Below are 72,089 nucleotides of genomic sequence, written 5' to 3' on the forward strand. Positions count from 1 at the left end.
GGGATTGAAACTGTTGACGCTAAACAAGGTTGTTGCAGCACAGAAGGTATACACCTGTAACATAAAGCATGAGAGGGATGCAGTGAGGATTTCATCGTGTAGCGCCACAAACAAGAAATTGTGCATATCGTGTCTGCAACCTGTGCGGTGTCTCATCTACTTGATGAACACACCCGTCCTCTTCTGCAGCATGTTATGGAGCTGAGTTGGCACCGGTGGGAGAACAAAATTGTGACCACAAATGGAAAGCAGGTTAACCGGAAAAGTCCTAGTCACCAAGAGGGGAATGGTTACTGATCTCATGGAAGAATTGAAAACTGAGGTTGCCTTCCTGTCTGGACACCTCTTTCGAGCAGATTGGCAGCATCTCCAATTCAAGCAAATTAAAGATGTAGTTCCATTTCCAGCTGACACCATCTGCATGGTAATGGACTTCGCAGAAAATTTTACCTGCATGTATCAACAGGAAGTGCAGGCGGCCCACTGGCACCATGAGCTCGTGACAGTGCACCCTACCGTTACATACTACAGATGTCCAGTCTGCCAAGATACAACAACCGAGTCCCTGGTCTTTATCAGCAGTGATAAAAAACATGACTACCATGCCGTCCAGTGCTTCACAATTAAAGCCCTACAACACCTCAGGGAGAAACGAGGCCTGACCGTCGGTCACATCGTTCAGTGGACAGATGGCTGTGGTTCACAGTACAAGAGTCGAGGCCCATTCTCCGACATCTCCAGAGCCGTGGTTGACCTTGATGCCACTCTAGAGCGCCACTTCTTTGGATCAAGACACGGGAAAGGCCCCTCGGATGGGGAGAGTGCTGTGGTCAAGCACCATGCTGCCTCTGCTGTTGCCGCTGGCAGTGTCATTATAGCTTCAGCTGAAGACCTCTTCAGTTACTGTTCAAATTCAGCCCTCAATAAACAACCCCCGAGTGAAGGGTGCATCCACTTCTTGCGCTCCTTCTTTTGGGTTGGGGAAAGAGATGTCAAAAGAGACCGAATGGACAGGGATGTGAAGACAGTTCCTGGAACACGCTCCTTCCACTCCGTTAAGTCTGTTGAAAAGAACATAATCCTGACAAGGGAGCTGACTTGTTGTTGCCTAGCATGCCAGACTGGTGATAGGGACTGCATTTCCACAGCAACAGTTGGACCCTGGTCATCCCATGTCCTGCGACCGGATAGCCACCAGCAGCCTACTCAACCTGCTGATGCTGATGATGTTCAGTCTTCGGGTCCATCTGCAGTAACTGAAGTACAGGTATGAAAAGTATATAAATTTGAAAAAAAGTTGTCTTCTTTTTCACTTCTCTTTCCCATACTGTCTGTAGATTGATTTTTGGTTGTATGCTGTTTTTTCAAAACAATTTAACATTGATTGCTGGTAGCTATAATTAATTCCTTTCTGTTTAAATGTTGATTACTATTAATATTATTAAACCACACAGGCATTTTACTCGTATTAAGAGTCACTGTGAAATTGTTTATTATTTCAGTTTTCACGGTTGAGTTCTTCAGTGGGTGATGATGTGCAACTTGCGACTGCTGCTATTCCTTCTCTTGATACAATTGAAAAGGACCAGGCTTCCAGTGAAGTTCCCCAAGATGCTTCTGCAGGCAGGTTCGTTTATGAAATCTATACAATTTAAGATCTTTAAAGTTATGTATTTCAAATTTATTTATAAATCCGATCTTTTGGAAAGACGATTTACATGTGAAGCAAATTGTAAACTAACACTTCGAAACATAAAAGTTATGTTACTTTTTTCTTTCAGATTTCAGTATGGCAGCTGGGTGAATGTGAATTTGGTACAGAAGGAAGCAAGCAGCAGGCCAAATTTTATAATGGAATGGTAAGTAATATACTAAATATTCTGTGTCCATATATTTGTGATATTGGATTTTGCGTAACAATTATGGAAATAATAAAAAAATTGAAAGGTGAACTGACTGAAATTACTCAAAAAGTGTGCTCAGATTTGGGTGTAGCTCTGGTTTAAATAGAGTTTTGAATTGCTTAAGATAAGGAATTATATAATTTGTTTGATGTAGTTTGTTTAATGTATTTTTTAGGTCCTCCAGATTGATGGCAGGGACATACAGGTGACCTTCTTACGGAACAGAGGGTCATTTTACAGCTTTCCTGTCAGTGAGGACATTGCCTGGGTCTCAGCAGAGAATGTGGAATGCATCACACCACCTACCATCAACTCCCGTGGCCAGCATTTTTTCCCCTGATATCTGATGTCTGCTTTTTAATTCCAATGACTGTGGTTTCGTGTCCATGTAACAACCATAACACAATTTACTTCATTAATTATAGCTAAAAGCATATTCAAACAAATACAATGATTATCTTTTGTTAAAATAGGAGTGGTATAGCTTGTAAAAGGACCCAAATATATATCTGCTTGGATTAAAAAATTGGATAGCAGAAATGTCAAATGTCTATCGGTTGCTGGCGCTAAAGCGCGCTGGACACAAAACTAAGCTACTTAGATCATGTCCATTGAGATATTTTATTGCAATTGTTAAATGCACACCATTTAATAAGCCAATGAACACAGCTGATGTAATAAATAATGATTTAACAATTAGTGTTGCTCTTTTGTATATACTGTTTGGTGTCCATGTAACAACCGTAATATTGCGCTAGTCACTACATACTATGAACCCTAGTAAAAAAGTGACTGGGTCAACTATCATTTTCTCTCTCAAAATATGTTCTTGGAAGGCCATGGTTTTAATCATATATATTTATGGGCCCTTTGTAAAAAGTTTTTTTTTTAACCCTCCATGTCACACTTGTGGACCACTTTTTCTGAGAACGACCCATATATATAAAATTTCATCTCAATATCTTCAGGCATTGCAAAACAAAAGTCCGAAAAACAAATTTTAATATCTCCTACATTTAAGGGCCATAACTGTCAAAAATGAGTAAATCGCCATGAAAGTCAAACTTGATCTGTAACAGTATAAGATAAAGCTGTGCACAAAATTTCAGCTCAGTATCGGGAAGCCTTCTGAAAAAAAAGTCAGAAAAACTCATTTTCACATCTCCTAAGTTCAAGGGCCATAACTCTGTCAAAAATGGGTAAATCGCTATGAAACACAAAATGTCAGGGCAATATTTCAAGGATTTCTGTAAGAAAAAAGCACAGAATTTGTTTTTCATATCTCCAAAGTTCAAGGGTCATACAGTGCCCAGCAAATTTTTATATCTCCTAAATCCAAGGGTCATAATTCTGTGAATTTTTTTTTAAATTGCCATGAAAGTCAAACTTAATCTGTAACAGAACATGGCAGAGCTATACACAAAATTTCAACTCAATATCTCAAGGCATTGCAAAAAATACATCCGGAAAAGACATTTTTGTATCTCCTAAGTTCAAGGGACATAATTCTGTCAAAAATGGGTAAATTGCCATGAAAATCAAACTTGATCCGTAACAATGCATATAAAGCTACATATATATATATACACACAATTTCAGCTCAATATCTCAAGGCATTGTAAAAGAAAAAAATCAAGAAAACTATGTAGGAAAGACGGACAGACAGACAGACGAATGGAGATGAAACCTATAGTCAGACCTGTCAACCCTCCTGGATTTGGCAGGAGTCTCCTGGTATTTGATCAAATCTCCTGACAACCTGTGCAGGAGACAATTTCTCCTGTTAAATTACATTTTTGTAAGCATAAAAAAAATCGATCCCCTTTTGCCAAAATAACATAAGGGAAGTAACTATGATGGATCTGAAGTGCCAGACTCTGGCCCAGGGTTGACAGCAATACATACGATGCATGTTAAAATCACATTGAAGACAACGAAAAGACCAATTAACTATATAAACATACTTGTGTCAGTTAATTTTGTATGTTTGAGCAGTAAAATGTTGGTAACAAGGGTACACTTCAATAGATTTTTTTTTTTACAATTAATAAATGTTGTGTTTGATATAAAGTTATCCACAGAAATGGGTATAATTCCGGTATATATATTCCGTAATGAGGTTTTACTTATGATTAATGGAAATACAATGTTTATTGCATCATTATAATGATTTTAAATAAGTATCACGCCACTGTTCCTCATTATAGTAAAAATTGAATATTAATTTATAAGATTAATATAAATTTGTCTTGGGTACTTCAATTTGGGTACACTAGCCACAAATGATGATGTAACGTAACCTGTAAGTGTAATGCCGTAAATGTACTAATTAATTTTTTTTATTTCTTGTTAATGTTCTTAACATTTTGAGATAAAATAGATTTTTACCTTCATTTTTTTAAAATCATAATGATATTTAAACTTTGAAAAGAAATATATACACACATTAACAAAAAAAAAAAAAAAATTAATTAAAAAAAAATTGAAGCCAAGATCTAAGGTTAACAAGTATATATGACATTATGTAGTGTTCATATAACTTATTGTAATAATGTTTACAACAACCTTGCGATTTTGGGTTAAATTGTGTGAAGTTAAAAATTCTCCTGTTTATTGACAAAATCTCCTGCTTTTTCAACACACACCTCCTGCTTTCTCTTGACTAAAGGTTGACAGGTCTGCCTATAGTTCCTATCTGGTTGGACCAGTAGGGGACTAATAAATTATTAATCATTCTGAGTTTACTACTAAATCAATACACACACGTCCCCTAACAGGACCAACAACTTCTCATATCTTGTAAGTTCAAGAGATAGAACTTCCTCAAAAATGGGCCAACCCCCATGAAATTACAACTTGAACATAACTCAAGTATAATGTATATATGTATACAATAAAGAAAGAAAATGTTTTATTTAACCATGCATTCAACATATCTTATTTACGGTTATATGGAAAGAAAGAAATGTTTTATTTAACAATGCACTCAACACATTTTATTTATGGTTATATGGAATCGGACATAAGGTTAAGGACTACACAGATCTATATTGAGAGAGGAAACCCGCTGTCGCCACTTCATGGGCTACTCTTTTCGATTAAATTAGCAGCAAGGGGTCTTTTATATGCACCATCCCACAGACAGGATAGTACATACCACACAGCCTTTGTTACACCAGTTGTAGAGCACTGGCTGGAACGAGAAATAGCCCATGGGTCCACCGACGGGGATCGATCCTAGACCGACCGTGCATTAAGCGAGCGCTTTACTACTGGGCTACGTCCCGCCCATATGCAAACAATAAGACTTAGCTCAAAATTTTGAGGCATTATAAAACAAAACATCTTGAAAACTATATGTAGGACAGATGGATGGACAGAAAGACAGACAGACGGAAGGGACTAACAACAGTGTTAACTTTAAACACTATAATTTACTAAGATAGTATAAACTATAATGTACATGTAACTTAAAAGTAAAACTACAGATATATAATTAGCTACATGTAACATACTTGTTATTAAAATGCTTAAAATGTAAAACTCAGACTTTTCATATATATTACATATAATTGTGATGAACAGCTCTACAAAATCGTCATCTACTAGTGAACTAAACACAATAAATATCAGACTTCATTGTAAACAGATACTTTAAATCAGTAGTAATTTTTTTTTGTGAAAATCATATTGCATTTTAATAGTATGCAAAAATTAGAAGTTACTGGTTGAAATTTGTTTTTTTAAATAAATATTTAAAATATTATAGCATTTATAGTGGCAAAGACTTCCCATCGTTCTAGCTTTTGAAAATCTTTTCCTTATGACACCCACATAATTTTGCAATATTTGAGACAAAATATCTCTCACTGTCTCTCTCTTCCTGTTATTAACAGTATTATGCACTGGTTGCTTGATAATCATAATGTATCCTAGAGTAACCATCAACCAGCCTATTAATGGGAAATTGTTTCTGCACATTGTAATGAAAGATCGATTTGATGAAATAATGTTTTTACCGTGTTCACTTTATTGTCAAAATCAACCAACAAATGTTAATATTCATGCCATTTTCTGTTGTGAAGAGATTAAATGCATGTCATAGTCTAATGTTGACATTCTATAGCTACTCCCATAAACCAGGTTATAGTTTTTTAAGAGTGACATGTGTCACATGATGTCACTAAAATTCTTATGCAATGAATCTTCAAAGCAAACGAGACTTTGACAATGACAGCAGTGTAAAACTGTTGTTTATTTAGGTTTGTTTAATATTAAACATTATTTAATATAGTGTGCACAGTGAAAAATTGCGGTCGTGATACATTTTTCGGAAAGACTTCTGACCGTTCCAGTATGTATTGAATAGCGATATCAAGTGGACTAAACACTATAAACAACATAGTGCTACAGTCTGGGATTTGAACTTCAGATTTGAACTGTAGCCGAGCACTGTATCCACTCGGCCACGCAGTGAATCAACAAGTGAGACTGTATTTTAATACTTATAAATCTCAGTGTGTATTTTGACGGAATGAAACGAGTCTACAGAATAAAACGAACCTTTAGTCCCATATTAGCCATAATGCCTCATTGTATCTTCTGTGCCAAAAGCAACAAAAACACCCTTGTGGAGGAAATTTTGGTAGGACTTTCCTTGGGCACTGTCAGTAACCCTAACTCTTATTTATTATAAGTATTTATAATGTTCTTTATACCTGACAGTGCCCAAGGAAAGTCCGTCCAATCAGATTTTTGGGGGAATTTTAACATTATCACCAATGACACCTGAGCTTAGTATACATATTTAATTACATTGGTATGAAGTACTATGCTTTGTACCAACAGTCTCGGTTTCTAGTTCGTGCTTTATCCCGTATCCGATTACAACTAGAAACCAGTCTAGCCACCGAGCTTGTCAAAGCGGCACACGTGTTTTTGTTTACGTTTGGGAGATACAGGTGCTCATTTAACTTGCAATTGATAAATAAGCATGAATTATATTAATTACTAAAACAACTACCTCAAAACCACCCGTTGTTACACTCTCCGGTAAACAACAAAATGCATGTGTCAAACGGATCCTGTTTACAATCAATTATCACAACTGAATATGGCTCTTTGATCTGTGGCGCCTTTGTTATATAATTTGCATACGAGACCTCTCGTGATTTTGCGAGATATGCGTATATGCTACATGCTAAATACTACTCTTATATATACTATGTAAACAGGGACCGGTTTAAAAACTAAACCGCGACAGAAAAAGCGCACTTACCTCTTCAGCTGACATATTGTTTTATTTCACGTCCCAACCAGTGTCCCATGACATGTCCTTTCTAGCAAACTGATTAAATTAGCCAGCTTTTGCACGGGGCTAAATAAATATATGTTTTACTCAAATGTATATACATTTCTAAATATATTTGACATCATAACTCATAATTTACGATGATTTATGTCATCTTGTAATGAATTGTTTTTTGTTTTTGTTTTTGAATTCCGTTACTTATATATAACAAATTAATATTTTGAACTTCATATTTATGGTCACGTTTTTACATTTTATCTCGTTGCATAATGCGGACTGTATCTTTGCGCATATGATTAAACGAAATTTTGTGAAATAAACAAATCGTAGTTTTCAAATACAAAATGGACACGTAGGCGGTTTCGTCTGTAGAGAGAGGTTAGGTTGTTGGGTTTGACCTCCTCTACTCCCACCCCCATCCCGCCACACCCCCGTGCCACAGACACACCGAGGTGGTTCCGAATACGATTGGCATCTTCACTGGCGTAGGAAACGGGGCATCCCCCCCCCCCCCCCCCCCCACTTTGTAGCTACAGCGATGGGTTTTTATATATTTATGTGTGTGATTGTACCTGTCCAGACCTTTTGGCACTTTTGTACGCCCGTGATCTTTCAAATTTAAATCACGCCGATCTTTTCTGTGAGGTCGGGGTCAACCCTTCAGATTCGAACCTTCTAGGGCAGTAAATACACAATCGCAGTTAATTTGTAAATATTGTTTGTTTGTTTGTTTGTTTGTTTGTTTGTTTTTTAGTGGGTTTTTTGTTTGTTTTTGGTGGGGTTTTTTTGGGGGGAGGGGGGATTGGGGGGGATGGAATTGACCGATTTATATTTTATTTAAAAAACATTATGGTAATAATTAGGAGACAAATGAATAACAATACACTTTGGTGCTACTGAAAGAAAGGTCTTCTTCCTTTATTTAGTGCAATATCAAAATAATTTCCCCCTTAAATTAAATACCATTATGTCCAAGTCGGATCACTGGCCATCCATGAGATCGGGCTTGGGATAGACGTCTTGTGGGATATGATCACGATTAATAGAGGTCTGCGCCGGCAACCCAGACACACAAAAAAAAACAAAAAAAACACAAAAATAACATTGAAAGGGTTTCAGTAAATATCGGCTCTTACAAAAACATTGGATTATTAATAATTTGCATTATTGCAAATTGCATTATTTATACCCTGCAGGGATAATAATTTCATTACTCTATGAAAAAGTGCATATATAGGCCTACACACACACACACATATATATATATATATATATATATATATATATATATAAATCCTGTTAAAAAATTTGTAGCGGATTTTCCTTGAAAATTCTTTTTGACATCCAATAACCAATGTGTTATAGTAGTGTCATTAATGCAAACACATTTAAATTGTTCTCTACGTTTATTCAATTTTAGACTCGTTTGTGTGTGTGTATGTGTGCGTGTTGTGTGTGTGTGTGTGTGTGTGTGTGTGTGTGTGTGTGTGTGTGTATGTGTATGTGTGTGTGTGTGTTTGTGTTTGTGTACGTGCGTGTGTTTTTGTTTGTTTGTGTGTGTGTGAGTTTTGTGTATTGTGTATTGTGTATGTGTGTGCGTGTGCGTGTTCCTGTGTGTGCGTATGTGTTAAAATAAAAAAAACCCACACAAACTATAAAACATTTTTGGGAAAATGGATAACATTGCACGCCACTTTCCAAGTTTCACTGATCAGCCATACATCCACTGAAAATCTACACATGGAAATCGAGTACATTGTGACGTACAGTTAACCCTGACAATCATGGGTCTGTGACGCGTAAGTGCAACGGGTGTAAATAACTTTTAATCGAAAAAGATGTTAAAATTTGCTAAAAACCTGGTCTTTGAGAATAGTAAGAAATTGAATAATACATTCGTATCCGTTAGATACATTGTCAGCTTCGTAACTATGCTAGCAACTTAAACTATCATTTATTTTTAAGCTATCTTTCTGATAGCCCAAGCTGTGCATGTGGAGATAACTGTGAAGATAATTTTCATTATTTTTATGCCTGCCCTCTGTTCATCAGACAAAGATATGATTTATTTGCATCGTTACGGAATTACCTTGATATCTTAGACATTGATCTACTACTATCCGGGTCAATAAACCTACCAATTGAAGAAAACAATTTAAATTTTAACGCAGTACATAAATATATAGCTGAAAGTAAGAGATTCGAGTTGAACTAACTTATTATTCTGATCTGATTATTCTGATCTTACTGCCCCATATAAAGTTAGCTCCAACAATAGGATCATTACTATCATATTTTTTCTCGACTATCCCATTTCTATTTTATCTACTCTCTACTTTTTATTACTATATATTAAAAAATATTAATTGTGTTAAATATTTTATGCCATTGGACATTGTTATTATGCTTTAGATATATATGATTATGAATATTGTCTGATGTCCATCTTGTTTAGGAGAGCACTTATATAGGCTCTGCCTGTTGTGCAATCCTTTTGATTCTTTTTTTATCAATAAAATATCTCAAAACAAATACGATTTATCTCACAACTCGTGGTATAAATGGTATCTAACGGACACGAATGTATTATTCTCTACGTCTATCATAAAATGCATTTTAAAAAACCATTTTTTTTTTTCAATACCTGATATGGTGGCAGCGAATGCATGTGAGTAGTGTGTATGTATATAGTGTGTAGACCTGTTCACGCTACAACAGCTTGCTCTGAATGTGCACGTAAAGCCATATGACCTGACCAGGGCCCCGTTCCACGAAACGATCTTAGCACTAAGATCACCTTAGTGCGTAAGGTAGCTATGCACTCAAAGTGATTTTAGGGCTAAGATCGCTTTGTGGAACGGGGCTCTGTTCATGCGTATTTGTGTATGGTATAATCTGTGCGCGCGTGGTGTGTGTGTGTGTGTGTGTGTGTGTGTGTGTGTGTGTGTGTGTGTGTGTGTGTAGATATGTGTGCGCGCGCGCGCGTGTGTGTGGAAATATGAAAACAGTTGCTGTTTATAACTAGTAATTAGAATAAATAGTTTTACAAGTAGTATAACAAATTTTCATTAGGAACTTCCGGTTACTTCCGGTTTTGGTTTTTCAGCGTGTAAAATTCGTTTTTGTGAATAAATATATTTCTTGTTGCAGAATAACACACCAAGACAATCAAGATGCCTCGAATAATGATCAAAGGTGGTGTTTGGAGGAACACTGAGGTATATTTCATTGTAATATAAGAAAATATAAGTATTTTTGCAATAGTTTTTGTGAGACATTTGATAGATTTTAACCTCAAGTTGGCTCAACATTTCTCAACTATCTGCATCTCAATTCCAACCCGACAGTTATTGCAATGATGATAAAATGTCTTGTAAGCTGTTATGTATTTGTGATTAAACAAAATAATAATTAATATGTAGGTATATCTCTATTTTCGCCATTTTAAACCCTTTGTAGAAATACTATAAGCCTACGGTAACAGTAAGAGGAAGCAGGTCAGCTCGCCCCTACCAACTCCCCCTAGCGTTTGTCAACTCGTCCCAAATTTTTTTAACAGCTTGCCCCAGTGGTTGGTCAACTCGCCTCAGTTGCACTTTATTAGGTTCAAAGTAAACAAATTATTATATTAGATTTAACAGAACTGCAACATATTTCATACCAGAACATTCACTGGGATTTCAAAGATATAAATTGTTATAGTACTTAGTAACAGTAACAACAGGAGCAATGGACAATTATATTTGAAACAGCTTTTATCTGCTGTAACCAGACCGGCACAGATAAGTTGGAGCTACTAAGACTGCATAGATGACATGCACTGTTTAGTTAACTTAATGATAGATGTTTTGCCCATGACAAAAACACCTGTGTTCCCGTTAAGATCATGACAATGTTGTTTACAAGTCGAGACTACTTTCAATCTCTATTGTACACTAATTATAAAAAGACTTACGGATTTAGATTCACAGACAACTTTAAAGGAGTCTTCATAGTTCACGGTAATATTCAAGTTTGTAAATGCCAATAGTCGAGACAAATTGAGAGAGAATTATATAACTTTCCCATGCTAAAATTACCAAAACTGACCAAATTACGTTAGGTGTACCAAAGAAAAGGAAAATTATTCACTTGGGTATCGTGAGTGGTTCGTTTTACTCCTAAAACGCACCCTCCCATAGCCTAATAATATGCTACTTTTTGGTATGAGAGAAAAATACTATAACACCATTTAGTTCATTGATGCAAATAGAACTATATTAGTTTAAAAGTTGATTATACTCTCAGTCATTATGTTTGTTTTACAATAGTCAGGGTAATGAAAGTGAAGCGCCTTGTCGAATTAGAGCGTTTGTTTACACTGTTGCATCCAAAATTTAATTATGTTACATCCCGAACATAAAAAAAATGCGATATTTTCTATAAAAAAAACACACCAAAAAAATGTTTTGTCCTACATTGTAATTGTTTACATATTTAATCATCATATTCGAGGGTATCTTTATGCTAAATAGGAACATAATAACTCTGGCATTAGCATCCGAAGGTGTGGTTTGGTTCCTCCGGGTTACTTTAGGGCTCCGGGCTTGTAATTGGTCGAATGACCGGTTCTGGTCTGACAAATAGTTGCTCCACCATCCCTACTCGCACTGTTGTAAGTAAATGTGTGTCTGTCTTCATTTAACAGCTCATATTGTACGCAAACAGTTTTGTCGAACGAACACTCATTGTTTTGGTAAGCTATGTCAAGACTTATAATTCTTTATGGATTTGAAGTGTAAGCTCTCCAGATCAAGGGACCGCGTCTCTGACGTCACACTATCAAACTGTACATCGTCATTATTAATAATAGATTATTATTTATTTGAAATTAGGACATCCCCAATATAAGAAAATTTCGAAGACATGCAAGTTGTCGTAATATATAAAATGATGCACCAAAGTTCTAGATGTCCATTTTTAATGATATCGTCAACATTATTTATGGACAGTAAAGTTGAAATTGGGGCGAGTTGACTAAACCATTTGGGGCAAGTTGGTAGGGGGTGACTTGGTTTTTATGTCAAGTTGACCAGCATTCATAGAAAGATTGTCCCACTATCACAGCACTATACCAAGTGCCACATTTACCTTCTTTTTATGCTTAATACTACTAATTAAGCATGAAATAGTGTGATAAACCTTTAAAAAAGTTGCTGTTTTTTGTTAAATTGTAAACTTTATTAAATGTTCATACTTTCCAGGATGAAATCTTGAAGGCAGCTGTTATGAAATATGGCAAAAACCAATGGGCCAGAATTGCATCCCTGCTTCACAGAAAGTCGTCAAAGCAGTGTAAAGCCAGATGGTACATGATTATTTTTGTTTTAGTTCCACATTAGTAGTAGTAGTACAGTAGGAAATCGTACACCTGAAACACAACTGAGATTTCTTTAGTACTAGAATTGTGCTTGTATTTAAAACAGATTCCTTTCTGTTTTTTAAAAAAAACAGTGGAAGCGGCCTGCGAAATAAGTTGTGAACGATAGGCCAGGTTATGACTTGTTTTCCTGTAACAGCATTTGAAATGAGCACTTATTCATTTGTTCTCACAAGAGAAAGTTTAATCGGATAAGCATAATGTTTGACAATCATAATGGACAGAGAAGTTTGGTGTTAAATATGATCCATTCATGATAAATTCCTGATTTAATTTGTCCTCCATGTTTGTGATTTGAAAAGTCTTTGTTTTCGAATGCCTTCAAACTCGTGCCATATGAGCATAATATTGATTGGTGCAAATATTTTTTTTGCATTAATGTAATACTCAATTCAGCTGAATGCATTGGTGTGGCCTAGATTTTATTTTGTGGTGGGGGTACTCAGACAGTATTTGATTTGTGTTATGGGGTGACATGCAAATATAAAAGGTGATGGGGGGAGGGAGAGATGTGTCTGAACACCACACTAGTGTTTGGTATGATCCACTAGTCTATTATGAAGGGCAACTTGTTTTGCCTTCTAAGAAATAGCATGTAACCTATTAATTGGTTATGTCAACTATAGCTTGTTTCGAAAGAAAGAAATGATTTATTTAACAACGCACTTAACACATTGTATTTACGGTTATATGGCGTCCGACATATGGTTAAGGACCATATTGAGAGAGGAAACCTGCTGTCGCCACTTCATGGTCTACTCTTTTCAATAAGCAGCAAGGGATCTTTTATATGCACCATACCACAACCTTTGATATACCAATTGTGGTGCACTGGTTGGAACGAGAAATAGTCCAATGGGCCCACTGACGGGGATCGATTCCACACCGACCGCACATCAAGCGAGTGCTGTACCACTGGGCTAACGTCCTGCCCCAGCTTATTTCGAGGGCTGTAGAAGGAGTCATTTTTTTCTATCTTGCCTGAGGTGCTTTGGTCATAGGATCTAACCACCACCAGTCCCAACTATTGCCACCAGGGTTCGCACGGGCCTGGAAAAGTCCTTGAATTTTGATGTAGTACTTGAAAAGTACTGGAATTTTGCAAATTCAGAAAAGGTCCTGGAAAAGTACTGGAATTTCATTAAAAACTACTTGAAAATTGCCGAAATGTACTTGAGGTTTTTTTTTACAACCAGAATGTCTCTCTTACTGATTAAAATCTGGAAAAAATAATAAGTATTTGCTGACGTATTTCTTGGGTATTTGTCGTAATCAAAACCCGGAAGTGATATATGTTGCTGCCGATATAGATAGACTGGCATACAGGTCCTTGTTGCGCTTGCTATATGCACCACAGTGTGAAGATTAAAGTAGACTGGGCTGCTGTCTACTGGAAACTGTGCATTACTAATAGTTGAACCAGTTTATGACCGAGATAGGTAACCAGTCGTGTGCTGAAAAACGGTCAGCTGTAGTTAACTAGTGATGTGTGTGTGTTAAACTGCTTGTAACATTGTGCCAAAGACTAGTTGAAAAACTGAAAAATATACTTGAAAAGTACTGGAATTTCTGTTCACCAGGTCTGTATGAACCATGGCCACACAACTGGTATTTTATCAAAGGCCGTGGTATGTGCTGTCCTATTTACAAATAGGAAATTCCTTTAACAGATCCTTTATTGCTAATTGAAAAATGTAGGATTCCTGTGAAGACTATCTGTTGGAATTAACAAATGTTTGGCATCGAATAGCAGATAATTAATTAATCACAGCGTTATAGTGGTGTTGTTTAGACAAAACAGACTTTTTTTTTTAACCTAACAGCTGCTTGTTATATGCATTGTTCTCACAGGTTGTTAAGTTAACATTTCTTTGCTTTTAGGTATGAATGGCTTGATCCGAGCATCAAGAAAACGGAATGGAGCCGAGAGGAGGAGGAGAAACTTCTCCATTTGGCCAAGTTGATGCCAACACAGTGGAGAACCATCGCCCCCATAATCGGCCGGACTGCTGCACAGTGTCTGGAGCATTACGAACTTCTGCTGTAAGTTGATACATTTAGATCGGGGAGATGAAAGGGGGCTTTTTTAAGGTAGAAAATGATTTTCAACAATACAGTAAAATACTCTCATAATGATCCGGAAGGGACCATGCTAGTTAGTTAGCAGTTATAGTTCAATGTACACATTTGCATAACTCGGTTATTAATATATAGGGAGATAATATGGGACTTTTCGATAAGTTCGTTCTATGCAGATGTTCGTTCTAAGCATGTTTGTTGTAAGAGTACTTTACTGTTTTTTAATTTGACATATTGTCCCACTCATTCCTAATATTAACTCTTAAACAAAAACTAATTACAAAAGTTGTAATTATTACATGCCTGATTGACTAAAACATACCTTATCACATTTGAAAACAAGTAGGTTGGACATACATTTTCCAACTTACTTGGCACATTCTATAATACATATATAATATATGCATTATCAAAGGTCACATTATGTGCTGTTCTCTTTCAAGAAATGCAGATAAAATCTTTGCAGTTAATTTGTAAAGAGAAGCACTTATGGTATCAGTGGGTTTTAATTTCATTCTTTAGACTGTGTGTTACAATTACTATATGATCACTTACTAAACAATTTTTGGGGTTGTCTTTAAACACAATATAGTTGGTTGGTATTGAATTTTTTTTTTTAATTGGTTTGCGTTAACTTGGCTGCTTTCAGAATATTTACATCATGTTATAAATTCTGTATTGTAATTTTGTATTGATTCCCAACAGAGACAAAGCTCAGAACCGTGACGAAAGTGAGGATGACCCACGCAAGCTGAAACCTGGTGAGATCGACCCCAATCCAGAAACCAAACCAGCCAGACCGGATCCAGTGGATATGGATGAAGATGGTGGGTATTAAACTATCACACTGATGTATTAAAACCAGGCATCGAAATAAGTCGAGAACGGTTGTTCAGGTTACTGGGAGGCTACCACATGTAAGAAAAGTCGATTCAACGCATGGTAGTTTCCGAAATTAAACCAGGCAGTGCATTCCAGGCTTCCACGTTTAATTTTATCGTAAAGAATTGTATCGTTGTTTGCACGCACTTGTGCAATTGCAAGCAATTATAGTCATTCTGCGTTTAAGCAGTGCTCACTAAATAAATTTATTTTCGCATTTCGTTTTCTCGCACAAAATTGCACCTATGTTCGTGCAATCCACATTTAAGCAGCGCCCACTAGATAAATTTACTTCCGGATTTCATTTTTGTACCAATGTTCGCGTGCACCGATACAATTTCAGAATGTCTGCATTTTAGCAGCATCAACTTATAGTTGTGGTAACCTATAGGTTACCAGGCTATATTTTGTAGTAATCTGTAAATGGGTTACTGGACACGATGCTCATTTCGATGCATGTAAAACTAGAATATAATAGTACTACTTACTACTTTAAAAAAAAAAAAAAGTTAATCTGACCTCTCAACATAATACATTTTCTCCCTAATGTGATTGGATGCTGAATGATGTGAATCCTTTGACACATTGGAACGTTCTTATCGTTTCATTGGATGTTAAGAAGTGCAGTCTCAGGTTACGTATTCATGATGAGAAAACACCAAGATCTTCATCATTTGCTGTGTAAAGCCTTTTGTATTTTTGTTTAGGAATAACTGGTAAAACAGCAGTTAAACTTACTTTGAAAGAAAGAAATCTTTTATTTAATGATGCACTCAACACATTTTATTTACGGTTATATGGACATCAGACATATGGTTAAGGACCACACAGATATTGAGAGAGGTAACCCGCTGTCGCCACTTCATGGGCTACTCTTTTCGATTAGCAGCAAGGGATCTTTTGTATGCACCATCCCACAGACAGGGTAGTACATACCATGGCCTTTGATATACCATTCATGGTGCACTGGTTGGAATGAAAAATAAGCCAATGGGCCCACCAACGGGGATCAATCCCAGACCGATCGTGCATCGAGCGAGCGCTTTACCACTGGGCTATGTCCCGCCCCTTAAACTTAATTTGTGATAGAAGATTATGTAAAATTAAGTCTGTAACCCATTTCAGACTTAGTCTGCCATTTTAAGACATGCAATTTATAGTAAGTTCTAATTTGGGTCAGTAGTAATTTCAGTCTAAAATCTTTAGTTTTATAAACATATGTCAGGGCTAGCTCTGGGTCAGCAGAAAATGTTGCCAAATTATCTACTAAACTTCAAAAATGGCAGACGCTCAATTGTATACTAACAAAATATCATTTATTTCATGAAATTATTTCGCAAAATTAAAATAAAATTTGCCAATTGTTTTTGAAATTAGCAATTGGCTAAAATTTGGTGAGTGCCAGAGCTAGCCCTGTATGTCCTTGCATTCTAGCTCTTTATAGCACTCCTCTGGTGATATATAATATTTATACCTTTGTTTACAGAGCTTGAAATGCTGTCTGAAGCCCGAGCTCGTCTTGCTAACACTCAGGGCAAAAAGGCAAAGAGAAAGGCTAGAGAGAAGCAGCTGGAAGAAGCCAGGTATACTGCATTTAACAGAACATGATTCTTTAATTAATTTTGGAGATGACCAGGTCACTAATATTTTTTTTCATTCTTATCTCAGATTTTTATTTTATTTTAAATTTGTTTTTCGTTTTTAATGTCATACTCATTTATGGAATTAATTTCTGAATGCTGAATTGAATAGGTCTTCACCACGACTGGTATATCAAAGGCTGTAGGATGGTTCATATAAAAGACCCCTTGCTACTAATGGAAAAATGTAGCAGGTTTCCTCTCTAAGACTATATGTAAAAATTAACAACTGTTTGGCATCCAATAGCCTGATAATTAATAAATAAATGTGCTCTAGTTGTGTTGTTAAAAACAAACAAACTTTCTGTAACTATGAATAGGTTTTTGTATAGGATTCTCCTTTTCAATCATAAAAGTGAAGACTATTATATATTTATTATTTTACAGTGTTAAACATGATCCTAATGTTTTTTTGGCAAGGACAAGAAATGGTAGTGATGTTAAACACATTTTATTACAGGCGATTAGCTGCACTTCAGAAGAGAAGAGAGTTGAGAGCTGCAGGAATTGAGTAAGTTATGTCACCTTGTTTTAGACAATATTGTAATTTTCTGTTGTGTTAATCATTCTCTGTGGGGTGTTGTTAAATAAACCATTTCCTTTATTCTGTGTGTAATATCAGCTTATATTTCCAAGAAACTAATTTTTAAAATCTTCTGAGTGTTAATTTGCTAGGTTTTTTTTTTGGAAGGGGTACTTCAGCAAATAAAAAATCAATATAGTGCTATTTCATTTGCAAATAACATCAACAGTTGACCTATCTTATACTAAAAATAAAAAATTATTGTGGCATGGATTGTTTGGAGTAATAAATTTGTGAATGGATTTATGGATGTAAACCAGAGAAACGTGCATGAAACAGCTCAAAGAAATGCAACCAAGCAGTTGTTGCAGCGATTGCATGCTTTGTGCAAAAAACATGGAATATTCGAGAGAAATCCTGTCCAGTGTTCACCATAAAAGGCCAGACATTCAGTCGCAAATCATTGCCACTTTGTACAGCCTTCAGAAGTCAGAAAAACACCATTAGTGAACTGTTTGATGCAATTTCATCATGCCACGCCTCAGTGAAAATGACAGATGGCTAGTCATAGAGATGCTTGAATCTGGGACCTCGCAGCGTGACGTCGCATGTCAATTCAACGTCCACAAAAATACCATATAGCCCTTATGGAAACAATATCAACAAAACAACCAGGTTAGGGACCATTCTCATAGCGGCCGACCACCTGTGACATCCCCTCGCCAACAACACTGCAGGAACTCCAGCTGATCCTTCCTCAGATCTGGAATGGCATTCCCAGGAACTTTCTCCAGCGTTTAGTGGCCTCAATGAGACGACGGTGCCAGGCCTGTATCAATGCTCAAGGTGGACACACTCGCTTCTGACTGTGAACTTCGCTCTAGACCCCTTCTAGTGATGTGGCTCATTTGCATATGGCAGGTGCACCCGTTTTATGGACTATTGCTCGTTTCTATACCTTCGGACATTTCTCTTTTCATGTTATAACATTTCATACACGGCAGTAAAAACTTACCATCAATTATCTTTGTCTTTTATGTATCACAATAACTTTTACCTTGTAGTATATTTTGAATTGGAGGTAATGGGTTGTTATTAATGATAAAAACTCACTGGACTAGATTGTCAGCAGATTTTTATATCTTATTCAATAAAACTCCCCTCCCAAAAATTTTTCATTAAATGTGTTACATTTTATTTTAGAGTGAAACAAAAGAGAAGAAAAAAGCGTGGGGTCGACTACAACGCTGAGATTCCATTTGAAAAGAAACCAGCATCAGGTAAATGACAATAAACCATTCCTGCTAGTGTCTTTATAGCTATTGTTGTCATCACTGAATGCATATTTCATAAAATGTTGACAGGACCTGTTATATAAAATGCTGATTTAATGTAATTTTATATAATGTCAAAATCATTATTCAGTTAAAAGTAGTGCTGTTCTTCTATACCTGTCATAATACAAACTCACGCCTGTTTGCTTTGCTTTGACTGCAGGTTTCTATGATACCGCTGAAGAGACTTATAATCCTTTGGACCCTAACTATAAGCGACTACGACAACAAAATTTGGATGGAGAACTTAGAAGCACCAAAGAAGAGGTTTGTATTCAAATTTCCCTAGAGATGATGCTTATAAATGTGTTTTGGGATATCTTTAAATACAATTTCTGTTTCTTAACATTCATTCATTTTATTAAATCAGCTATATGCTGCTTTGTTTTGGGAATTTCGTCATCTTTATTTTATTAGAACGGGATTAAGTGTTAAATAAATTTCAAGTGATTTAAATTCTTGACAATCATTTGTACTACATTGTAATTTGTTATCATTTAGACTGTTCTTGAACTTGTTAAGTATTCTAAGTATTTTAGTCACATATTCATAATGTGATATTTTTTCTGTACAAGAATGACAATAATTTTGTTACATTTATATCATAATACTTTTCTTTTTTGTTACTTATAGAGAGAAAGAAGGAAAGACAAACAAAGACAGAAAAAGAGAAAAGAAAATGACTTGCCTGGTGCTATTGCTGCACAAACCAAGTAAGAAATTAATCTTTTACCTAGAAATTATGTACGTTTGCAAGCTAAACATTTTAACAGCTGATTATTTGAAACATTTTAACTTGATTAAAAACAGCTGGATAGCTTGATTTATTGGTGAAAACCAAAACTTCTTATAGTTTTCCGTTTCTGGGGATTGTAATAAACTCTCAGTGGTATGTGCAGCATCTTTGTCATACACGGTTTCTTTTCTAACACTTGTGTTGTCTCTACATTTATGATAATAGTTTGTAATGTCTTGTATAAGTCATGAAACAAAGTTTCGTCTCATATGTGTCCAAACAGCTGGATGTCAACTCTGCCAAAGTCATTAAGTATCTGAACAATCTGAATAGTTGTCTGGGTTTTGTTGTTGTGTTTTTTGTATCAGTGCTGTAAAGATTGTCCAGTAGCCATTGCTTAACAGTGTACATAGGTTGTTAGGTATAATTCAGTCAATAATATATCTGTTTAATAATTACTTTATAGTTTCTGACATCTTGAGACCGTAGCATGGCAATGCACATGAATTACTTGCATAATTGACATCATTAAATATTTGAGTTTAGACTTACGTTTCATAAGCACATGCCCTGATGCCATTGTCATGTCATGTCATAGGGTTTTACGTGCACATTCAGAGCAAGCTGTTCCATGACAGGAAAGGTGGGGGTAGAGGAAGGAGGGACCGCCTGCACTGGCAGGTGCAAGGGAGCACCAGCAGCCCGATTGAATCGGTAGCAGGCGGGTGGGGGTGGTGGTAGTGCTATGGAATTTGAATGGAGCCGTTAATGCCAAAGAGAAAGTGGTGCGCAATTTTGTTGAGGAAATTTTGGCGCAATTTTGAACGGTCGGTCGAAAGGTAAATGGCCGAGCTAATATAGGTTTTGATATTAGTGAATCGAGAGTAGCTCGTTAATTTTAGACCTTTACGATGCTGTGGTGTCTCCCTAGGTTGCCCATCGGACCCTTATAAAGGGCCTGACCGCTTCTGGTCGAGGCATCACCAAGTACCAAGCTGATGCCATTAAACATTCATTCTTTTTGTATCTGGATTCAGAATCTGTAAAATAAAAATTTATTTTCAGTTTTACAGAACCTGTTAAGAAACGAAGTAAACTGGTTCTTCCTGAACCACAAATATCTGAAGCTGAACTTGAAGAGGTATGTCTTTTGTATTTTGTCAACATTGTAACATTAATATTCAGTATTTAAAAACAAAATCTGTACATTAAAACTTGGTACTGATGATGAATACATTATTGCTTGCTTAGTGCTTTGAGCACAATGAATGCTAACCTTGGAGAACTGAAGTACCATCTGTTCAATTTCCAGTTTTACAGCTGTTTAAACAGCAAATAGACACAAAGGTTTGCATTTCATGTGTCTATATCGGCCAATTGATAGTTAAGTACAATACCAAGCAGAATAATAATGTAGCGTTATTTGCATTGTGTGTGTTTCTGTCTCCATCTGCCCCATAATATTATAAAGTTTTGCAATGTTTTTTGTTTGTTTTTTTGCAATGTCTCAAGATATCAAACTGAACTTTTGTGTTTAGTTTTATTATGTAGATTTACAGTTCAAGTTTGACTTTTGAGGGGTTTTACCCATTTTTAACAGTTATGGCCCTTGAACTTGTTAGACATGAAAATATGTCTGACCCATTAGTTAACATGTATTACCGGTAAGTTAGCAGTACTCTCAGAATGCTTTTTAAAATTACTTTAATATGTTCTTAATATAAACAACATTGTATCATGAATATTCAAATTAATACCAATATTATAAAACAAAAATTCTCTATATTAAAACTTGGTACTGATGATGATTACATTATTGCTTACTTAGTGCTTTAAGCACAGTGAATGCTAACCTTGGAGAACTGAAGTACCAGCTCTTCAATTTCCAGTTTTACAGCTGTTTAAACAGCAAATAGACACAAAGGGGTGCAGTTTGTGTGTTAATATTGGTGAATTAATGATTAAATACAATACCAAGCAGAATAATAATGTAGCTTAATTTCCATTGTGCGTCTGTCCATCTGTCCCATGATATATAATTTTGCAATTTTTTTTTTTTTAAATTCAATGTCTCAAGATATCAAGCTGAAGTTTTTTATTGAGCATTATTATTTAGATTTACAATTCAAGTTTGACTTTCCTGGGGTTTTATCCATTTTTGACAGTTATGGCCTTTGAACTTAGCATGTATGAAAATATATAGGGCTCAGTAGGGAACATGTATTGCTTTAGCAGTACTCACACAATGCTGTTTGAAATTACTTTAATATATTTCTTAATATAATCAACATTGTATCATGAATATTCAAATTAATACCAATATTACAAAACAAAAATTCTCTATATTAAAACTTGGTACTGATGATAAACACATTGCTTACTTAATGCTTTGAGCACAATGAATGCTAACCTTGGAGAACTGAGGTACCAGCTGTTCAATTTCCAGTTTTACAGCTGTTTAAACAGCAAATAGACACAAAGTTTGCAGTTTGTGTTTCTATATGGGGCAATTGATAGTTAAGTACAATACCAAGCAGAATAATAATGTAGTTTTATTTGCATTGTGCATCTGTCCATCTGTCCCATGATATATAGTTTTGCAATTTTATTAAAAATAATTTCAATGTCTCAAGATATCAAGCTGAAGTTTTTTATTTAGCATTATTATTTAGATTTACAGTTCAAGTTTGATTTTCTTGGGGTTTTATCCATTTTTGTCGGTTATGGCCTTTGAACTTAGCAGATAAGAAAATATATTGGGCTCAGTTGGGAACATGTATTGCTTTAGCAGTACTCACACAATGCTTTTTGAAATTACTTTACTATATGGGGCAATTGATAGTTAAGTACAATACCAAGCAGAATAATAATGTAGCTTTATTTACATTGTGCATCTGTCCCATGATACTGTAAACCGTATTAATATTGCGACGTGTGTTTTTCGCGAATGTATACCTTAGCACATGTTCGCGACGTGTAAATTTCGTGAACGACTGTTGTCAGCTCAAAAAAAAAAAAGTGGATAAAGACAGCTCACTGTAATTGTTATAAATTTACTGTCTGTAAATCAATATTCTGTTATCCTATATCAAGCAATTGTGCCTGGTACAGAGTCTATAGAGGGGATTAGGCCCTACCCACCTCACCTGCATTAGAATCACAACTCACAGCTTCAGTTGTTAACTGTTAACACCCTTTGGTAGATAAAACAATAAACGATTACTCGCCATCGATTGAAGTTACATAAAACAATTAACGATTTTACGATGATATGGTTTACTAGAAAATCGAGACATCACTTTAAGCACACTTCAAACTGGAAAATAGTACGCACGCATTTTTTTCACAGTTTACAGTATATAGTTTTGCGATTTTATTAACAAAAAATTCAATGTCTCAAGATATCAAGCTGAAGTTTTTTATTTAGCATTATTATTTAGATTTACAGTTCAGGTTTGACTTTCTTGGGGTTTTATCCATTTTTGTCAGTTATGGCCTTTGAACTTAGCAGATATGAAAATATATAGGGCTCAGTAGGGAACATGTATTGCTTTACCAGTACTCACACAATGCTGTTTGAAATTACTTTACTATATTTTTTAATATAATCAACATTGTATCATAAATATTCAAATTAATATCAGTATTATAAAACAATAATTCTGTATATTAAAAGTTGGTACTGATGATGAATACATTATTGCTTGCTTAGTGCTTTGAGCACAATGAATGCTAACCTTGGAGAACTGAAGTACTATCTGTTCAATTTCCAGTTTTACAGCTGTTTAAACAGCAAATAGACACATAGGGTGTGCGGTGTGTGTGTCTATATCAGTCATTTAATAGTTAAGTTCAATATCTTGCAGAATAATGTAGTTTTATTTGCATTTTCGCGGTCAGTTTGGGATCAATCCCCATTGGTAGGCCCATTGGGCTATTTCTCGTTCCAGCCAGCGCACCATGACTGGTATTTAAAGGCCATGGTATGTGCTGTCTTGTCTGGGATGGTGAATATAAAAGATCCCTTGCTACTAATAGAAAAATGTAGCAGGTTTTCTCTCTAAGACAATATGTCAAAATTACCATGTTTGACATCCAATAGCCAATGATTAATAAAGCAATGTGCTCTAGTGGTGTCATTTAGCAAAACAAGCTTTATTTGCATTTTGTGCATGTCTCTGCGTGTATTTAAAAAAAAAATTGCAATGTCTCAAGAACTGAACTTTGGTGTTTATCTTTATTATGTAGATTTACAGTTCAAGTTTGACTTTCTTGGGGTTTTACCCATTTTTGACTGTTATGGCCTTTGAACTTAGCAGATATGACATTTTTGGGGGTCCAGTTGTGCACATGTATTGCTTTAGCAGTACTCTCAGAATGCTTTTAATTAACATTGTATCATGAATGTTAAAATTAATATCAATATTAAAAAACAAATATTCTCTATATTAAAACTTGATACTGATGATGAATACATTATTGCTTGCTTAGTGCTTTGAGCACAATGAATGCTAACCTTGGAGAACTGAGGTACCAGCTGTTCAATTTCCAGTTTTACAGCAGTTTGAACAGCAAATAGACAAAGGTTTGCAGTTTGTGTGTCTATATGGGCCAATTGATAGTTAAGTACAATACCAAGCAGAATAATAATGTAGCTTTGTTTGCATTATGTGTATTTCTGTCTCCATCTGCCCCATAATATTATATAGTTTTGCAATGTTTTTTGTTTGTTTTTTGCAATATCTCAAGATATCAAACTGAACTTTTGTGTTTAGCTTTATTATGTAGATTTACAGTTCAAGTTTGACATTTTGGGCGTTTTACCCATTTTTGCCAGTTATGGCCTTTGAACTTAGTAGACATGAAAATTTGTTAGGTCCAGTAGTGAATATGTATTAAGTTAGCAGTATTCTCAGAATGCTTTATGAAATTACTTTAATATGTTCTTAATATAATCAACATTGTATCATGAATATTGAAATTAATACCAATATTACAAAACAAAAATTCTCTATATTAAAACTTGGTACTGATGATGAACACATTATTGCTTACTTAGTGCCTTTGAGCACAATGAATGCTAACCTTGGAGAACTGAGGTACCAGCTGTTCAATTTCCAGTTTTACAGCTGTTTGAACAACAAATAGACACAAAGCGGTGTAGTTTGTGTATCGGGGGAATTAATACCCACCCATACAAGCAGAATAATAATTATGTAGCATTATTTGCATTTTGTGTGTTTGTGTTTGTCTGTCCATTTGTCCCATAGTATTATATAGTTTTGCGAGTTTTGGGTTTTTTGGCAATGTCAACCTGAACTTTTGTGTTTAAGCTTATTATACAGATTTAGTTTCAAGTTTGACTTTCTTGTGGTTTTACCCATTTTTAACAGTTATGGCCCTTGAACTTGTTAGACATGAAAATATGTTGGACTCATTAGTCAACATGTATTAAGTTAGCAGTACTCTCAGAATATTTTTTGAAATTACTTTAATATGTTCTTAATATAATCAACATTGTATCATGAATATTCAAATTAATACAAAACAAAAATTCTCTATATTAAAACTTGGTACTGATGATGAAGACATTATTGCTTACTTAGTGCTTTGAGCACAATGAATGCTAACCTTGGAGAACTGAAGTACCAGCTGTTCAATTTCCAGTTTTACAGCTGTTTAAACAGCAAATAGACACAAAGGTTTGCAGTTTGTGTTTCTATATGGGGCAATTGATAGTTACGTACAATACCAAGCAGAATAATAATAAAGCTTTATTTGCATTGTCCATCTGTCCCATGATATATAGTTTTGCGATTTTATTAAACAAAATTTCAATGTCTCAAGATATCAAGCTGAAGTTTTTTATTTACCATTATTATTTAGATTTACAGTTCAAGTTTGACTTTCCTGGGGTTTTACCTATTTTTAACAGTTATGGCCCTTGAACTTGTTAGACATGAAAATATGTTGGAACCATTAGTTAATATGTATTAAGTTAGCAGTATTCAGAATGCTTTTTGAAGTTACTTTAATATGTTCTTAATATAATCAACATTGTATCATGAATATTCAAATTAATACCAATATTACAAAACAAAAATTCTTTATATTAAAACTTGGTACTGATGATGAACAAATTATTGCTTGCTTAGTGCTTTGAGCACAATGAATGCTAACCTTGGAGAACTGAAGTACATGTACCAACTATTCAATTTCCAGTTTTACAGCTGTTTGAACAACAAATGACACAAAGGGGTGTAGTTTGTGTATCAGGGGGAATTAATACCCACCCATACAAGCAGAATAATAATTATGTAGCATTATTTGCATTTTGTATGTTTGTGTTTGTCTGTCCATTTGTCCCATAGTATTATATAGTTTTGCGAGTGCAATGTCAAGCTGAACTTTCGTGTTTAGCCTTATTATGCACATTTAGTTTCAAGTTTGACTTTCTTGAGGTTTTACCCATTTTTAACAGTTATGGCCCTTGAACTTGTTAGACATGAAAATATGTTGGACCCATTAGTTAATATGTATTAAGTTAGCAGTACTCTCAGAATGGTTTTTGAAGTTACTTTAATATGTTCTTAATATAATCAACATTGTATCATGAATATTCAAATTAATAGCAATATTACAAAACAAAAATTCTTTATATTAAAACTTGGTACTGATGATGAACACATTATTGTTTACTTAGTGCTTTAAGCACAATGAATGCTAACCTTGGAGAACTGAGGTACCAACTGTTCAATTTCCAGTTTTACAGCTGTTTGAACAACAAATAGACCCAAAGGGGTGTAGTTTGTGTATAAGAGGGAATTAATGGTTAAGTACAATACCCACCCATACAAGCAGAATAATAATTATGTAGCATTATTTGCATTTTGTGTGTTTGTGTTTGTCTGTCCATCTGTCCCATAGTATTATATAGTTTTGCGAGCACAATGAATGCTAACCTTGGAGAACTGAAGTACTATCTGTTCAATTTCCAGTTTTACAGCTGTTTAAACAGCAAACAGACACAGAGGGTGTGCTGTGTGTGTGTCTATATCAGGCAATTAATAATTAAGTGCAATATCTTGCAGAATAATAATGTAGCTTTATTTGCATTTTCGCGGTCAGTTTGGGATCGATCCCCATCAGTAGGCCCATTGGGCTATTTCTCGTTTCAGCCAGCGCACCATGACTGGCATTTAAAGCCCATGGTATGTGCTGTCTTGTCTGGGATGGTGAATATAAAAGATCCCTTGCTACTAATAGAAAAATGTAGCAGGTTTTCTCTCTAAGACAATATGTCAAAATTACCATGTTTGACATCCAATAGCCAATGATTAATAAAGCAATGTGCTCTAGTGGTCTCATTTAGCAAAACAAGCTTTATTTGCATTTTGTGCGTGTCTCTGTCTGTCCCATATATAGTTTTGCATAGTGGGGTTTTTTTTTGGGGGGGGGGGGGGAGGGGGTTTGCAATGTCTCAAGTTATCAAACTGAACTTTGGTGTTTTATCTTTATTATGTAGATTTACAGTTCAAGTTTGACTTTCTTGGGGTTTTACCCATTTTTGACTGTTATGGCCTTTGAACTTAGCAGACATGGCATTTTGGGGGTCCAGTTGGGCACATGTATTGCTTTAGCAGTACTTTCAGAATGCTTTTAATTAACAATGTATCATGAATATTAAAATTAATATCTATATTAAAAAACAAATATTCTCTATATTAAAACGTGGTACTGATGATGAATACATTATTGCTTGCTTAGTGCTTTGAGCACAATGAATGCTAACCTTGGAGAACTGAGGTACCAGCTGTTCAATTTCCAGTTTTACAGCTGTTTGAACAACAAATAGACCCAAAGGGGTGTAGTTTGTGTATAAGAGGGAATTAATGGTTACGTACAATACCCACCCATACAAGCAGAATAATAATTATGTAGCATTATTTGCAGTTTGTGTTTGTCTGTCCATCTGTCCCATAGTATTATATAGTTTTGCGAGTTTTGGGTTTTTTGGCAATGTCAAGCTGAACTTTTGTGTTTAAGCTTATTATGCAGATTTAGTTTCAAGTTTGACTTTCTTGTGGTTTTACCCATTTTTAACAGTTATGGCCCTTGAACTTGTTAGACATGAAAATATGTTGGACTCATTAGTCAACATGTATTAAGTTAGCAGTACTCTCAGAATATTTTTTGAAATTACTTTAATATGTTCTTAATATAATCAACATTGTATCATGAATATTCAAATTAATACAAAACAAAAATTCTCTATATTAAAACTTGGTACTGATGATGAAGACATTATTGCTTACTTAGTGCTTTGAGCACAATGAATGCTAACCTTGGAGAACTGAAGTACCAGCTGTTCAATTTCCAGTTTTACAGCTGTTTAAACAGAAAATAGACACAAAGGTTTGCAGTTTGTGTTTCTATATGGGGCAATTGATAGTTAAGTACAATACCAAGCAGAATAATAATGTAGCTTTATTTGCATTGTCCATCTGTCCCATGATATATAGTTTTGCGATTTTATTAAACAAAATTTCAATGTCTCAAGATATCAAGCTGAAGTTTTTTATTTACCATTATTATTTAGATTTACAGTTCAAGTTTGACTTTCCTGGGGTTTTACCTATTTTTAACAGTTATGGCCCTTGAACTTGTTAGACATGAAAATATGTTGGAACCATTAGTTAATATGTATTAAGTTAGCAGTACTCTCAGAATGCTTTTTGAAGTTACTTTAATATGTTCTTAATATAATCAACATTGTATCATGAATATTCAAATTAATACCAATATTACAAAACAAAAATTCTTTATATTAAAACTTGGTACTGATGATGAACAAATTATTGCTTGCTTAGTGCTTTGAGCACAATGAATGCTAACCTTGGAGAACTGAAGTACATGTACCAACTATTCAATTTCCAGTTTTACAGCTGTTTGAACAACAAATAGACACAAAGGGGTGTAGTTTGTGTATCAGGGAGAATTAATACCCACCCATACAAGCAGAATAATAATTATGTAGCATTATTTGCATTTTGTATGTTTGTGTTTGTCTGTCCATTTGTCCCATAGTATTATATAGTTTTGCGAGTGCAATATCAAGCTGAACTTTCGTGTTTAGCCTTATTATGCACATTTAGTTTCAAGTTTGACTTTCTTGGGGTTTTACCCATTTTTAACAGTTATGGCCCTTGAACTTGTTAGACATGAAAATATGTTGGACCCATTAGTTAATATGTATTAAGTTAGCAGTACTCTCAGAATGCTTTTTGAAGTTACTTTAATATGTTCTTAATATAATCAACATTGTATCATGAATATTCAAATTAATACCAATATTACAAAACAAAAATTCTTTATATTAAAACTTGGTACTGATGATGAACACATTATTGTTTACTTAGTGCTTTGAGCACAATGAATGCTAACCTTGGAGAACTGAGGTACCAACTGTTCAATTTCCAGTTTTACAGCTGTTTGAACAACAAATAGACCCAAAGGGGTGTAGTTTGTGTATAAGAGGGAATTAATGGTTAAGTACAATACCCACCCATACAAGCAGAATAATAATTATGTAGCATTATTTGCATTTTGTGTGTTTGTGTTTGTCTGTCCATTTGTCCCATAGTATTATATAGTTTTGCGAGCACAATGAATGCTAACCTTGGAGAACTGAAGTACTATCTGTTCAATTTCCAGTTTTACAGCTGTTTAAACAGCAAATATACACAGAGGGTGTGCTGTGTGTGTGTCTATATCAGGCAATTAATAATTAAGTGCAATATCTTGCAGAATAATAATGTAGCTTTATTTGCATTTTCGCGGTCAGTTTGGGATCGATCCCCATCAGTAGGCCCATTGGGCTATTTCTCGTTTCAGCCAGTGCACCATGACTGGCATTTAAAGCCCATGGTATGTACTGTCTTGTCTGGGATGGTGAATATAAAAGATCCCTTGCTACTAATAGTAAAATGTAGCAGGTTTTCTCTCTAAGACAATATGTCAAAATTACCATGTTTGACATCCAATAGCCAATGATTAATAAAGCAATGTGCTCTAGTGGTGTCATTTAGCAAAACAAGCTTTATTTGCATTTTGTGCGTGTCTCTGTCTGTCCCATATATAGTTTTGCATAGTGTTTTGTTGTGGTTTTTTTGAGGGGGGAGGGGGGTTTGCAATGTCTCAAGTTATCAAACTGAACTTTGGTGTTTATCTTTATTATGTAGATTTACAGTTCAAGTTTGACTTTCTTGGGGTTTTACCCATTTTTGACTGTTATGGCCTTTGAACTTAGCAGACATGACATTTTGGGGGTCCATTTGGGCACATGTATTGCTTTAGCAGTACTTTCAGAATGCTTTTAATTAACATTGTATCATGAATGTTAAAATTAATATCAATATAAAAAAACAAATATTCTCTATATTAAAACGTGGTACTGATGATGAATACATTATTGCTTGCTTAGTGCTTTGAGCACAATGGGTGATAACCTTGGAGAACTGAGGTACCAGCTGTTCAATTTTCAGTTTTACAGCTGTTTAAACAGAAAATAGACACAAAGGTTTGCAGTTTGTGTGTCTATATGGAGCAATGATAGTTAGGTACAATACCAATCAGAATAATAATGTAGCGTTATTTGCATTTTGTGTGTTTCTATCTGTCCATCTGTCCCATAATCAGGGCTTCTAGATTATGGTAGCCCCACTCCCATGGCTAGTGATATTCAGTGCTGGGCTAGTAAATAATTACTATTGCCATGCTTGACGGCTAGTGAAAAAAAAAGAGATTAAATGTTGCAGTTAAGTCTGTTTTGTAAATATGAATATCCTGACCCCACCCCAACCCCCAATGTTAGTGTTTTTAAGCTCTGTCTCCCTCTTTAGGTGACATATCTGATTATTATTATTTAGTAAAATTGTATTAACTTAAAGTAAAGTAGGGCTAGTGAATTTTAAATCGTGGTTAGTAAAAAAAAAAAAATCGCTGATCCCATGGCTAGTGGATTTTAGAAAAATTCTAGAAGTCCTGCCCATAATGTTATATAGTTTTGCTGATTTATTTTGGTTTTGTTGCAATGTCTCAAGATATCAAGCTCAATCTTTGTGTTTACCTTTATTATGTAGATTTACAGATCAAGGTTGACTTTCGTGGGGATATACCCATTTTTGACTGTTAGTAGTGTTGCGACCCTTGAACTTAGCAGACATAAATGTTTGTTGAGCCCTGTAGGGAACATGTATTACTTTAGCAGTACTGTCAGAATTCCTTTAACACATTACTTGTATTCTTTTTCTGTGTTCAGGTGGTGAAAGTGGGCCAGGCCAGTGAGTATGCCCGACAGCAGGCTGAGGAAGCCGGGAGGGTGGACAGTGCTTCTAAAACACTGTTACAGGACTACAACACAACGCCCAATTCCATCAACCTCCGCACTCCGAGAACACCAGCCAGTCAGGATACCATTCTTCAGGTGAGTAGCAAATAGGCTTCACGAGTTAGGTATCAATGTTTCAGTGTTGGGACATGTCTGTATAGCATCCTTATGCTGTTTTTATTTAACAGCAACTTACAATCCTCTATGGAAATGGTGTATATGGAAGTCTTGATGGGCCACTCAGATTGTTTGACTCCTTAATAGGTTGAGTGCCGCCTCTGTAGGTTATGTTTCGTTGATGAAAGGGGCTGTACTTGAAATATTAAGAAACCCTCACATAATCACTTATTAGAACTTTTGTGTGTGGATGTTGCATTTAATAAAGATTCTTTCATAATAAAAAAACATCTAAATTAAAGTAGTTCTGTATAGTTTAAGTATGGTACTGATGATGAATATATCATTGATGTGTTAGTGCCTACAGCACAGTGACTGTTAACCTTGGAGAGCTGAAGTACCCGCCATTAAATTAACAGTTGTAGTTGGGTGGAATGTAGTTCTGTGGTAGAGCACTTGCCTGAAGTGCAGTAGGTTGTGGGATCAACCTGGACCCACATTTTCAGTGCTATCTTTGCACCTTGATATTGTAAAACCATTATAGGTTATGGCATGTGTTGTCGTGATGTAATAGCTTATGGCCATTTTACAATATTGTAGCTCTCAAATAGCTTTAACAATCTGTAGCCAGTACCCTACAAAGGCTGTGGTAAGGGAACCCTCACAAAATCTTTCATAAACGTTTTCAATTTTATTTAACATAGTGTCAGTACAAGTTAATTTTATCTTGTATTTTGTATAACTGATTATTTGATTTTTCTTTTGTGAACAAAATATGACATAACCGTAGTTCATTCTAATGCAGTTTTTGTTTAAAATACCCTGTAGAACAGGTAAAATGAAACAGTTTTTGATGGAGAATAGTTTTCTGTAGCTAACGATTATATATTGGGGTTGGGCGTGTGTGTGTGTGTAACATTTAATAAACATTCTGTTGTATTAAAGCATCTAAAGAAAAGTAGTACTCTGTATTCAAACATGGTACAGATGATACATCTATCATTGATTTGTTAATATCAACCGTGGAGGTGGTAGAGATGGGTTATAAGATTGATCACCCTTGGTGGATCTAATCGTTCTCTCCTTTCATAACCGACTCCCCACAACTGGTACATCAAAGTGTGCTGTCCTGTCTGTGGGGAAGTACATACAAAAGATTCCTTGCTGCCATTAGGTAGAAGTATCCTCACAAAATCCTTCATTGTAAAAGTGCTGTCTGTGTACTCTGAATTTGGAATACTGCCCTCTAATAATTTTAAGTGGACTGAAATTCTTGAAGAATGTCAAGAGGGCTAGACATATATTGATTAACTTAATCGTTCTGTTACATTAAGTCTTCTGATTTAAGGTAGATCTGTATAAATAATTTAAACATGGTATGATGGTACTGATGATGAGTATTTCATTGATGTGTTAGTGCTTACAGCACAATGACTACCAACCTTGGAGAACTGAAGTACCTGACCTTAAGTAGTCTTTGTCATAACAGCTTCTGAATTACTTTAATAAGGTGTACTAGTTAATTACTAATTAAAAGAAAGTTTGCGGACAACTTCAGAGAAGAAACATTTGTTTTCTTTAATTCTATGTAAGCAAAGCAATTGACAAAGTATGTTGGTATTTTAATTTATTATTTTGTAGGAAGCCCAGAACATCATGGCGCTGACGAATGTGGACACACCCCTGAAGGGTGGGCTGAACACTCCCCTGCATGAGAGTGATTTCAGTGGGGTCACACCGAGACACCAGACCCCTCACACCCCCAACACTGTCCTTGGTACACCTTTCAGAACACCAAGCTCCATGACTGATGGAGGTCAGTGATGTTTGCTCTTTTTGACAATCTGTAGACAGTTGACAATTATTAGATGGTGGAAGGGGTGGAAATAATCACCATACACAGCTGTCACAATCCATATCTCAAATGTATTTAAGATGCTATACTACCCATTAACTTATAGTATGTTACAGTGAATCCCCTCAAAATTGTCTATATAAAAGATCCCTTGCTGCCAATCGAAAAGAATAGCCCATGAAGTGGCAACAGCAGGTTTCCTCCTTCAATATCTGTGTGGTCCTTAACCATATGTCTGATGCCATATAACTAAATAAAATGTGTTGAGTGCGTCGTTAAATAAAACATTTCCTTCCTTCCTTCTCAAAACTGGGCCCTCTGTAAACCAGAATTCCTTAAAAACCAGATTTTTTTTTTATATAGTTCCTTTTTAAATCTCGGAACAGAACAGAACAGAACCTCTCTAACTGGATACATTTTAAAATTGGACTTTACTTGGTCCTGTTAGACCGTCCTCGGTGGCGTTGTGGCAGGCCATCGGTCTACACGCTGGTAGGTACTAAGTTCGGATCCCAGTCGAGGAATGGGATTTTTAATCCAGATACCGACTCCAAACCCTGAGTGAGTGCTCCGCAAGGCTCAATGGGTAGATGTAAACCACTTGCACTGACCAGTGATCCATAACTGGTTCAACAAAGCCATGGTTTGTGCTATCCTGCCTGTGGGAAGCGCAAATAAAAGATCCCTTGCTACTAATCGGAAGAGTAACCCATGTAGTGGCGACAGCGGGTTTCCTCTCAAAATCTGTGTGGTCCTTAACCATATGTCTGATGCCATATAACCGTAAATAAAATGTGTTGAGTGTGTCGTTAAATAAAATATTTCTTTCTTTCTTTCTGGTCCTGTTAGTGTCCGATTTAAAAGAGATTCACAGTACATTTATTAATATTGAAAAATATATTTATTGTTACTAAATCATGTCAATTATACATTATTCAAAGTGACTGGTGGGCCAAAAGCATTAATTCACCATTCCTTTAAGACATTAGTTTTAAAATTGAGGAAATGAAGCCAAAAGCAGTGCTGTGATATTCTAAGCGTAATCTGTTGTTTTCAACCTAACAGGACTGACACCGCGGATGGGCATGACTCCGAGACAGGGGGCCGGAGGAATGACTCCACAGCAGACTCCAATACGCGACAAACTCAACATCAACCAGATGGACGAAGATGACAGTCAGCAGTTTGACAAATTTCATCAGGTATTAGTCTTTAGTATTAAATATTTTATAAATAAAAAGCTTTAAAAATATACTATATAGGTAAATTTTCATTAATAGTCATGTGCCATTTCTGTGTGACAACAATAGAATGTCAAACAAAATAAGGAATTTCGATAAATTTATAGTTTTTTAAAAGAGAATTTTGCTATATTATTTGTCTTGTTGGTCTTGTTACGGTCATTGTCAATCTATAATACATGAGTCAAAGAAGAAGTTATAACACTGAATCTGTTTAAAATTCTTATTTGAGTAATGTTGAGTTTCATATCAATCTACAATACAGTTGATGAGTCACATAAGTTAAAACATTTAGTTTCCATTTAAAATTTATACTTTATTAATGTTGAATTTCAAATTACTGTGAATTGCATTTCAGTTCCAGCATAATATTATAAAGACAGTCTTATATAAATGCTTTTGAAGAATATTTCACCTACTAAATATTGTTACGAGACTGTAGTTAATGAAATAAACTAGTGTGAAACCTAACCTTAAAAACTTAAGATTTGTTTCACTAGTAATTAAGTTACCTGTAAGCATCAGAAATTACTCTTACTTTGTATATTTGTATTTCTCTGTACTCGAAATGAAAGGTGTTTTTTTTAATGTTCTTTATACATTTTAGAAGGACCTTAAATCTCACCTGAAACAAGGTCTGGCAGGTCTACCCCAGCCTAAGAACGATTACGAGATCGTCGTCCCAGAAGACGAGATGGCGGCTGGTACCGAGTCTGGCAATGTTGAGATGGTGTCGGACCAGGCCGATGTCGACGAGGAGACCGAGCTGGAGATCCAGCAGCAGCGACTACAGGAGATGAAGCTGCGGTCCCAGGCCGTGCAGCGAGAACTGCCGCGACCCACCGACGTCAATGCCAGTGTGCTCAGAGTGGTCAGCTCGCACGACCCACCACTGACGGAGCTACAGAAAGTGAGTCTTGTTTTAGAACAGCAGTGATAGCTGGATTTGTTAAGATTTGTTTTGTTTTTAAGTGGATAAGCAGTTAAGACAGTGGGCGACTTGACACACACACACACACATACCACAATCCGCCACTGACAGAACTGCAGAAAGTGAGTCTGAGAATATCAGTAATAGCTAGACTTGTATAAAGATTTTTTTTTTTTTTTAAATGAATAGGCAGTTAGAGAATGGGCATCTTGAGATTTTGAGACACACACCACAATCTACCTCAGACAAAACTGCAGAAAGTGAGTCTGTTTGAGAATATCAGTAATAGCTGGACTTGTCGAGATTTGTTTTTTTAAGTGGATAGACAGTTACGGGCATCTTGAGATTTTGAGACACACACACATCAGTTGTAAGAACAATATTAAAAACATAGACAATCATTTCTTGTGGTGCGGCCTAAATGATTCTAGCCCCATTCTTATAAAACTTTTAGAGACTAGATGCTAATGGCGTCTGAGACTTTTAGCGCTATGGCAACACTATACAAATTGTATGTATCTGACGTCATTAGAGATTTGAGCCTAGACTGAAGTTCTATTAGTCCCCTACCAGTTCAACTGGAGTGGATTATATACGTTTCATCACTATTCGTCTGCCTGTCCCACAGTTTTCCTGCACCTGTTTTTTCACAATGCCTAAAGATATTGAACTGAAATTTTGTGTATAGCTTTATAATGTACTGTTACTTTCGTGGCTTTTTACCCATTTTTCATTGAGTTATGGCCTTTGAACTTAAAAGATACAAAAATTTGTTAGGCTCGGTACGGAACATGTATTGCTTTAGCAGTACTCTCAGAATGTTTGTTAGCATACACCTTTGTAACTATCTCCACACTCCACTCGTAGCTGGCCTGGTGCTCTTGTAAGTGCATATTCCATTTATGAGCTTTGTTTACATTGTAGGCTGAAGAATTGATTAAAAAGGAGATGATAACAATGCTGCACTATGATGCTCTGTACTCCCCCACCCCCGGTCAGCTTGGCATCGCCCCTGGAGCCAAGAAGAACACGCCTAGTCAGAAGGGAGTGCTGAACCAGGCCCAGCACTTGGCTTACCTTGAACAGAACTCGTATGAAACGTATTTGGAAGACGAACTCGAGCAGGTAAGTCATGGTCAACATTGGTTTCAAGAATACGGTTAACATATCTTTAATATTTACATCCTGTGTTGCATCTGTTTATTCTGTTACATGGGATTGACCATACAACCTCTTGGTCTTGTGACGTACTATGTTACATCTGAGTATTCTGTTACATGGGATTGACCATACAACCTCTTGGTCTTGTGACGTACTATGTTACATCTGAGTATTCTGTTACATGGGATTGACCATACAACCTCTTGGTCTTGTGACGTACTATGTTACATCTGAGTATTCTGTTACATGGGATTGACCATACAACCTCTTGGTCTTGTGACGTACTATGTTACATCTGAGTATTCTGTTACATGGGATTGACCATACAACCTCTTGGTCTTGTGACGTACTATGTTACATCTGAGTATTCTGTTACATGGGATTGACCATACAACCTCTTGGTCTTGTGACGTACTATGTTACATCTGAGTATTCTGTTACATGGGATTGACCATACAACCTCTTGGTCTTGTGACGTACTATGTTACATCTGAGTATTCTGTTACATGGGATTGACCATACAACCTCTTGGTCTTGTGACTTACTATGTTACATTGAGTATTCTGTTACATGGGATTGACCATACAACCTCCTGTTCTTAAGACCTTTGTCCTTTGAGTTGATGTAGCCATTGTTGACTGATCCTGTTTATTCTTCTTCTTGTTTGTGCAGGCACAGTCCCTGCTTCAGAAGGAGATGGATGTGGTGAAGAAGGGGATGAACCACGGTGACCTGACCCTGGAGGCATTCTCCCAGGTGTGGGACGAGTGCTACTCACAGGTGCTCTACCTGCCCTCGCAGAACAGGTACACCCGCGCCAACCTCGCCAGCAAGAAGGACCGCATTGATTCTCTCGACAAACGCCTCGAGGTCAGTCTTCATGTTTTGTTGAAGATATTTTTCTCATGTTGTTGTGTATATAAAAATGTTTAACACATTGTGATATGTCAACAACAAAAAAAAGTACACATATGTCCTTAAGTATACTGTTTAAATCATGTTTGTTGTATACTTAAATGTTTTATAACTTTATGTGGTGAATATACTAAAACTGTGATTTTTATGACATGTCAAGGATAACTTATGCACTCATGCACTAGAATTAAACATTTATTTTAAGACTATATTCTGAATCTCATGACTCTTGGGTTTTTTTTTTTTCAGGCCAACAGAAACCATATGACCAAAGATGCTAAACAGGCAGCAAAAATGGAGAAAAAACTGAAAATATTACTTGGAGGTTATCAGGTAGGGTTGATATCTTATCATTCATTTCGACTATCCACAAATCAGTGCATTTGTTTGTTTGTTCGTTCATTTATGTATCATGCTTTTCCACCAAATATATTTTTTGAAAACTATTTTGTTCCCTAAAATTAAATATTTCCTTGACTTTATTAGTTATTAACAACATTCAACAATGTTGATATATAAAATATTTTTAATTTTTTTTAAAAATTCTCTTTATGAGCTTATTTTTTAAAGACTACATAACAAAATGATTAAAGATGACTTTCGAGAATATAGAAAAAACTTGTAAATGAAAGGAGAAATGTTTTTTAAGCAAAATTCTTTGTTTGAAAAATCCTTATGTTGTCCCTTTTTTCAGTCTTTTTAACAAGAGTTGTTTTATAATTACAGTCCAGAGCCCAAGGCTTAATGAAGCAATTTCATGACCAGTACGAGCAGATAGAACAGACTTTTGTGGAATTGAAAACATTTGAAAACCTCAGACAGCATGAGATTGGAGCCATCCCCAAGAGATTAGAGGTGAGATTATATATACAGTGAGACCTGTCTAAACTGGATCATGTTGGGGGGGGGGGGGGGGGGGGGGGCCTAATATTTATCCCATTTAGACAGGATCCAGTGTTTAGAGGGTGGCATTATAGAATTAAAAATGTTTTGGGTTCGTGAAACTTTGCCAGTTTTGACAGGATTCCGATTTGTTCAGGTCAGGTTTTGACCAATATTGCATGTAATTGACAATACTATCTGAGACGTCTTCCACTAAAAAGTCGTACCCAGCTATTAGTATAGGTATTTTATAGTGTGTATGGGTTTTTTTCACAGTAGTAGAAGCCATGTGTAAATAGCACCACACTTATTAGGTGCTAAATGAAGCAGCAGGTAATTGTTTGGCAATAGGATAAAGATTTTTTTTTTGGCACAGGCAAACAAAGTACTATTTTCAGTATAGGCATCTGTGTTGTGTTCTCTGTACTAGCTGCCATGTTGAATGTGGTATTATTAAACCTGTCCAAATAGTAGTGGTTGTTAAATGATGCACGTGCAATAACAAATGAATTGGAATCATGGGTGCTGTTTGGTGGAAGGAAATTAAACTCTTCGAGCTGACATGTTTTCATGTTTACGGGCTCGAGTGGTTTACTGGTGACTTTCCAAGATTACTTGCTGTGGTTTAGGTCTTAACATTCCATTATTGCTGAGATTTCTTTACAACTGGATAAACTCTTAGGTCGTAAGTGCTATTATTTCATATATTTAGGACATGTAATTTAAGCAATGATTATTGTGCCAAGCTCTTGATGTTAATCTTGTAATTAACATTTTGTTAGTTAATTTTCTACAGATTGAGTCATGAAAAAAAATTGGATTCATTATCGCTAAATATTTCAATTAATGGCTAATACTGATTTTGTAAATAACATTTTGTTGGTTAAATTTGAGTAAAATCAGTAATTTGTTTCATTAAAAAAAGAGAAGTATCTTTTAACCTTTGTTTGCCTTAATCCCACTAATCTTATAATTAACAAAACATGTATTACCTTTCAGTCATTAACGGAAGATGTACAGCGACAAACGGAGAGAGAACGGGAACTGCAGAAGCGATACAGCGAACTCCAGCATAAAAAGGACATTTTGTACAGATGAGAGAAAGTGCGGCAGATTGATAATTAACAATCATGACATGTTACTGATTTCTGTGATCGAACACTGGAACATTGGGTGGGGTGGGGCAGAAACACTAGTGTTTGTAGACTAAGTAAAGATGTCTAATGAAATGAAAGTGTGTGTGTTCAACTCTGTACCAAAAGAAAGAAAACCGAGGCATGTTCAGGAGGGTGAGCCAGCGACTGCTAGATTGGTTTTTGCACCTAATGTGAGATGAATGTGATATGATAGAAGATGATAGTACCAGTCAAATTATTCCTGAGTGCCCAGCCTCCTGAACAAGCCACTGGTCACCACTTTGGTGATTATTATTATTAGATGTATTAGATAACTTCCAAATGGATTGTGCTAAAAGTTGGGATCTGATGATGTTATTGTTTGTAACCTAAGACATTTTATGCATTAAATTCAGTGGTAGTATATTAAAACATCCAGTGGTTTGTTATTGTACACATTAAAATAAACATGGGTTATGTATACAACCAGTAATATTACTGAACACATTAAATAGTTTATTGAAGTTTGAACATTAAACAATGACTGTCACGTTACTGTGCACATTCAAATAGATTATTGTGTTTGTACCAAATCAGATATATTACTGTACATATTACCATTGATATGAATAATGTTAAAATTGATCATCAATAAAAAAAAAAAATATATACCCCTTAAGATGGATACTAACATTGAAAATGCTTTGGAGTCATGCAGTGATTGATATATTCTGTATATTCTCATTTGTAAAAAGGTTTTGTCATTCCAGCATAGATAAATCAATTTCTGTAAACAAATAACATATTACCTTTGACATAATTTTTGTTTTTAAATTCTGCACCACAAAAAAAAAAAAAAAAAAAAAAAAAAATTGAAAATACAAATTAATTGTTGTTAAAAAAACAACAACCTCTAAACAGATAACTAACATTCAAAGTATGTTTTGTAGTCATGAAGTAATTGATATATTCTCTATTTTCTCATTTTTCACTCAATCCTTGTAGAACTGTTTTTATCATTCCAACCTAGACAAATCAATTTCTAAAATTAAGTTTTCATAAACAGCAAATACTTATTTCTTGAAATAAAGAAACTCATCCATCAATTGAAAAATGTGCAAAACGAAACTGGTGAGCATAACCATTTGTAATACATATAGTCCTGTAAATCCACCAGTTGTTGAATTTCAGCAATTTGACATTACACATTTCAATTTTATTAAAGCTATTTGTGCATTCATTTTGTTTTAATCATATCAGAGCAGTGAAGCTAATTCCAGCTTCTTCATTATATTAAAGGTGGTGAAATGAAAATAAATGTGTTATGTGATTGTTTTTTGTTTTGTTATTTGGTAAAGATATACTCTCAACAGCAAAAATATTTCTCATATCAGAGGCTGTGGTATGTGCTAAATGTCAAAAGTACCAAATATTTGACATCCAGTAGCCGATTAATAAATCAATGCTGTCGTTGGACAAAGCAAACTTTAACCAATAGCTACCACAAGACATTTTGCAAATACAGTAGAATCTTGATGGGTCGAACTCGAAAGGGTCGAATACACTGCAACGCTCGAACCAAAAATGAAGTCCAGAGTTACACTTACACGTTAACCGAATGGATAGTATGAACTACCCTATGGGTATTTTCTCGAGCACAGACAGTTCGAGCCACAAGGATTCAACTATTATTTTAAAATGAAAAACTGCTTCTTGTAGCTATAAAAAAAGGTTGCCAATTAAACCGTTAATAATTCCTTTCCTGTGATAAATGTGTGATTTGTGGTATGACAAAGCTATATACCACCAGTGGGTGATGGCATTAAGGAAATCTGAATGACTGTTCCACAGTAATGACTTTGAAGCCAAATTGATTGTTCCGTGATGTAAGTTAACCTGGAACTGATTGCTCCGTGACATAGAAATAAACTACAAATGCAAGTGCTGTACATTATTTTGAGTTAGAAAACACATCTAAACCTACTTTTTGTGGATGTATAAGAAATACTGATCAACTGAAGAAATGCAAATATTAATTAAAGTTAATTTAATTTATTCAATTTGAATCCTGTTAAAACTACCATTGTCTATTAAAACTATCAGTGTCATTTAGACCCATTTTACAGTACTTAATTAATTTTGTCATGGAAAAAAAATTCACATTTCTTTTGTTTTTCAGAATAGAATACATTTACGTTCGTTTGATACCATTTACATCTTAAGCTGCATTCACTCATTAGGTATGTTTTGAAACATCTTGTAAGATAAATGATTTATCTAATGGCCACTGATGCAGTATTTTCTATTTTTGAGCAAGGTAATGGACAAAAATGGTAAACATTATCGACCATGGAAGTGTGATGTAACTCATATATCAGTCCAGCATTTGTCCGAAGACCCCTGCGTGTGCTGTAACCTCACCGTGGTGCAGGGGTGTAAACATTGTCTTTGAGAATGGCCAATACAGCACAAATCCCCTTGTTTTCTTCGTGATACAATTGAAATTTTGAGTAAAAGTCAGTATCTTTATGTGATATTTGTATTTTTGCAGTTCTTTACACTGTTTTTATTTAAATCTTGAATTTTTTTGGTATTTATGTTGATCATCACTTTATTTGTTTGCATTACCATAGTTTGACACCCAATATCCGATGTATTTTTCATGCTGGAGTGTGGTTAAACATTCATTCATTCATTCGTTCATTCATCTCATTGTCCGAAGAGAACAGTCTCGGGTTCGATCATCATCGGTGAACCTTTTCCTGTACAAATCATTGACCCACAACTGGTACATCTATTCTAAAAGGTTGTGTGTTGGAAAATACATATAGAATTTATATATATATTTTTTGAATTTACATATAGAATATGATCTCTTGCTTCTTTTCAGTAGGAATAGCCTGTATAGCACCACAAGTTTCTTCTTTGTCATTCTAGACAAAGTGGCACTAGAAATTACATCGGTAATCCACAGTGGAATATGTGCCAAGATGCTAAACATTAATTTCCTTATTTTAATCATAGAAAAGTTTTAATTGTTTTAGTGACATCACAAGAGCACTGGTTCATTAAAGGGACTGTCCTGAGTTCAGTGGCGGATTATGGTGATTTCCCAGATGCACGGAACCCCCCCCCCCCCCTCGCGGCTACCCCCCCCTCCCCCAACCCTACCATGTAGATCTAAATTGATGTTCACATGTGTGTACCCTCTCTCCCCTCATTCATGCACAACGATTGAAAAAAAAAAAATAGCCTGCCTACCTACCCCTAACCCCCAATGTTACTGGAAACATGATTGTTTCCTTTCCTTATCAAATTATAAAATTTACATATTGTTTCGGAAAAACCCCTTACCTAAAGCATCCACCCCTGCTGATTTTGCAGTCATTGTAAGATGTTTCTTAATTTAGAGTTTGTTTTGACGACTAAAGATTACGTATTAAATACATTTTCTTGTTTAGAATAAAAATATCTGTAAATATATACAGTGTACTAACGTTTTCAGCAGTCAGTTTTCATTTTACTTCATACTTCATAATATTTATTTTTTCATAAATACAAAACTATTGGAAGGTATAATCTAACCATTAGGACAACCCCCCCAAAAAACCTGTGTTAATAACAGACACTGATATTTTAAACCAGAAAATATATTTAATATGTAAGTTTAGTCATCAAAAATATGTTTCAGTGGCAATGAACTCAAAATAGTACCTCTAATCATCGGCTCCTGGATGGGACGAGGGGGGGGGGGGGGGGGGGGAATCAGTGAATGGGATCAGCAAAGGTATTTGAACCACGGGTGTTCAGGTCTTGGTTGAAGTTCATGGGTGTTTAATTAGTACCACTCGATGGAACGAGTCATATCCTGTGTTGTATATAAACTCAATGTATACAACACAGGATATGACTCGTTCCAGCGAATAGTACTGATAGTCCAAGCTCCAAAACCCATGTTTGACACGGTAAGCTGCAGAAGGTTTCTGTGCATTTTTGAATACAATGTCATCACCTGAAACAATCCAGGGTTGGGTACTAAATTTTGACCTTGGCATGTTACTTTTTTTCACTATCATTGTTAAGGTATTGTGGGTAAATGTATAACTATTTTAATCAAAGGTATCAGAGTATTCTGTCATCTAAACTGATTAAACTCTTAACCAGAAATACAATAAATAATTAAACAATAAAACCAACCATGTACACAAATTCAAAGCATAAAAAACTAAAATTGCAATCCAGGGACTACATAACCCCAAACCGTAATTACCCCCCCCCCCCCCCCCCCCCCCAATTTATTAATTTCAGTAATAATTTGATCTAAACACGTTCTGTAGCATCATGTCCTACATAATTACAAGGTTATAATTGTAATCAATGTCTATTAACAATATGGCCGTCGATGATGAATTATGTTTTATACATCGCACATAATGCTAATAGGTACTGGGTTCACGTCCCGGTACTAGCTCCCATTCTGATTGTGTTTTAACGGCTTAACATGGTGTAGGCCTGCAACAACTACACCGACTTCTCTCTCACTAAACACTAACAACTAACCATTAACCTCCTGTACTTGCCAAACAGTCCAGATAGCTGAAGTGTATGCAAGAATACTTTGTTTGAACATGAATTAAGTCTTGTTTCCATGAAATATGTAGCGGGTCTGCGACAGACGCAGATCGACGGGAACCATAAAATGTTTTTGGTCTGTATTGATTTGTGTATGTCGCCGAAGTGTATCAAAAACCAGGCTTAAGGATGAAAATTAGATTGAAATGTATTAATAAAATAAACACAGGGTCTTTGAACTGTTACGTTGTCGGCTCTGCTAACAAGAATCCTTGGCGAAACAAAACAAAACAGTAAACATTTGGATTATTGATAATGGTTGTACCCTTTATATACTGAACCGCATAGGAAACTTGCTATGATATTTTAGCTTATATAATACTAGATACGTTATTCAATACATTTTATTTCCCCTAATGGAATACATAGTAATTTAGTGAATACAAGCATAAATACAGGATTATGCCGTCATTATGTGGACTTCAGTGCTTTAAAAACAGGAATACATAGACAGTCTGAACCATCACAAATATCGTCCAAAATAATGAGGTTTTCATTATTTGATTTTAGTATCCCCAATCTAGTTTTATTCAGGGGATGTGTACAAATGATACAATAATGAGAAAGCTTCTGCAGCTCGCCGTGTCATGTCCAACTAGAAATAGCGCCCCTACAGAATCTGGAGCTTGCACTATGATTAAACACTCATAAACTCCAACCAGGACCCGAACGCCCGTGATTTGAACCTATGATCACAGAACTTGAGGCGAACGCTCTGCGAACTGAGCTAGATTCCACCTCCTTAATTTAACCATTGAAATTCATGTATTGGTAAATATGTTTAATTCCATGACCTTTAACGTCCGTCAGAGGTAGACAAAATAAACGATTTACCGGAGAAAAAGAACTTTACCAACACACTTGGCCTTATGGGCTACTACTACCAATAGCATTAAGGAAACTTTTAATGCACTTTTCTATACACAAGACAGAAGCCTTTAATATTTTTAACGTTACCTGTCTACGCTGGACAATATCAATCTCAAAGTTCAAACTAAGTATTTTAACAAGACGTTGATTCTCCGGTTGTCTTTTTATACTGAAGTTTATCAGACAGAATATTGAACACACTATTTTATTTGAGTAAAATTGCTCGAGGACTTGGTGTCATCCCATACAGCTACACTGAAGTTGAGAAGCATTGGGCTCCACTAGTACGACACAACAGGGACCATAATAAGTATACATATATATATATATATACACTTCAAAAAAGTAGGGGAACCTGAACTATTAATGTTAATATCAACTATTAGACCGAACATACGTTTTGACCACAGACATCAGGTCTGTTTATCAACACACCGAAACACATTCCATAGTTTGCACAGTTGCCCTGTACACGTGCGTGGGGTGTCATTCTCGATTTTGACAATTTCCAGGAAGGTCGATTAATCACTGTAAAACATTATTTCTGTCAATCTTTTTTCATTCTGTTGATCATACAGTTGTTATTGTTTTGTTTTTAGTCATTTTTATTGTTTGAATTTGCGATTTACTGATAAAAAACGTCACATTTCAAATTTCACTTTTGACCCCAATCGTCCTTCAAGCTCTATGGTGGTCATAAAACCTACTGTAATACTGAACTACCGGTTGCAATGTTTGCCCAATTAATTCACTATTATCATATAACGTTTCCTAACAGCTAATATACTTTACAATTTTGGCAATTGTAAATTCTTTTTGGAGTTCCCCTACTTTTTTGAAGAGTATATAAATATTTTAAATTTGACAACGGAAGGCTGCAATTTGAGACTGAGAAGCACTGGGCTCCACTAGTACGACAAAACAGGAACCATAATAATTATATCTATATCTACCTATCTATCTATCTATCTATATCTCTATCTATATCTCTATCTATATCTATATCTATCTATCTCTATCTATCTCTATATCTATCTCTATCTCTATCTCTATCTCTATCTCTATCTCTATCTATATCCATATCCATATCCATATCCATATCCATATATACTGACACACAATAAAAACGCAAAACAGATATTTTTCAATATTTTGTTGTGATTAATGAAAAATATATTTATTGGACTTAAAATAACAATTTATGAGAGGAAGCCATTGATTGGTACTTTTGTCTGGGTTTTAATCCTGGTTTTGTTCTCGTTACATATACAATAGCAGAAACACAAAATGGTGTGAAATGCGTTCACTACATTCTCAATCATGCTGCATGCAATGCACGTGAAATGCCAGTATGTGGACACATAAAAGTCACGTAACGGTGTCATATTCCTCGTCACATTAAGAATGCCACGACTCCGAGAAGAACAAAGGGAGCGAGCGTTGGGCATGGCTCAAGGGGGGAAGTTGCTAGGACCTTCAGAGTCCATCCATCAACTATTGGACGACTTGTTGAACGTCACCAACAGACCGGGAGTGTCCGTGATCGACCTCGACCTGGTCAACGTCCCGTTACGACCTCACACCAAGATCGGCAGATTCGACGACACCACCTCCGTGACCGGTTCAGAACTGCGACGATGACAGCAAGCAACACGATAGGACGTCATGGAAGGCATATCCATCCGATGACACCGCGACATCGTGCTGCGAGACTACAGTTTGCTCTCCAGAATGGTAATCATCCACCAGCCTTTTACCGGAGCATTGTGTTTCCTGTCACCCTATAACACGACTTGTTGAAAATGTGCTTGCACCCCCTCCCCCAATGCATTCCTGGCTATGTCAATGTCCTCAGCTCCCACGCCCCGTGTGTGTATTCATATATAATACTTTATTCCACTGTAATACTGCCGTGTTTTGTCACCTTGCGATGTGGGGAGATGTAGTCTTTGCGATTGCATCGATTTTCCAATCATGTCACGGTTTTGTATAAATGTCCCTGCTGTAATTGTTTTGTCGTTTTTATATAGCGCCTAAATGTATCCAGTGCCAGAATATAAATACCTGTTTAGTTTAGATAGCGTCTAAATGTGTCCAATACTAGAATATAAAAAACGGTTTAGTTCAGACAGCGCTTTAATGTGTCCAATATTAGAATATAAAAAACGGTTTAGTTCAGACAGCGTCTAAATGTGTCCAATACTAGAATATAAAAAACGGTTTAGTTCAGACAGCGTCTAAATGTGTCCAATACTAGAATATAAAACTGTTTAGTTCAGACAGCGCTTTAATGTGTCCAATACTAGAATATAATAAACGGTTTAGTTCAGACAGCGCCTTAATGTGTCCAATACTAGAATATAAAAAAACTGTTTAGTTCAGACAGCGCTTTAATGTGTCCAATATTAGAATATTAAAAAAACGGTTTAGTTCAGACAGCGTCTAAATGTGTCCAATACTAGAATATAAAAAAAACGGTTTAGTTCAGACAGCGCCTTAATGTGTCCAATACTAGAATATATAAAAAAAGCGTGCTTAGTTCAGACAGCGCCTTAATGTGTCCAATATTAGAATATATTAAAAAAAAACCGGTTTAGTTCAGACAGCGCCTTAATGTGTCCAATACTAGAATATTAAAAAAATGTTTAGTTCAGACATTCTGTACACGATTTTCTTCAGTTTTTTCTTCTTTTTTTTGGGATGACCAGAACAGATTGAGAAGAAAAAACATTGTTACATTTTAAATCACCAATATGGGTTTAGAAATTCCAGTGATTTGCAATTTCGCCTTCTAGAACTCATGTATAATTGTACAATGTTGTGAATGAAAGTACATGTATAATAAATTTAGTTGACTTTTATATTTTAAATGGGGGTTAATTTCTTTATTAGTAACTACAGTAACTGCAACAATTTTTAGCTAGTTTTTAGTAATGTTATTACACTGTTTTGGATTGTGTTTAATTGTAAATAAACATGAATAACACTTGGTGTCTGACGACTGAGGAGCGTTTCAAAAAATGAAAACAAGAACACACAGTTCAGTATAATTTATTTGTGTTTATATTTCAACACATCTGTACTGAGCGAATCACGATTGACAGTAGAGTCAATAGAGTTTTTTTTCTTGATAAAACGTAAAATGCCATTTGTAAATACATGTATAAGTAAATAATAGGTGTATCTTCAGTTTATATAAATTTCATTTAAAAAAATTTGACGAAATACCATATTTGTATTTTAATAACTTTAGATCGGTATGGAGGAAAACAAATATGCTAAATTGGCACAGAAAAGTAATCTATTTGGGGAACTATTTAGAGTTACTGTATACTTGAATAACATTATTTCCTACTCACTCAAACTTTCTCTTTAAATTTCCCCCTGGGTGGACATGTCTAATATAGTCCTACCTCTGGCAAACGCTTGTTGATGTCATCGATAAATAACTGCTATTCCTACTACATAACGTGATGAGCTCGGAAATAATCCTGATGTCTTTTTTGTAACTTCTAGTGGAAAACTACCCAATGGGGCTTGCGCACCCTCTTGACATGCTCCGCTTCAATCACTATTAGTACAATTGTACCAGACTCTATAATTACTGAATTTGTTAAGAATCACATTATGCTATGAGGTCCTGGAACTAATGTCATCGTCATCTTTTTCCGTCTTATTTTCCACACTAAGGGAAGATGTCTTTTTATTAGACGATTCCCGACTCTCGCTGCTACTGTCTGCGAGCACGTATTTCGCTCTGTCTAAATCGGACATGTAGGTACTCTCCCTTGTTAGTCCCCTCTCTTTACGGAGGCAGATTTTAACACACCCAGCAGCAGACGAGTGTTTACTCACATTCACGTCTGCCGCGTGCGATTCGCGCGGAACACTAACGTATAGTTTCTTTAACGATGGCTTCGCCTCTGCCTGACAGCGAAAACCCGAATCTGTTTTAAAGGTCGGCTTGTAAGGTTCCACAAAGGCGACTTTACTGGCATGAACTGTCGGGATTCCAGTGCCTTGATTAGTGTTATGGTGAACGATTTCAGATTTTGTCTCCGCACGAGTCTGTTTATAATTGTCGTCGTCATCACTTTCGTTGTCTGAATCGTTTTTGAAATCATGCATGCTCGGTAATCTTATAATCGCCCCATCACTACCGACCGATTGGTTACATTCGGTGGACACAGCACAACCCACTGCGATGCGACCCATTTCGTTACTTCTGTACGCAGGCTTTGCACTAGGTCTTTTGGAAGGCAGACGATAGGCCATTCTGCAATGTCTGTCGGCAGTAGGAATACTTTTATGATGAGTCGTCGGTGGATCAAATCTATGCAAATCATGCTTTGCCTTTGGCATATGTATCTGATCACTGATCTCCAAGGTTTTTAGAGTATGAGAACAAGGCACTTGAGTGTAAGCTCTGTTCATCATCGCATTGTTTGATTCACAAGTCGGCGTCATTTTTAGGAAACGATGGAGTCTGAAAGGCTTATTGGATCCACCTGACACGAGAACAGACTCGCCCTCCGAAACAGGTTTCCACTCGGTCTGTCCATTCGCCTGCTTGATCGCGCGATCTCGAAGAAGAGGCGAGCTCCTGGTCGATGCCATCGTCGCTTCACGTAAATACCGTGGGATCATACCGTCCGTGCTTTTAGTCTGAATACCATTTCGTAACTGTCTCGTTGCAATTTCAACTGACGCAGAAGCACATCCTCTTTTCCTAAGAAAGTATTCCTTATCCCTGTCATATTTACTCCTGTCCATAGGATTCGCCTTTGCATCATCGCTACCGTCATTGTGGTTTTTCAAGAACTGTATCACCTGTTGCATGTTCAGCTTGTCTGGATCGTTGTCGTTGATGGGCGTGTTGCTCCTCGGCAGCTGGTTGATATTCATCTTCAACTTCTTCGTCCTCTTCACCTGCTCTCGGTTCATCACCTCGCGGTGTTTCTGAAGATCCAGCTCCCCCGGCGTGAGCGTCATCGCTCTCCAGAACCCGTTCTGAGGAAGATAGTAGTGACCGTCCCACGTCTTCTGAGGGGCGTGGTTTTGGAGAGGCTTGGACAATCCGTGAATCTCCGTCAGCGATACTGTCGCCGCACTGTGCAGCACTTTGGGTTTGGGAGAATCTCTCTCCCGGTGTGCAGTAGTAGTAGTATGTACGATCTTGTTGTTTATGTCATTCACAGAACAAGTCTTCTCCAAAACAGCTTCTGATTTATGTTTTTCTCTAACTTTGTACTCTGACTGTGCACGTTTCGAGTAGTTCTGCCTTCCTGTCAGCTGGTTGTAATGCGACCTTGGCATGCGCTCCGAGGTAGCTCTCTGAACTCTGGAAGAGGATTGTATGTGAGCCACCCAGTCATCATGGGAACGCGTTACTGCCAATGTTGGAAAATCTCTGTTTTTTCCACCTGAGTCAGACCGGTTTCCCACAGCAGACGCATTGTTGCTGGAGAAAGGCATCAGTTGAAGAACTGTCGGCTGCCATGTTTGCGATACAAGAATGGCAGCACTCATGGTTGTAAATCCAAGCGAAACCCAGAAGCTCTATACAGGAGTTATATCACGAAAAACTCACTAGGTTTTAAGAAGTACCAATGTTGTTCTTCGGTCAACTCCATTCTGTTGGTAGACAGCATCATAAGATTATTATTTAACAGGAGGTTTTTAGAAGATAGCATATCAAATCGTTTGAAATAACGTGAGTTTTTGTGAAGTTTGGATGCTATGTTTTGGTACTCTGCACCTTGTTTGCTCATTAGCAAACGACATCACGTAACATTTATATTCATGTCTTTAAAATACGCCATTATGAGCAATTTGGAAGCAATACTAGAACAGGACACATCTTTGTAACTTTTAACAACAACTCATTGTTAAAGTAACCAAATTTTTCTTAACAGTTCTTATCAGGTTGTTTTACACCTTCGCCTTTAACATCAAGTATTATTTTTGTAAACAGTAGGCTATTTTAATCCTTCGAAAAACACACACACACTGTCATTATATGCACGAATCGTTCAGATGATTTCCAACGAATGGACACAAGCTTCTATGCTATCACATCTATGCTTTTCTTAGCAAGTCTCAGTTTGTTTGAGTGTTTTGTACTGGTAACCCCACAATACTCTTTGTTATTTTTACCATCTATATACACACCCCTCCAACATTGTATGAACCTTTCGAACAATATGCTAGCGGTTGCTTTTTGTGACCAGTTTTGTCATTGTTGATTCACATAGTCGGTACGCACTCGAAAAGTTGACAGGAGAATAACACATTCCGTTACTCGAGAGTTATGGTTCTTAACGCTCCACTCGTTTTTAAGCTGTGTTTTTCTTCTCACAACGCCCTGCAAAGAGAAAACATAAACCATTTTTTTATGTTATTAATTGAGATTAATCCTACAAGGCCACTCTTAAGGATGACAGAACTGGAGTGGGTTCTTCGTTAGTGGATCTCGGACCGGGAAAGGAGAGATTACTCGTATCGCTGTTTCCAGCCAACATGAGAACTAATTGCTCAACTGATGGCGACAGGCATTAAAATGACTGTCTGGGTTAAATCGACCTTTGTCAGAATATTAAAAGAAGACTTCTGCAGTATCATGTCAGTAACTTTTTGAAGTTGAAGTTTATTTTGTTTAACGACACCACTAGAGCAAATTGATGTATTAATCATCGGCTATTGGAAGTCAAACATAATTTTGGTAATTTGACATTTACTCTTGGAGAGGAAACCCGTTACATTTTTTTCATTAATAGTATATGCACCATCCCACAGGCAGGATAACACATACCACGGCCTTTTATATACCAGACGTGGTGCACTGGCTGGAACGAGAAATAGCCCAATGGGTCCACCGACGGGGATCGATCCCAGATCGACCGCGAATCAGGCGGGCACTTTACCACTGAGATACGCCCCGCCCTGTAACTTTGTTTGGTTAATGCATTTCCTCGACGTTAATAAAACAAATGGAGGAGAGTAATTTTATTTTTCCTCTAACATAGGTTATGGAGAGCCATTTAAGATATTACCATACTGATAACATATACATTCACAAGCTAAGTGAGCTAAAAATTACTCTCCTTGAATTAGTCTCAGGGCAGTGATGGCGAGCGAGAGTGATGGCGAGCGGGAGTGATGGCGAGCGAGAGTGATGTCTGGTTAATGACACCACGGGGTATGGTTTAAAGACACTGACGTTAAGTATTAGACAGTGTGAAGTATGTTTGGCTAGTACATTTTTTTTTTTTAAATCGTTAAATGACACATTATTTACAACTTCTTACTTAAACCCGCTTAACTTAGTTTCTTAGTTTTCGAGGTAAGTACAATTTTTGCATAAAGCTACTACAAACATTTAAACAGCCATAAACACATGCGATTTGCCCAAATTTATAATTTTAGCAAGACACTGTACGTAATTTGTAGTTTAATGGTATTCTTGTTCTTCGTCGTACGCTCAGACAGGGACCCCCAGTGGCTCGAACAAAAGCTGACGTATTCCTGTGGTTCTCCAAGGGGCCAAGGCGTTTCTCCTTCATAGTTTAATGGTAAAAAAAAGGTTGTAATAGCTAAAAACATTTAACATTACTTAATAGATATGAGTAGCAGGGCCGTAGCTAGCATGGGGTGAAAAAATTCGGAAAGCATTATAGAAACTTAAAGAAAATGAGTTTTAGACTATTAAATACTCAGTTGCCCCCCCCCCCCCCCAACAAAAAATCCTAGCTACGGCCCTGAGTAGCGGCTTTAAATTACAAAATGTGGCTAATTCACAATGTGAATATGATATGGCAGTTCTGGTGTTAATATTAGCTCATTTTGCATTTATGCGAAACAGAAATACGGAACTATCGTCAATGACCTTAATCAGTGGCTGCATGTGTATTAGGTTTCCACATAAGATAAGACAACAGGAAACCCACTATTGCCACACGACCTACTCCTTTCGATCAGAAGCAATGGGCGAATTATACACACGTTTCCACAGACAATAAAGCACACCACCGCATGTCATGGACAAATCATGAAAAACGGACTGAAGCAGAAAATAACCCATTATGTTCATCGAAGGGATCAATGCTACGACCTACTGCATTTTTACGAGCACTCTAACCACTGAACTGTATCCAGCTCCTATTATCAACAGTACAAATCGCGTCTTTCATATTTCCATATGAGTGGTAGATGTTTTGTTGTGTTTTTGGTATTTTCTTTCCTTCCTTTTCAGCCACCGACAGTTTCTGGTTTCGCCCATTAGAGTATAAATTATGCCTTCCGTAAGGTCAAATCAAATTATAGATACAGGATGTATAGATTATTGTAACCTGGCCCACTGGCTTTAGGTTCATATTACATTGATCACATGGGTGCTTTAACTTAACATAGAGATAAATATAGAGGAAGGACATTTATACTGTAGCTCCTAAAATTATCGAGTTAAAAGTGCGTGTGATCCCAGGACCCAGCGCAATCCACAGAGTGGTGGTTTTGGGCAGACAGCCCAAATAGTTGATATTGTTGTTGCTGTGTGCGTGTGCGTGTGCGTGTGCGTGTGCCAAAGACATAGCGCATTTGTAAATGTTAATATAATTACACGTAATTATAAAATGTATAAATTATATGATAATCAAAATACGTCATTATTGCATATCGAGTGTATCCAAGAGTTTGAATATACAAAAGTAGCTGTTTGAGCTCTATAAAATATTTAAATAAACGTTATTAGGATACGTGTAAGTTTACCATTATTTAAAATAAACAACCAATGTTTTATTTTGTTTTTAAATCATGTTGAGCCACCACTTGGAAATATGTTGCGATTCCATTTGAAAAAAGTGAATATCTATGCCATAGTATTTCTTAAAAAAAAAAAAAAAAAGAAAAAAAAAAGGAAAGAGTATAAAAGTGCAGGACTGCACTGACCTATGCGAAATATAATACTTAAACAGAAACACAACAACCAAACACCTGTATGGGAGTGCATAAATTACACACGCGCGCGCACACATACGCACGCCACACACACACCACACACACACCACACGCACACACACACACACACACACACACACACACACACACACACACCTTTGATTGCTATAACATAGGCTACCATCCCGTATGCACACACCGGACACGAGTTTGCAGCATAATGTTTGTTTTTCCCCCGACACCATTCACACTAAATTAATCTAATGACGTCATAGCTCTTCCGAAAATGCTTTAAAAAAAACTGGCAATACATAACTGACTGGTCATGTTTACACAACCAACATAGTTCATTTCCTGTCCTAATGTGTAACTGAACCGAACGCTAGATAAGGTTGGAGAGAGAGAGAGAGACGAAAATCACCAGTAAACAATAATTGAAGGCATTTGCACAATACAATATAATAATAATAATAATAATAATAAGAAGAATAATAATTAATAATAATAATAATAATATCTCAATTATTTTTCATTCGTTAATTGTTTTTAGTTGGAATGTTAGCTCAAATTTGAAAGAATTAAAGAAACCATTTTACTGCATAAAACACACCACGACATACTTAAATCCAATTTAATCCCCGTATGTCAAACTTGGAACATTAGCTAAAGTTGGAGATATAAGTATAATAAAAATCAAACATTTTACTGAACTGTTAGAAAAACACCACATACTTAAATCCGATATATATTCCATTCGTCAAACTTTATAGTTGGAACATCAGCTAAAGATTTCTCCAGAAACCATTTTACTGCCACGGAGAAAACAAACTGTAAACCTTTTGAACGAATAACGACAAAGGACTGAAGAACTTGTTTGAGTGAAGTGAAACAAAGACTGATTACTGTTTTGGGGATTTCAAGTAAAGTCCAAGGCAACTAAAAGGGAACTCCTCTCATCTTCAAGTGGTTACAAACAAAATGTTCAAGCGCAGTTAAGTGGTCCTCAACAAAGTCATCGTGTAGCCCACAAGTCGTCGTATAGCCCAACCTCTCCATGGCTTTATCTTGCTGTCAAGAAACACAATATTCTCTCAATACTTCTAAGGCAATTTATGCAATTCCAAGCAATATCTGGATCGATGTTGCTGTCACGACGCCAAGTTTGTCTCTTTGCCGCTTAAGATAAAGTCTTGAGAACAGAAACCGTAAAAAAAAAGATGTGAACGTCCAAAAAAAAGAAAGAAAGAAAAAAAGCTATTTCTGCTTATTGGTTCTGCTGTGATCCACATAAGTACTTTCTCGTGACGGTATTGGACCCGACGGATCTCCAGATCCAAGTGCGAACAAGTATTAGCAATATGCTCTGATAGGTTTAGTGGCTATGCCTTCTTGAGCGTGCGATATTATCAAGTTTACTGGAGATTAATGACTACACGACAATGCGCGATTAAAACCCAGCCCCGATCTATGGCACTCTGGACACGAGAATCTAAAACTTCTGCTCGAGTAAATATGACCCAGTAGATTAGTCCTTTCAATGGGGTTACCGAGCACTTTATTATTTGAAGCAAATATCAGATGTTTATTATACAATACCTGATTAAGACAACGTGTCCCCCCCCCCCCCCCCCCACTCCGCACAATAATAGGTGACGGATAATCTAGTATAATCGTCTGTTGTATTAGCGGGAGGTGCGCGAAAGGGGGGGGGGGGGTGAAGAGCTAAACTGGTTTCATATGCAGCTGTAAATTACCCATGTGTCGAGTATTTGTTAATAATAGGATCCAGGTAGGTTTTACACGCGGAAATACATAACAGTGATTACAAACTAAAAAAGCATAATAGTTTTGACCTTGCTTCTAACATATAATACTATTATTCAATAACTGTCAAATGTGGCAGCAAAGTAAAAGTCTTGATGTATGAAACAAAACAATATGTAAAAGGACATTAAGCTCAACGTTAGACATGGGGACGAATTTAACTGTAATAGCTTAGTTACTCTATACGAACAATTAATATATAAATCAAACTGAGTGAACGGAAAAGACGCTTAAGGCTAATCTAAGACGAACAGACAGATGGACAAAAAAAGATGGTCATGCTTAAACTATACGACCTTTCAAAATGTTATGATTTGGCATTGATAGTATAAAATACCCGTAATTATTGATAGCTAACGAGAAAAGCAAAAACAAAAACTAGTATTCTACGAGGACTGCTAATGCAATACATGTCCACTAACGGCCCCAACACATTTTCCCATATTCTAAGTTCAAGGGTCATAACTCTGTCAAAATGAGTCAATCCCTATGAATGAATGAATGAATGTTTAACGACACCCCAGCACGAAAAATACATCGGCTATTGTGTGTCAAACTATGGTAACAACCCCTATGAAAGTCAAACGTGATCTGTATCTTTATATGATAAAGTTATAAACACAATTCCAGCTCAATATACTGAAGGAAGGAAGGAAATGTTTTATTTAACGACGCACTCAACACATTTTATTTACGGTTATATGGCGTCAGACATATGGTTAAGGACCACACATATATTGAGAGAGGAAACCCGCTGTCGCCACTTCATGGGCTACTCTTTTCGATTAGCAGCAAGGGATCTTTTATATGCACCATCCCACAGACAGGATAGTACATACAACGGCCTTTGTTACACCAGTTGTGGTGCACTGGCTGGAACGAGAAATAGCCCAATGGGTCAACCGACGGGGATCGATCCTAGAGCGACCGCGCATCAAGCGAACGCTTTACCACTGGGCTACATCCCGCCCCCAATATATGAAGCATTGCAAAAGAAAAAGACCTGGATACTGTATGTGGGACAGACGAACAGAACAAACAGAGAGATAGACAGACAGAAGGACGGATATGAAACCTATGGTCCCTTGTGGTTGAACTAGTACAGCACTAAAAAACAAAACTGAAAAAACTGAAAAAGAACAGCAAAAAATAACAATTAATACCCCAACCCTCCCCCACAAAAAAAACCCCGCCAAAAAAAAAAAAAAAAAAAAAAAAAAAAAAAAACCCACTCCAAAACCACAAAAATCCACCCCAAAAACACAAACACAACAACAACAACAACAACAAAGAAAAAACCCATATCAAAACCACCACAAGAAACCACAAAACCTATAACCATAATCCACAAACCAGCCAGTATAACAACAACAAAACAAAACCTTAAAGGACGTTAATGATACGCACTGATTATGAATCGATGTGTTTTTGTCGATTCACTGTCCATAATAATTACGTCTATGGTTAGCTAAACAGCAATTGATAAACCGTTTAACGTTAATGAGATGAAAGAAAATCCTTCCATTTTCCGTGTAACACGTATAGTTATTAAGAACATGTTATATCAATCACAAACAACCGCTCGACTGTAAGCAATGCACAGATAAAAGGTTGTGTTGTTGTCGATTTATCATGGTACAAAGCTTCAGTTATGAAGTTTTATGTTGGTGATTTGCATTGTTAGAACGTCGAATAGCTCGAGTTTGGTAGTTACTAACTAAATCACAATATCCTTCTACAAGAATAAGTCCAGGGATTTTGTGTTTTTTTTTCAACAAAGTTAAATGAGTGCATTAAACAAAAGATTGCCATACAGTAAACCGTTTGCTGTTGGTGATACTGTTAAGAGTTTTTGAAGGACAAAAATTGCATTTGCATTTTTAATATATATACACAATAATAGTTTCAACCCCCAATATACCCTGTATAATAAATGTGAAATAAAATAAACAAAATTATATTAATGTAGAAACATGTTTTGATTTAGCCAACTTTCAGATATATTTTGTTGAAAATTATAACAAAAAGTGGCTAATTTATAAACCATTTTATTAGCCTAATGATAAATGTGGAAGTCACTTTGGAATTGTGTTTTAGCAATTGGCTAATTTAACAATGGGCAGGGTGACCTAATAAATATGGAATGTTGTAGTCGATATTAGGAAATTAACAACTACTTAAAGTCTGTATTGTAATCGGTGTTAGAAACTTGACATTAGTATTCTTCCGTAAACCAACGACCTTACAATCAGGCACTCTATTGTTGTGCTACAAGAAGTATTTCGAAAAGTAAAAAACGAGCTTCGTTTGTTATTAATATCTAACGGAGACGCATGCAATATTCTATTTCTTACGTATCCTCAAAAATCAGGATAAAAAGAAATTTAAACGTTTTCAAACTAAAACTTATTGAGTGCGCTTAGTTGTGCGCCAGAGAGCAATTAATTTCAGTTTAATTTATACTTCACAGAATAATCAATTTCGATTGTGCTTATTTCATGTCATGGTATAGCTGTGGCAACCGTGTCATCACCTAAGAACAGCCAATCGTATGTCTTTATATTGATAACACACGTATTATTGCCGTGTTAGTTCACATAGCGACCTTCCACTAGTGGGAAATCGATTTGATGGCATCTGATTGGCTGCACCACTGTGATAACCCGGTCACTACAGCCATAGCATCCAATGAAATAAGCACGACCAAAATTCATTAATTTTTGACGTGTAAGTTAAATTGAAATTGATTACTCTGTGCTGTTTAATTTACTGCAAGTACAATCGCTATAACTGAGTTTTAGTTCAACATTTTTAAAAATTTATTTTTGAGGTTATATAAGAAATATATACTACACTCACGTCTGTAAAATACCATATATCGTATAGCTCGTTGTTTATGAACGTATCCAACTCGTTTTAAAATAAATGGGTATCTAATCGCCAGTCATGTAGTAGTATTGTTTTAAAATGTTAGCAAAATGGAGGCTGCTAAAAAAAACAAAAAACAAAACAAACAAACAAACAAAAAACACACAAAAAAAAAGGAGACAGTCTGTTATAGATAAAGAACCGTTGTTTGTTAACAATACTATCAATATATCCGGATGCACGGCCCGGTGATTTCTAAAACCGGAATACAGCCAAACGTGTCTCGGTCACTTATTCTTTTAGAGACCATTTTACTATTCTCCTAATACCGAAGCCACCTGTCTTAAGAGGCAATTATACTACTCCCTGTGGTGGCAGCATAACACAGGTATGATTACATATACATGCATTTGTATGTCATTACATACACACGCGAACATACGCAGAAATACTACACAATTACAGAAATACTGATTAGTCCATTACCTTTTTTGAGTTTTTGTAGAGTATTGGTGTAACATGGAAACTACCTTTGTACAGACAAAGACAGAGAGACAAAAAAACAAAGACAGATAATGTAAAAGGGGACAAATGGAGAGAGAGAGAGAGAGAGAGAGAGAGAGAGAGAGAGAGAGAGAGAGAGAGAGAGAGAGAGAGAGAGAGAGAGACACACACACACAGATAGAGAGAAAGAGAGAGATACAGATAGAGAGAGAGAGAGAGAGAGAGAGAGAGAGAGAGAGAGAGAGAGAGAGAGAGAGAGAGAGACAGAGAGAGAGAGAGAGAGATTTGTTACACAGGCTCCTCTAAACTGTATTAATAAATAATATAAACAAAATGATCACAGCACTTCACTCATTCCACGTTACAAATATTCGTAGCACAACAAAGTATATAATAATAATTATTAGTATTTTTTTTCTTACTCACCACGCACCTGTCAATATACGACTAAGTGTATATACATACACTATTATTCACAATGCGAAATCTCAAACTTTCTCCAGGTAACGAATGCTCAGTCACAGTATAACGTGTTCACTATCTGTAGTGCCGTGAAAGGAAAACAGTAAGGCACTTGACGATCCCACAAACGCCTTTGAACCAGATCCCTTTACGTTTGACGTTGTCGCGTTGTCTGTTTTCAAAATCTGACAATCAGTACTTTTTAAGGCGAGACTGGAGAAGAGTACTAGTATATTGTGGTTGTCAGCGACAGTTTCTTGTTCGCCCCAAGAACGAGCTCTACATATTCTGTCAAGAGTTCGGCCGAGTATGCATATCACAGGGCGAGAGGAAATGCAACATCGATAAGATTTGTAAGGGCAGTAGTGTTGGCTGTCTTAGTGTGTAACTATCACGACTATAAGGGAATGGTATCAGCGTTGAACAGTGTACTAGAAGACGTGTGTGTGTGTGTGTGTGAGAGAGAGAGAGAGAGAGAGAGAGAGAGAGAGAGAGAGAGAGAGAGAGAGAGAGAGAGAGAGAGAGAGAGAAAAGAAAGAGAGAGAGAGAGAGAGAAAAGAAAGAGAGAGAGACAGCGAGTGAGAGACAGAGAGAGAGAGAGAGAGAGAGAGAGAGAGAGAGAGAGAGAGAGAGAGAGAGAGAAACACAAAGAAAAGGAAGGAAGGACGTTTTTAACGACACCTCAGCACATCTTTAAAGTACGCTATTTGCTGTTGAACATGTGCCTATTTTGAAAGTTGGCCGACAAAGCAACAAGGGATCTTTTATATTCAATTTCCCATTATATACGACAGGTTTTGATATTCCAGTCATAGGTCACTGGTTGGGGCGAAACAAAAAACAAAACAAAACAAGAACAATCCAATAAGAACGTTCGATCCTGCGATCCATTACACCTCAAACGAGCACTCTACCACTAAGCTACATCCCGCCGAACTGAAATAAGTGATACAGAAGTGATATATAAGTGATATATTGTGGAAAATCTCATGTTTCTGTAAAATGTAGGTGGGGGAAGCCGGGCCCCTGGGATCCCCCGAAGATCCGCCTCTGATATCGGATCAACGTGAGATCTTACTGTTATATTGTGTTTATTAAATAACCAACTCCAGTTCTTGTCTACGTCGGTGGCTTTTTTTGGGGGGGGGGGGGGGGGGGGGGGGGGGGGGGGGGGGGGGGGGGGGGGGCTGTATAAACAGTCATTCCGAATCGCTCTACATGCTAGCTGGTGCATTTTAAAGGCAATTTGAATGCTGAATAAGCGGACACGGAATACATAACAAAGAATGGCGTTTTCACCATTAACAGTAAATATCATAGACTCAACCAGAGAAGAAAAAAAAGAGAAAAAAAAAAGAGAGACCCTATCAGCACACTATAGGTTATTATTCGTGGACAATCTTGAATCTACGATGACAGTGCTCACAAGATAGTCATCGGTGCATAGTTGCACGTAAAGGTGTACTACAGTAATGTTATTACCTGAAAGAGATAGTTTGAGCTTTATCAGAAGCATTCCCAAATATGTTGAGAACAAAGAACTCCGTTGGTACAGCCAGAGCTCTTTGTGTTGTCATTGTCATTTGTTTGCATTGTAAACTAATACATGTACCATATAGCCTTCCAACACAGGTCTGCGATTCAGCTTGCATACACTAAAATTAAAATTAAAATACAAATCTGTTAGGTAATCTATTAGAGTTTTTTTGGCGTACACACTTAGTTACAATCATAGCGAGTAGCATGCTAAGTGTAGTAAAAAAAGGAATCATGCAATGCTTCTAGAATTTTATAAAAATCCACTAGCCATGGGATCAAAGATTTAAAACATTTACTAGCCATGTTTAAAAATTCACAAGCCCTACTTTAAATAAATACAATTTTACTTATGGTAATAATCAGATATGTCACATAAAGATGGAGATAGAGCTTAAAACCCCTTAGATTGGAAAGAGAGAGCAAGATATTCATATTTACAAAATAAGACTTAAATGCATAATTTGAAAAGGTGTTTTTTTCCACTTGCCGTCGGGCTAGTTATAGTAGTTAGTTACTAGCCCAACACTGACTATGACTAGACATGGGAATGGGGCTACCATAATCTAGAAGCCCTGACTGGAAGACAGACTTGGTAATACTGATACTTGGTCTTGAGTACTGGAGAAGAAACCTTTCTGCCATAAATGCTTCTCCTAAGCCTAATAATTAGCAGCAAGACGTCTTTTTATATACATGTGTGCTCCATCAAACAGAACATCATATTCCACCTTGTCTTTGGTATATACCAGTTGTGAAGCGCCACCTGTAGATAGGGTGGAGCTGGAGATGTTTGTCTCCTATAAGGTGAATTTATAACTCTGTAGCTGATACCTCCCCCTCAAAAAAAAGAAAAAAAGAAAAAAGAAGTCAATCCCGGTCAGTGGGCCCATTGGGCTATTTCTTGTTCCAGCCAGTGCACCACGACTGGTATATCAAAGGCACTAGTGTGTACTATCCTGTCTGTGAGATGGTGTATATAAAAGATCCCTTGCTACTAATGGAAAAATGTAGCGGATTTCCTCTCTAAAATTACCAAATGTTTGACATCCAATAGCCGATGATCAATAAATCAATGTGCTCTAGTAGTGTCGTTAAACAAAACAAACTGATCACCCCACAGATGTGGGATCTGTCCCAGAGATGAAACGACCAACAGGCAGATCCTACGTCTAAAGGGGATCAGCTACTTGTGGCATAAATCCACCTTCCGGGTGACACCCCACCTTCATTTAGGCCGGCTCCGTTTACAGGATCCAGAACAAATTGTTTCCTCAAGAAGAGTCGATCCTACTACCATCGAACCAGAGATTACACTATACGATCTTAAAGCAGGACGACAGAACTGTTATCAGTGAATATCCGCAGTCTGAAGGCAGATGGCGTACTGTCTCCGACGAGAGCATGCGTGGAATGGCATACCCCACAAATCATAGCAGACGAGAAAAAAAACTGCCGGACATTTCGAGTGCATTTGATATTGGCGGCAATTTTGTCTTTATCCTTAAACTGGCTGGAAACTAAGCAACCAACAGGTTTATTGGTGCCGATAATAAATGTCTATAAAGAGTAATCGTACGTGATTGTGAGAGTCCGGAGACCAAGCGACTGTTGTGACGGAACCACTACATGGAAGATACGTTATTGGGGTTATTACACTCTTAACAGTCTCAGGAGTTAGGTACTGAGCGTCGCATATAATGTAATTGCATTATAGTGTTTCATGCAGCATTACACTTTATATAATTTTAAGTGTAGAGAGTGTTATGTAAAGGATATATGGCGTTATAAAATGTCGTGTTGTATAAGATGTATAATGTGCCCAGGTGTTATGATGTATAATGTTATAATTATAAACTGTAAATACTATTTTGCTATAAATGCTTGGATTGTTCCATATGACATTAGGCCTATGTGACATGAACTTCAAGGCGTAAAACCCTGTATAACGAGCTTTCGCCCATTTTGAACATGCCTCAGAAAAGCCAGCGACCTAATGAATATGCTTGCTCGTAGACTTATCTCCCGACCTTGGTCCGATTAAACACATTTAGGATGCAACTTGTATTTTTTTTTTAGGCGCATACCGGTCTGCACTCTCGATGATCTTCGCCTTTTTTGTTGCTGAGATACTTAATCCGACTATCTACAATATTATGACTGGATTTTGTCGATTGTAATCGACAAAGGTTCCTTAGACCCATATTTTTCTTTTTCACATACAGCGGTTTTGTCCCCGATGTTGCATAACCACGTTATTACTATACATTGCACACACGCAATTTTCCGCACTGAAATTTGCGTATACGTAACTGTATTACATGTTTTCCATTGCCTATTACTGTTTTCACTGTTCAGATGACAAGAGAGAATAAAATGACTTTGTGGTAAATTGGGGAAAATCAATAATTGATCAATGATTGACATTAAACAGCAATATGTCTGCCTGACTTCCGGTTTCTTTGAGTTATTGCGCCGCGCAATTTTATTGTGAAAATCATTCGACACTGGATATTTTCCAAAGCTGAAAGAAAAATCAAAGCTTATTAATGCTGATTTGCTGTTAAATGCTGATTACCTAGTCAATCTGATGGATTATTTTGTGAACAGTCTGCTTGAATAAAGTCGCACGACTTCAAATATAATGCATATGAATATGCAGTTGTTGCTAAAAGTGAATAAATGCAAATTGCTTACTATGGTAGAGAGCAAAGTGAATGTGTTGAAACGACATCCCAGCACAAAATTACATCGGCTATTGTGTATCTAACAAAGGTAACTGCATGTATATTAAAACGATTATTTAGATTAAATTAAAAGGTTATACTACTGTAAAAACTATAGTGTAAAGAATTGTGAAAATACAAATATCACTTTAATAAAATTGTATTTGGTAATAAAAAAAACTGATTTTTATGCAGTACTTTCAATGGCGTAGCGTGGGTTGCCAGCGCCCGGGACAAGGCAAGTATTGCGCCCCCTAACCAGTGGACCGTTAGCACTTCCCGAGTCCCTTCCACCAGTCCAGAATTTTGCGCCCGGGGTTACCGCCCCAGTGGCCCCGCCCACGCTACGCCACTGAGTACTTTCACAATTAAAATAGTAAAATGTTAATGCTATACATTGTCTTCTTTTCAGTCTTGTCTAACAAAGTGTCACTTGAAAACTGTATCCTGAGAAAATATGCCCTGGCCGCCAGGTTCCGTTGTAGATCCATATTTTATTATCTTACTTTTTAAAGTAAAGATTGGTTTGTTTAACCATACCATCAGAACACATTGATGAATTAATAGTCGGCAATTAATAATTCTTACATAGTTTTCAGAGGAAACCCGCTTCAGTTCTTCATTTTCCTACAGGCAGAACACTAGCTGCTCCACCACCCCTAAAACTAAAATCATTTAACTTTTTTTAAATATTTTTTTTAAAATCACAATCACTTTTCTGCACTGTAACATATTCGTTTATAAGTACTTGGCTACCCATATATTTCCATTATATATCAGTATTCTTATGAATAAGTAAGTATAGGAGTGTGTCTATACATATTTACTTGTAACTAACGTATATTAGTTACATCTTATATGACAAATTGTTTATGTATATATTATTTATGCGCAGTTGTGCAACAGCCAGAGTATTAATAAATTATGGTTGTTGTTACTCATGACTTTGATATACTAGCCGTGGGGGCAATGGTTGGAATGGGAAAAACAATGGGTCCACTGAGGAGTTTCAATCCTGCGATACAAACATTGACCCAGCCTCTCATACATTTGGTGTCAAGACAGATCCAGATGAATGCACAGAGCGATTTATAATATATGTATAACAGAACAATTATCCCAAACTCTTAAGCCTAGCACACACGGCACGTAAAAATGTTTCTTGTTTCGATCAACATTAACCGACTCTCAGTTTGGTTTGGCGATGAAGTTAGACGTGGTTTCATGCGCTCTCAACTTACCCCCCCCCCCCCCCCCCCACCTTGGGGGACTGATCGCTAGTTATAGATCGCTGTTGGAGTACCGCGTCGCGTACACCGGGTCACGGGCAACCGTGACCTTGGTGTATGGCGACGCGGCTACAGCCAAGAGGAAGGGAACTAGGAAGAGGAAACGTGCGCCAGGGGCGGCTCAGGCGGGGACAAAACTGGCGGCTCAACCGCCAGTGGCGGTCCCGTCTGCGTCGCCGCCCCCACCACGACCAAACCGGACGGATCGACGGGAGGCGACTCGCCAACCAGCCGGACCGACTGTTCAGATGCGGGAAGTGGAGCAGCCAACCAGTGCACCGCGACCAGCGTCACCTGTTCCCGCTCGTCGTTCGTCTGCGTCGAGACCCCCACCCACGGGGGACTCCGCGACGGCGACTCTGGATGTTGGGGCTGTCAAGAGGAAGGCCGTGACCCCCCCGGAGGACCAACCAGCCAAGACGCGGCCTTCTACTTCCTCTTCGGGTGACTGGAGAGAGTGGCAGCGCGGAAAATCAAAGGCCAGTACTCTAAGTACTTGGTGGGAGACGTCACGGACCCCGACAGACTGCCAGGCGGGGTCTATGAAGAAAACTTCAAGACGTTTCCCGATGGCCACCAGGTCGCCATCCACACGGTCAAACTACGGGGAGTGGAAGCTATAGTAGTGACGTCGCGCCGGGATGATCTTTACCGACAGGGATTCCTCAGCCATGACATGGATAACAACACCATCCACAGAATCATGAAGATCGTCACCGGCGCCCAGTACCCACAGATGGTCCACTGCCTTAGCACCCACAGCTACAGGAGACTGGTGCCTCACTTTGAGGAGAGGAACAACATCACCTCCCCGTAGATGCTGTGCACCCAAACGGCCTTAACGAGGCCACTCGCATGGACATATCGATCGGACTTTAAACTTTTAGATCTGCGTTCAAAATTTTATGTCGAAATTACTTCTTTTTTTAAAAATATTATTAAATAGTCCGATCCTCTCTTCTTTCTCTTATTTAATTTTGGACTGTCCTTCTAAAATGCTCCAAATTATATAAATATTCGACCGAGCAGTCAATTCTTTTTTATTTTTGGCTTGTAACCTTTTAATTTTTTTATCTATTAACTTCTTTACTAATTGCTATTTTCAAAATTCTTATCGGAGGTCGGACTCGGGATGGGCGTGTTCGAAACCCTAGTGGTATATGGGCACGTTAAACTAGTTATCATCATCATCAACATTAACCGCAGACGTCCGAAACGAGTAACGCATACGGCGAATGAAAACATGCGAAGCACAAGTAGCGCCCCCATACTGTGAAGTCACTGTGAACTGTGATAGCTGGGGATCGACATTTCGATATGCGTATCGCATTCGTTAGCTAAAAGATTTATCGTCAACTGATGTTTTAACTAAACGTGCTTTTGTAATTGCGAAACAATTTTTCTTGTTTTCAGCTAATATTTGTTTTGTTCGGGAAAACGTGTTTTTCACTGCCGTGTGCGTTCGGTTTTACACACCTGCTGAAGAGATTTTAGTATCATATACTGCGATCTCCAACGAATGTGTAATATCAATTTAAAGACATCTCATTGGCACATCCTAGATGATGGCCTGGTCACCACAGCCATATTATCCAATGGAATAAGCACAACCAAAATTAGTTGCTTTTGTTAGATACGTTTTGAAACAAATCGTAAGATATATTTTATCTATCGGCCACTCATATATTATTCTCTATTTCTGTCCAGTTATTTTTAAAAGTTAGCTTTCACTTGGAAATTCGAGATCATTAGGATTCACACTATTCATTCAAACATCACAAGACACTAGAAAAGTACTTCTACGCTATCAGTGGTGGATGCTGAGATGAAACCAAAATGCAATTTATAACGAAGGGAATACTGTTTTAGTAATCTGATATTTCAAAAATGATTTACGGTGGTCATTTAGAGGTGATATCCCGATACGACCCTGCCCTCATATATCCTTTTATAGTGAATTCTGTCGGGTGCAGGTTTAGTTTTGTAAAGTCAGTCTTGGAAGTGGAAGTCCTCTTATGGGCAAAATAAAAATGCACGTATCATACTGCAGAGTGGCAGTCCTATAGACGAGGTATATGGAAGTTATTCAATGGAAACATTACAATTTTGCGAGCATCTTTTGGACTGTGTCTTGTGCAGAAGCACAATTTTGAATGTGATAACTGTTATGTCGTTCAGATTTACTGGACGGAATATGTTTTCCTGTGTAGACTACTGATTACTAACATGTTTTAAAGGTGCTATAATAAAGTTGCATTATTTATTAACTTTTGCTTTGAAATTAAAGAATTATACCTTCAACTATATACCCATAAAAAAAAAAAAAATCCTAAGAGAATACTCCGTAAGGTCATGTGCCAGGCATATATCTTTGCACAACGCATCTGTCTCTGCGACCGGCCTCGGTGGCGTCGTGGTTAGGCCATCGGTCTACAGGCTGGTAGGTACTGGGTTCGGATCCCAGTCGAGGCATGGGATTTTTGATCCAGATACCGACTCCAAACCCTGAGTGAGTGCTCCGCAAGGCTCAATGGGTAGGTGTAAACCATTTGCACCGACCAGTGATCCATAACTGGTTCAACAAAGGCCATGGTTTGTGCTATCCTGCCTGTGGGAAGCGCAACTAAAAGATCCCTTGCTGCTAATCGGAAAGAGTAGCCCATGTAGTGGCGACAGCGGGTTTCCTCTCAAAACTCTGTGTGGTCCTTAACCATATGTCTGACGCCATATAACCGTAAATAAAATGTGTTGAGTGCGTCGTTAAATAAAACATTTCTCTCTCTCTGTCTCTGTCTATTGCCTGCACTATCCATTGAACTTGCCAAATGTTGTAGATTGGCCGATTTCACCAGATTTATTACGATGTGATAAGATAGGAATCTAGTTGTTCTGAACGCGACAATGTTTACCTGTCGTATAAACAACACATGTCTTGTAAACGGTGCGGGATGTAACCCAGTGGTAAAGCGCTCGCTTGATGCGCGGTCGGTCTGGGATCGATCCCAGTCAGTGGGCCCATTGGGTTATTTCTCATTCCAGCCAGTGCACCACGACTGGTATAGCAAAGGCCGTGGTATGTGCTATCCTGTCTATGGGATGGTGCATATAAAATACCCCTTGCTACTAATGGGAAAATTTAGCGGGTTTCCTCTCTAAGACAATTATGTGTCAGAATTATCAAATGTTTGACATCCAATAGCCGATGATTAATAAATCAATGTGTTCTAGTGGTGTCGTTAAATCAAAAAACCTTTGTATAACAATTGCGCTTTTCGTGAGTTATTTATGCAAAGATTATTTATGGGATCGATTAAGTTGTAGTTATTTATTACAAATAAATGTAAAAATAGCGAAATATGACACTTTTAACCATGACATACTACCTTTAATAGATCAATTTTAATGTACATATTAATGTCTTTATGTACAGATTCCTAGAATTAGAAAAACACCCAAAAACATATAATTCACCTATTGCAACGCGAAATAATCAATGGGTCGAATGAAGTGACTCATATTAGCATTAGATCAGCGAAACTTTATATGTGATTATAAAAAATATATGTATACCCATGCTCTCTGACAAATTGATTAACAAGTATATTGACTTTATTATCCTTTGACAGTTTTGCAATCCATGGTACATATATTACAAATGCACTTAGATATGTTAGTTGTATTTACTTTGAAGTTACTCACTTTACAAAATTCAATACCGGCAATAGCAACCCGTGTGGTGAATGATATTTTCTATACAACACAGCTATTAATATATTTCTGCGACTTCATATGATTAATGACTGGCAACGATTGAGACGTCACACACAAATAAAACCGCTTTGTGGTCAAATGATCCAACAGCCCGTGTCATATTAACAAGTATTCAAAGGTTGTAATGAATACGTGACAGCAATAGCGTGTAGTTCTTACACTGTCTTAATGTACAGATTCCAAGAATTAAAAGCATAATACATATAATGTCTTAATGCAGACGGGTACATTATATCGCTCAATTGCTATAAGGAATACATATAATGCATAGAAATACATATGGAGAGAGAAAGGTAGAGAAATAAAGAGAGAGAGAGAGAGAGAGAGAGAGAGAGAGAGAGAGAGAGAGAGAGAGAGAGAGAGAGAGAGAGAGAGAGAGAGAGAGAGAGAGAGAGAGAGAGAGGGGGAGGGAGAGAAGGAGAGAAAGAAAGGAAGGAGAGGAAGAGAAATACAGAGAGATAGGGACAGAGAGACAGACAGAGAGAGGGAGAAAGACAGAGAGAGGGGGGATATATATATATATATATATATATATATATATATATATATATATATATATATATATATATATATAGAGAGAGAGAGAGAGAGAGAGAGAGAGAGAGACACACACACAGAGAGAGAGAGAGAGACAGAGAGAGAGGGGGGGAGGAGGGAGGGAGGGAGGGAGGGAGAGAGAGAGAAGAAAGGAAGGAGAGGAAGAAGAGAATATAGAGAGATAGGGACAGAGAGACAGACAGAGAGAGGGGGATATATATATATATATATATATATATATATATATATATATATATATATATATATATATATATATATATATATATATCTATAGAGAGAGAGAGAGAGAGAGAGAGAGAGTGAGAGTGGAGGAGAGACAGAAGAGAGAGAGAGGGGGGGTAGGGAGGGAGGGAGAGGAGGGAGAGAAAGAAAGGAAGGAGAGGAAGAGAAATATAGAGAGATAGGGACAGAGAGACAGACAGAGAGAGGGGGATATATATATATATATATATATATATATATATATATATATATATATATATATATATATATAGAGAGAGAGAGAGAGAGAGAGAGAGAGAGAGAGAGAGGAGAGAGAGAGATGAGAGTGAGAGACAGAGAGAGAGGGGGGAGGGAGGGAGGGAGGGAGAGAAAGAAAGGAAGGAGAGGAAGAGAAATATAGAGAGATAGGGACAGAGAGACAGACAGAGAGAGGGGGATATATATATATATATATATATATATATATATATATAGAGAGAGAGAGAGAGAGAGAGAGAGAGAGAGATAGATATGACAGTGTAAGATTGAATGCTCGCGTGTTTAGTAGACAAAACTGGGTGCGACGATGTCACCTTGTCGTGGTCCGTTTCATTCTCGCTTTTAGTTTTTCTTTGTAATGTAGAATGAATAGAATAAACACTGGAAGTATATGTTGGAAAGCATTTCCTTTTGGGTTAAATGACAATGTCTCGATACTAAAATTACTACAAGTCTCGACAAAGAAAACGAAATGAGTCAGATCGTTACTTCAATTCACATCGCGTGACTGCACTGTCTAACACTGCACTTTTAAGTAACTTGACTATCTGCCTATAACTTTAATTTTGGGAAAAAATCCAAACAACTAAATATTGAAACGCACTGCTTATTGTATGACCACAGCGCATCTTGGCCAAAATACAGCGTGTTCAAGGATGACGAGGCAGAATGACCTACTCTGTTCAAACTAGCCCAGTGGTAACGCGCTCGCTTGATGTGCGGTCGATCTAAGATCGATCCCCGTCAGTGGGCCCATTGGGCTATTTCTCGTTCCAGCCAGTGCACTGGTATATTAAAGGCAGTGGTATGTGCTATCCTGTCTATGGGATGGTGCAAATAAAAGATCTCTTGCTACTAATGGAAAAAATGTAGCTGGTTTCCTCTCTAAGACTATATTTCAGAATTATCAAATGTTTGACATCCAATAGCCGATGATTAATAAATCAATGTGTTCTAGTGGTGTCGTTAAACAAAACAAACGTTAACTGTTCAAACGGCATCTGTGTAATCCGGACTTTCATAACAAACCGGCACGATCTCAAAATCCTGTCCAGTGTCGGTTAATTTATAGATTTTTGTCTAATCCGGCATTCTCTTTAAACTGACAAATTTTGTTAGTTCCACTCGGATACGGTTTAAGCAGTGGCAGCGTGTAGTACACCTAAAAAATACGGCTATATTTATTAAGCACGGAAATTGGTTACTACCATTCAACAAATATGAAAACCCCCAGAACAAAACAAAAAAGAACATTTGATAAACTCCAACAAAACAACAAAAACAAACAAACAAACAAACAAACAGATTCCCCAAAACCAAACAATAACAATAAAGCCCCCCCCCCCCCCTTTCCGCTCCCTCAAAACAATAAAGCGATTTGTTGATCATCGGCTATTAGATATAAATTTGGTAATTATGATTGATATATCTATATATCTATATATATATCTATATATATATCTATATATATATATATATATATATATATATATCATCTAATATATATATATATATATATATATATATATATAGTATTAGTGAGGAAACCCGCTAAATTGTTCCATTGCTAGCAAGTTATCTTTTATATGCACCATCCCACAGACAGGAAAGTACACACTACGGCCTTTGATATACCAGTTGTGGTGCGCTAGCTGGAATAAGAAATAGACCAATTGGTCCACCAAAGCGGGTCGATCCAAGACCGACCGCGTATCAGGCGAGTGCTAAAACAAATACCATAAAGGCACATGTTAGCAACTAAGGTGCTATTAACCCAAACATGCCTTTCCTTTGCTCAAGACTTTGAATATTGATAATATACTAAACGAGGTCGTGTGTACTTATATCCATGTTAACTATGTTTAAACACGTCTGTCAGTCATGGGCAAAAATGATCTCCCAAAACATAACTGGTGTTCATTTAAATGAAGGGATACAAAACTCTACATTTTATTGCAGTGTGGTTATTCAACACAACACATGTACTTGTCAAGAGCTTTATGCTGCTTAACGTTTTCCAAAGATTTTTATGTCCAGTTTAACATTATGCAAGTTGAATATTCTTGCATTGACACGGGCTGATATTTAATGTTTATATTTTCACGGTGTCTGCTTTTTATTACCTTTTGATGGTATTGGTGCCAAGACAACGTCCAAAACGTGTAACTAACATAGACAGA

The 72,089-nt window shown here is 36.7% G+C and overlaps 3 protein-coding genes across 3 annotated transcripts; 2 read left to right on the forward strand and 1 right to left on the reverse strand.

The window, feature by feature from the left end:
* The first annotated feature begins 301 nt into the window (after positions 1-301).
* On the forward strand, positions 302-1,804 carry LOC121369890. The gene is made up of 3 exons (XM_041494968.1): positions 302-1,267; positions 1,503-1,627; positions 1,789-1,804. The coding sequence occupies exons 1-3, from the start codon at positions 302-304 to the stop codon at positions 1,802-1,804; spliced, it is 1,107 nt and encodes a 368-aa protein (XP_041350902.1).
* Positions 1,805-10,295: 8,491 nt separating this feature from the next.
* On the forward strand, positions 10,296-40,765 carry LOC121370768 (cell division cycle 5-like protein). Its single transcript, XM_041496223.1, has 19 exons — positions 10,296-10,433; positions 12,459-12,562; positions 14,516-14,677; positions 15,419-15,540; positions 17,082-17,178; positions 17,696-17,746; positions 18,962-19,038; positions 19,256-19,359; positions 19,726-19,805; positions 20,894-20,969; positions 31,149-31,313; positions 32,976-33,150; positions 34,255-34,391; positions 35,038-35,340; positions 36,286-36,486; positions 37,195-37,392; positions 37,687-37,770; positions 38,164-38,292; positions 39,319-40,765. The coding sequence occupies exons 1-19, from the start codon at positions 10,389-10,391 to the stop codon at positions 39,415-39,417; spliced, it is 2,409 nt and encodes an 802-aa protein (XP_041352157.1). The 5' UTR covers positions 10,296-10,388; the 3' UTR covers positions 39,418-40,765.
* Positions 40,766-47,971: 7,206 nt separating this feature from the next.
* LOC121370771 lies at positions 47,972-51,381 on the reverse strand. The gene has a single exon (XM_041496224.1). The coding sequence runs from the start codon at positions 50,463-50,465 to the stop codon at positions 48,567-48,569; it is 1,899 nt and encodes a 632-aa protein (XP_041352158.1). The 5' UTR covers positions 50,466-51,381; the 3' UTR covers positions 47,972-48,566.
* Positions 51,382-72,089: the final 20,708 nt, after the last annotated feature.

The sequence above is a fragment of the Gigantopelta aegis genome, chromosome 4 (genome assembly GCF_016097555.1).
Source record: "Gigantopelta aegis isolate Gae_Host chromosome 4, Gae_host_genome, whole genome shotgun sequence".
NCBI lineage: Eukaryota > Metazoa > Mollusca > Gastropoda > Neomphalida > Peltospiridae > Gigantopelta > Gigantopelta aegis.

Excerpts from the sequence above, each read along its gene's own strand:
- LOC121369890 (XM_041494968.1), top strand. The coding sequence starts at position 302 with ATGGAAGAATTGAAAACTGAGGTTGCCTTCCTGTCTGGACACCTCTTT. Across the intron at positions 1,268-1,502 it reads CTGCAGTAACTGAAGTACAG|TTTTCACGGTTGAGTTCTTC; the intron begins GTATGAAAAGTA and ends TTATTATTTCAG.
- LOC121370768 (XM_041496223.1), top strand. The coding sequence starts at position 10,389 with ATGCCTCGAATAATGATCAAAGGTGGTGTTTGGAGGAACACTGAG. Across the intron at positions 15,541-17,081 it reads AGTGGATATGGATGAAGATG|AGCTTGAAATGCTGTCTGAA; the intron begins GTGGGTATTAAA and ends CTTTGTTTACAG. Across the intron at positions 34,392-35,037 it reads AGTTTGACAAATTTCATCAG|AAGGACCTTAAATCTCACCT; the intron begins GTATTAGTCTTT and ends TATACATTTTAG.
- LOC121370771 (XM_041496224.1), bottom strand. The coding sequence starts at position 50,465 with ATGAGTGCTGCCATTCTTGTATCGCAAACATGGCAGCCGACAGTTCTT.